The sequence below is a fragment of the Rhinoderma darwinii genome, chromosome 9 (assembly GCF_050947455.1).
Source record: "Rhinoderma darwinii isolate aRhiDar2 chromosome 9, aRhiDar2.hap1, whole genome shotgun sequence".
Taxonomy (NCBI): Eukaryota; Metazoa; Chordata; class Amphibia; order Anura; family Rhinodermatidae; genus Rhinoderma; species Rhinoderma darwinii.
This window is the reverse complement of record NC_134695.1, coordinates 31,927,237-31,999,325: the sequence shown is the minus strand read 5'-3', so window position 1 is coordinate 31,999,325 and position 72,089 is coordinate 31,927,237. Positions and strand designations below refer to the sequence as shown.

General features: G+C 44.4%; 1 protein-coding gene across 1 annotated transcript; it reads left to right on the top strand.

The window, feature by feature from the left end:
- The first annotated feature begins 31,495 nt into the window (after positions 1-31,495).
- On the top strand, positions 31,496-64,472 carry LOC142660309 (C-signal-like). The gene is made up of 6 exons (XM_075836907.1): positions 31,496-31,701; positions 42,349-42,400; positions 47,116-47,303; positions 53,489-53,650; positions 60,866-60,976; positions 64,245-64,472. Exons 1-6 carry the CDS (start codon positions 31,567-31,569, stop codon positions 64,356-64,358), a joined length of 762 nt encoding a protein of 253 aa, XP_075693022.1. The 5' UTR covers positions 31,496-31,566; the 3' UTR covers positions 64,359-64,472.
- The last annotated feature ends 7,617 nt before the right edge of the window (positions 64,473-72,089 follow it).

The window sequence follows — 72,089 nt, the reverse complement described above, 5'->3', positions numbered from 1 at the left end:
GACCTTTTGGGTGCACCCCCGTCTAATCGGATACCGCTTGACAGAGCGCATAGAGCACTGAAACCAAAATCCATTACATCTCAGCCCAGAGATATCATCTGCTGTGTCCAGGATTTCCGCACTAAGGAGGACATTATGCTTAAAGCCCGTCAGCGTAAAGACCTGGAGTATGCCGGTGTGCCGATTCAGTTATTCCCGGATCTCTCCTGGATTACGTTACAGAAAAGACGTCTGCTTCGTCCACTTCTCGCAGCCCTACGGGACCACAATATTATTTATCGATGGGGGTTTCCGTTCTCCCTTACAGCCCGAAGAGATGGTGTTTCTGCAACCCTGAGGTACCCAGGGGATTTGCCTCATTTCTGTGACTCCCTTGGTATACCAACGCCCAAGATGCAGAATTGGGAGACTCCTTTGCCGCCTTCGTCTCCACCTCCAGTCTGGCAGTCGGTCCGAAATAAGCGGAGGACCTCTCCAAGACGACAGTCTACCCGAAGTTCACCAAGACCTGATTTGAATTGATTGACGCTGCGCAGATACACGGCACCTCCGTAATATATGTGAAGGAGCCTGGTCACCCATACCAGCTGCTCCCTTCGCCAGTTGCACTATCCTAGGCTAAAAATGCATTTAGGATTATATTTCTGATTTTATGTTGTTTCGCTTTAATTCGTTAACGTAAATTGTGGCAGGGCGCGATTGCCCGGGATACACTTGGCTCTTTCACCCCCTTTTTGTTTTTTCTCGGCCGGTACGTATTTATACGTACTTTTGTACTAGGTTCCTCGACTGTTGAGACCCGACCTCCTTTTTTGATAGGGGTAATTTGTTTTGCAGTTCTCCCTCTGTTTTTAGAGAGAGTTGCAAAGGGTAATATTGTATTACCAGTTTTCTTTTGCTTTAATATCACCCGCCCCAGGGTATAGTATTCTCCCTGGTAGTATTTTCTGAGTGTGTTTGAAATTCATTGATCTCATGCATTTCTCTTTGTTCTCACTGCAGATATGTGTATTGTCTCCCTGGTACGTCTTTACCCCAGTGTCTTTCCCTCCCCTCCTACTTTCATCCGAAATAACACTTGAGACGACAGTGAATCCTCCAAGAACCTCCAAGGTAGAAGGACGCCGTAGAACACTGCTTGCTTTGAAACCGACATGGGACTGGCCCCGACATAACTGTGAGCTGTATACATCCGCACTTTCCACATCATTCTTTGCTCTTTCATACATCTTTGACCATGGTTAAATTTGTCACACTTAATGTCAAGGGTCTCAACTCCAATGTGAAGAGACGCTTGCTTCTCAGGGAGTTGAAATCGCTTGGAGCGGAAGTTGCTTTTCTGCAGGAAACACACTTAGATTCATCCGGAACTTTCCAATTTGCCCGAGGGGCGTATCCTGCTGTGTACTCTGCCTCGTCAGGTCGCAAAAGGGAGGGGGTGGCCATTTTGATAGCAGCTTCCTGCCCCATACAAGTTCACACCTCACATCTAGATCCGAAAGGCAGATATGTTATAATAGAGGGGACTTTGCTTGGACAGCCCATCGTTTTATGTAACGTTTACTCTCCTAATACCGCACAGATTCCATTCCTACATAGACTCCTTTCTAAACTCCAGAAGCTTCCTAGGGGGGCATGGCTGGTGGGAGGAGATTTTAATGTCCCGTTCTCCACGTCCATGGATAGGGTCTCTCTTACACACGCTACTCCGACGCCCACCCTTACAGGACTTTCTACACGTTTTAGGCAACTAATTAGAGAGCACCAGCTCTATGATTTGTGGCGAGTGGATCACCCAGGTGATAGGTCCTATACCTTCTTCTCCCATACGCACAGCACTCATACACGCTTAGATTACTTTTTTGGTAATGTCCCTGCCCTCCGTGCGCTCCAGGGGGCGAATATAGACCCCATCTCTTGGTCAGATCACGCACCAGTTTCTGTGTCCCTACAGATAGGGAAACCAAATACGAGAGTATGTCATTGGCGCTTAAACGAAACTTTGATTAAGTCCCCTTCTCTTAGGGACAGCCTGGCCGGGCATATGCGGGAATTTTATGCACTTAATGAGGGATCGGTTCCTTCAGTATCCACTCTTTGGGAGGCGCATAAGGCGGTGATGAGAGGGCAATGCATAGTAATGGGATCTAGATTGAAAAGAGACTCTCGGGCCAAGCGGGTGGCTCTCCATCGGACAATTACTAAGTTGGAGAGAGAAATGGGGATTAAACCGGCGGTCCCGACACTACGGAAATTGATAGAGGCTAGAGCACAACTCAAGGACTTAGCTATGAAGGGGGTAGAAAAGTCATTACTATACACAAAAAGGAAATATTACGACAAAGGTAATAAGGCGCACTCGCTTCTGGCCAGACTATTGCGGGATCAGGCGACTGTTCGTACTCCACAGGCGGTTCGGGATAAGGCGGGCATACTCCAGCATCACCCAGACACGATAGCCACACTTTTTCATGACTATTATAAATCCTTATACCACCTGCCAAATACCTTACCACCTGATCCGGCTCGTCGGAGGGAAACGCTGCAAGCATATCTCTCTTCCTGTGCTCTCCCTAAACTGAAAGATGAGGAGCTTTCATCCCTGAATGCCCCGATCTCTGCGGAGGAATTGTTTGATATATTGAAGGACCTCCCTAGTGGTAAGGCCCCTGGACCAGATGGCTTTACATATGGGTATTATAAGACCTTTGCAGAGATCTTGGTTCCACGGATGGCTTCGTTATTTAATGAATTCCTACAGGGTTCTCCCATCCCTCAAACATTCCTGCATTCTCATATCACGCTGATCCCTAAACCGGGTAGAGACCACGCAGAGTGCTCCAATTACAGACCCATAGCCCTTCTGAATTCGGATCTAAAAATTTTCACCCGTCTTCTAGCTAATAGACTCAATGTTTGGCTCCCTTCTTTGATTCACAAAGACCAAGTGGGCTTTGTGCCTCTTAGGCAAGGAGGAGACAACACACGAAGGGCCCTTGACCTCATTGATGCCCTCCAAAAGCAAAAGGAATCGGCGATCCTTCTTAGTCTAGATGCAGAGAAGGCGTTTGACCGCTTGGGATGGCCATTTATGTTCGAAACTCTAAATTCATTTGGGATTTCGGGCCCTTATTTGACAGCACTGCGTGGTCTCTACTCCAAACCAACAGCGGCAATTAAACTCCCACACTCCACCTCCCCTCCGTTTCAAATCTGGAATGGTACACGTCAGGGGTGTCCCCTATCCCCACTTTTATTTGTGCTATGCATAGAACCTTTAGCAGCTCAAATACGGAAATCCAGGGATATAGCGGGGGTCCAGATACAAGATAAAGAGTTTAAGGTTTCCCTGTTTGCAGATGACGTCCTCTTGACTATCACTAAACCTCATACCTCCCTCCCTAACCTTACTACAGTTCTCCGTAGGTATGGGAGGCTGTCAGGATATAAAACTAATACATCTAAAACGGAAGCGCTCCCTCTTAATGTTCCACACCAGGAGCTCCAGCTACTCAAACACAACTACACCTACAACTGGAAGGAAACCTCCCTGACTTATTTAGGAGTTCAACTCACTCCCTCCTATACGTCGGTTTACAAGGCTAATTTCCCCTCTCTGTTTGTAGAGCTACGTCAGCTAATGGCCAGGTGGGATCCTCTTCCCATGTCATTTTTTGGGCGCATAGCAGCGGTCAAAATGACCTTGCTCCCTAAATTACTGTACTACTTTGAGACTTTGCCGGTAGCAGTACCTATGAAGGAATTGCGGGCTATGCAGTCTTCTATCCTCAGGTTCATATGGCACTCCGGCAGACATCGAATTCCGAAATCAGTTTTATTATCGGGTCGATCTGCGGGTGGGCTATCGGTCCCTGATGTGGTGAAGTACTACTGGGCGGCACACCTCCGTCGCATACCCAGCTGGGTGTCTTTAAGGGCGTACAATAAATGGACCGAAATAGAGAAGCTATGGATGGCCCCGGTCCACCCAAACTCCCTGTTATGGGGTGACCCACTAGTAATGCCGACTGCATCTTTATTGGGTCCCATGAGATTTCAAAGGGAGGTGTGGGAAACCTGTAAAAACCGCTTCCATTTGGCATCGGGTTGCCCGCCCTTGACTTCGGTACTCTACACTCCCACTATCCCGGGGGGCACTACCTCCCGAATAGTCCGATTGTGGACGGGAATTGAGGTATTTCACCTGGCTGATATGGTTGATCCCCACACGCAAGAGCTTCACCCGTTTTCATACTTTCAAAAACATCATAATATTCCCTCCGCTGCGTTCTTTCACTATCTTCAGGTTAGACATTACATGCAGCAAACTTTTAGATCCACGCGGGTTACTGCACCTACAAGCTTCGAAAGGTTATGTCGGTATGCTACCACCACTAGGGGGCTTATCTCAGCCATTTATGCATTATTGCTATCCCCGGAGGGTTCCCCTCCGCCTGGGCATAGATACATGTTGAAGTGGGAGGCCTTACTGAATAAATCCATCCCGCTCTCATTGTGGCAGATTATTTGGTTGCAAGCAGCTAAAACCTCCATCTGCACTGCATATAAGGAAAACCAATATAAAATCCTTATGTTTTGGTACCACACCCCTGCCTTTCTGCATAGCTTCAATCCGGGTATTCCGTCGGATTGCTGGCGATGTAGAGGTCAGAGAGGTGATCTGTTCCATATTTTCTGGAGCTGTTCACTGGTACAACAGTATTGGTTGGAAGTTAAGAACTTGGCATTGGCGGTGTTGCAGCAGGATATTCCCTTAGACCCTCTTCATTACCTCCTAAATGTTCCCCCTAGGTCTTTGGGGAAATCACCAGCTCGACTCTTTCGACACTTTCTTACAGCCGCTAAGACGTTGATAGCATGGAAATGGAGACAGACAACCCCTCCCTCCCACATCGACTTAGTAACTAGAATTAGGGAAATACGTACAATGGAGCATATGACGGCCTCTATTGACAATGAACTGGACAGGTTCAAAGTGGTGTGGGACCCGTGGGACAAGTATTGGATACAGGGAACTCAAGATTAGGTGGTAGGTGGAGCTCCGACTATCCCCCCCCTCCTCACCCCCTTAAACCCCTGTGTTTTTTCCCAGATGTTTTGTCTGTCTATTGAAAGTTACTGTCTTACTATGTGAATTGCATGGCCCTTCATGCTGTTCTAAGTTATATGTATATTGTTGAAAAATTTTCAATAAAAACACAGTTGAAACCAAATGAATGGGCAGATGTTTGCCGACGTATTGTAGCCATATTTTCAGACGTAAAACGAGGCATAATACGCCTCGTATACGTCTGAAATTTGGCCGTGTGAACATACCCTTACAGTTACGTGGGATTGGAGATCATTGCTGAGGCACACTACCTGTGTGGCCGCCTGCCCGTCAGTTATTCCTCCCTGTAGTTGTTCTCACATAGCAAGTTACAGCTCTGCTATGCCGAGCTATGTTTGAGCTGTGAATACACTCAAACAGTTGATCGCGGCTCACTTACTCTCTACCCTTCTCATGTGTATGTGACTGACTCTGGCAGCATAGTCTGCACAAAGAGAACACACTCTTTCCTGTAGAACTGTCCTCACGTAGCAGTTACAACTCTGCTATGCCGAGCTATGTTTGAGCTGTGAATACACTCAAACAGCTGATCGCGGCTCACCTTCTCTCAACCCTTCCCATGTGTATGTGACTGACTTCGGCAGCCTTATCTGCACAAAGTAAACACACCTCGATTTAGTGATACAACTGCCTGACAGGCAGAATACTAATGGTTACGTGGGACTGGAGATCACTGTGTGAGCACACTATCTGATCAGTTACTCCTCCTGCAGAGTTGTCCTCACGGAGCAGTTACAGCTCTGCTATGTCAAGCTTATACATAGAAGACTAGCTAGCACGCAACAGTCTCAACTCTGCTGTGCCGTGTCTACTTGCATGGGACACATGCACATACAACCCATATGGTTGTATTGATGCAGGGATTTCTCCACCGCAGGGCTTTAATTACAGCCCGTTGGAGGAACCTTTAGGGGGGATTCACACGAGCGTGTATTTGGTCCGTGCGGGCCGCGTGGTTTTCACGCGGCACGCATGGACCAATACAAGTCTATGGGGCAGTACAGACAGTCCGTGCTTTTTGCGCAGCGTTTGTCTGCTGCGCAAAAAGCGCGACAGGTTCAATAACTCTGCGTATTTCGCGCATCACGCACCCATTGAAGTCAATGGGTGCGTGAAAATCACGCGCACCACACGGAAGCACTTCCGTGGGACGAGCGTGATTCGCGCAACAGCAGTGAAAAGGATGAATGAAAACTGAAAAGCACCACGTGCTTTTCTGTTTCCGAACATCCAAACGGAGTGTCTTTGCGATGAGCGAAGCCGGACAAGCGTACCGAACTTCACCGGGTTCGGCCAAACTCGTTTTGGCCGATCCCGGCAAAAAAATTATCGGTACGCGACGTCAGGAGATAGTCACTGTCCATGGTGCTGAAAGAGTTAAACTGTTTCAGCACCATGGACAGTGACTTGCGATCCCAAAATACATTAACCTGTAAAAAAAACCGAAGTTCTAACTTACCGATTACTCATGTCTCCTTCCTGCAGTCCGACCTCCCGGGATGACACTTCAGTTCAAGTGACAGCTCCAGCCAATCACAGGCCAAGCACAGGCTGCAGCCAATCACAGGCTGCAGCGGTCACTTGGACTGCTGCGTCATCCAGGGAGGTGGGGCCCGATGTCAAGAGAGGCGCGTCACCAAGGACGCGTCACCAAGGACGCGTCACCAAGGCAACGGCCGGGAAGTTCTCGGTAAGTAGGAACTTTATCTTTTTTTTTTACAGGTTTTTCGCTGTTGTGTTCGGCATTCACTGTCGAGGGTGCTGAAAGAGTTAGCTCTTTCAGCACCTTGGACAGTGACGGGCGTTGACAAGCATGAGCTCTATGATGCCGGCTGCGCGAAAATCACGCAGCCGCGCATCAGACACGCATGACACACGCAGCTGTCAAATGGTTTTTGCGCTCGCAAAACGCTGCGTTGTTTGCGCGCGCAAAAACGCAACGTTCGTGTGAATCTCCCCTTAGTGTCATATGCAGGTTGACTGTCTCGTCATTGATACTGAGGGGGACAGCCATTTGCTAATAATTAACACTTTAATCTCTGGATCAGGGACTATTGCAGAGCCTCCTCGCATATACACAGGGGGAGGCTAGACACATATATCTTTAATAAAACGAAGCAATTAATTTAGACATAATATTGTCTCAGTGTGCCAATCTAGGGGACTTTGACACAACGTCATCATTTTTTCATCTAACATTGTTTTTAATAATTATTCAATAAAGTATTTTTTATTTTTAACATTGATGTAACACACTACTTTTCCCACTCCCCGTTCCTATGGAAATAACGGGGGCATTCAGGATCTTATTACACCACATTTACAAAGACCCTAAGGCTAGAATCTCCACACCGGGCTTTCTATCTAAACCATTCCGTCTGTGTAAAGGTACAAGACAGGGGTGTCCGCTATCGCCACTATTGTTCAATCTGGCTTTGGAGCCGCTGGCACGTTATCTGGCGTCATCCAATCTATATATGGGCATAAGGGTGGGGGAGATGGAGGTCAAGGAAACGTTGTTTGCAGATGACATCTTGTTATTTCTCGCAAACCCCCTTAAAGATGTTCCGCGTATCTTCCAGGCATTGAACGACTTTGGGAGCTATTCAGGGTACAAAGTTAACACGTTAAAATGCCAGTTATTAGATTTGGGAACACAGGACCCAGCATATAGGCGGTCCCTAGCCACCCTGGATGTTGAGATGGCAAAGCCAAACATTACTTATCTGGGTATTAAGGTGGGTCGAGCACCCAACTCCCTATATGTTCTAAATTATCCTCCCCTTATACAGGATATCCAAGCAGATCTTCTGAGATGGCACAGTCTACCTCTATCACTTATGGGAGGGAGCTGTTTTGTCAAAATGTCAGGATTTGCGAAATTACTCTACCCGCTCCAGACTATTCCACTTCTGGTCAAGCACTCAGATATCAATATACTCAACTCATCATTTACCAAATTCATATGGGGGGAAAGAAACCAAGAATAGCGCTCACGAAACTCATGATGCGGAAGGCGGAAGGAGGGGTCAATTTCCCTAACATCCGGGGTTATAACCTGGCCTGTCTGAGTAGACATCTGCTAGACTGGAAACACAACACAGAGTTCCACTCCAACACTAGATTGGAGAGACAGCTAGCAAAACCTTGGGATCTCATGGCTCTGGTACACACAACGTTCACTTGTCTCCCAAAGATCGTCAAGAAATCATCTCTGTTACGAGATACCATCATTGCCTGGAAGGTACTACGCAAACATTATAACCTCTCTTATCGCATTTCAAAACATATGCCCTTATGGCAGCACCCAGAGTTTGCAGCAGGAAGATCTAACAAACTAATGTCAGAATGGAGGGAGAAAGGGGTAGCGTCACTGGGGGATATGTTTCACGCACAGGATAAGAGGTGGTTAACCTTGCAAGAGCTCCAGAATAAATACGTTTTTGCACGGCATCAGCACTTACAGTACATGCAAATAGTTAATCACTGTAAAACTAAACTTGCGGATGTAGCGGATGAGGTCCCCCCCAACCTGTTTGACTCATGGTTCACGGACAATCACAGACACTCCATTTCCCAATTATATAGTACACTCAGACCATTACTACTGAAGATGTCCCCGGGGCAGGCCTTTGGGAGATGGGAAAAACTGTTTAATTTACCAGGCATTGAAAGGCATATTGAAAAAGGGCTGGTGGATTTCAGGGCGCACGTACACAACGAAAACTGGAGGGAAACTCAATTGAAGATTATACACCAAGCAATATATGCATTTACCCTGGCCCCCTCCGCCTCACAACCAGATACGAAAACGTCATGCCCTAGATGTAATATCTCAAAGACGGACATGTATCATGGCCTTTGGGCGTGTGCACATATTCAGCCATTCTGGGGGGAGATAACATCCTTACTGCAGCAGGTGGACAGGTTCCACGGGAATGTAGGGCCAATGGAGGTCTTATTCCATATACAACATGATGGAGAATTAGAAGAGACAGAAACGACACATTTATCCCCCATGGCCCATGCCACACTGATAGTGGCAAAGAGATGCATACTCCAAAACTGGCTGGTAGCTGAAGTACCGACTCAGAATATGGTGGTCCAGGGGTTGAGGAAACTGTTTTATCTAGACCGCATTGGTATATTACAGAATAAAGACACGCAGAGTAAAAAATTCTTTGAGAAATGGAAGCTTTTCCTCACAAAATATTTCACCAGTACAGAACGAAGGGACATTATAGGCCCATTCACGGGAACGCCATGGTACTTGATTGAGGATCTCAAGGGCACTTTAGGGGCACTGAAAATACCACGGGAGTAAAGCGTATATCTCCTCTTGAATTTCTTTCTTCTTGCGGACTAGCTGCCTGAGTGGGTGAACTGCTTCACGAAGTTCCAAATGTTATGTATGCTCTCATTTCTTATTTGTTTTATGTATTGTTTTGATGTGTTAGTTAGGCAGTTACGCGAGTTTATGTAACTATATTTACAGGACTACCCGACATGTGGGGTTAAAGGATGGGAAGGACAGAGGAGATGAAGGAGGGTTGATAGCCTCTGGGGAATACCATCCAAGATTAAACCTATTTTGCTAGGAAGTATTTACTATCTCATGTTCATTTATACATTTTTTTGTAATGTTTACTATTATGGCAATGCATTACTGTATGATTTGTGGTTTTTTTGGAAAAATGTAATAAAAATATGTTATAAAAAAAATAAAAAAAATATATAAAAAAAATGATATAAATTTGATATAATGGTATAAATTTGGTATCGCTGTAATCATATTGACCTGCAGAATAAAGTTAAAGAGGCTCTGTCACCAGATTTTGGAACCCCTATCTGCTATTGCAGCAGATCGGTGCTGCAATGTAGATAAGAGTAACGTTTTTATTTTTAAAAAACGAGCATTTTTGGCCAAGTTATGACCATCAGAACGCCCAGCTAGTAAAAGAAGTAAACACGCCCCGATGTACACACACAATACACGCCCACTTGGACTTTTACTGTAAACACGCCCAATTGTACTTTTGCAAGCCTCATTTGCATAAATACAAAAATGGTCATAACTTGGCCAAAAATGCTCGATTTTTAAAAATAAAAACGTTACTGTAATCTACATTGCAGCGCCTATCTGCTGCAATAGCAGATAGGGGTTGCAAAGTCTGGTGACAGAGCCTCTTTAACATATGGCTTTAAATGCACGGTAAATGCTGTAAGAACGAAGCACAAAAAACAATGGAGGAATCCCTTTTTTTTTTTTTTTTTTTCATTTTCCACACCACAAATAATTTTTTCCCAGTATCCTACTACATTATATGGCACAATAAATGGTGCCATGAAAAACTACAACTCATCCTGCAAAAATAGGGATATATATCGACGGGAAAATGACAAAGTTATGCTCCAAAATAGTGTCTGCGGTTCAGAGAGAGAGAGATGCAAACAAAAAGTGGATAGATTCTTTACGCTGCCAACATCGAGATGACGCTTCCAAATAAACAATTTTGTTTTCTTTGGTTAGGCGTTTCAATGCCCTACCGGCGTGTGCACCAGGACATTAACATTTATAAACACATAACGTAAGTATAAATACGCAAAAAAACAAGAGGTGTGATGTTATAGAAGGTCAAAGGGTTGTATCCGATGGACCGTTCAATTGTCTAATTTACGAACATGCAAAACACATCCACCTATAATAATCAACAGAAACGAGCAGCCAAAAAGTGACAAAAGTAATAAAGCCCTTACTGTAGCACTGCTGAAAGAAATAAAATAATAAAACAAATATTTTAGTAGTGTGTAAAAAACTGAAATCAGAGCTAAAAAGAAAAAAACATAATAAATACTCATTTATTATCGCTACAACTGCTGACCTAATGTACAGTTCTGAAATGCGACGTCAAATAAAAATAAACTGTTTATTATTTGAAAGTGCCATCCCTTTATGTCGGCAGCTCTGAGAATCTTCCCGCTTTTCATTTGCATCTCTCTGTGTTGAGCGAAGATGGTCGGCCGGTTGGGAGAAACTGCTGCTGACGATTAATGCATGAAGCGTGCACCAGCCTTGTGCCTGTCGATATATTCTTCTATATTTAACAGACCGGATGTTCTACACGATGAGGAGCTGTGTACTTTTCTTTACTTCAGATTTATATTGTTATATTTCTTGAACTTTTTTTTCATATAAGGAGACATATTGGGGTGGACAAGGGGAGACATTCAGGACAAGAAACAAAATGGGTACGTAGGCTGAGCAAAACTACAATAAAATAAAAAAAAAAAATAAAAAAAAAATATATATATATATATATATATATATTATCATAGAAGCATGGAGAGTAAAAGGTAGGAGAAAAAAGGGAAAGGGGTGGGACTCTCAAGCCCTCCTCTCCGTGGACAGTCCGATGACCCCTAAAAAGGTGCTTCTGAGCTAAAATAACTTTCTGTGGAATCGGGAAATGCTACCAGGTAATGCCAGGTGTGTAGGTATGCCGATTATTGATTCAAAAAGTTAGATCCTCCTTGCGTCTTAGATCCTATACTTTCTGAATCCAAAGTCTCAGAGAAGGTTTTTCTGAACACTTCTTAAAGCTGGAATACATTCTCTTGTAGCATTAACAAAATATATGGAAGTAATGTTAGGAGCAGAGATGGAGTCCCAGGCAGAGCGTTAGCTCCGGCTCTGGGGTTGCCCATGACATCACTGTCCATATATGGACAGTCATGTCAGGAGCAGAGATGGAGTCCCAGGCAAAGCGCTAGTAGCACTCTACTCGGGACTCCATAACTATGGAGTTGCCCCTAACTTAACTGTCAACATCATATTTGGACAGTGATGTCAGGGGTTCCCCAGCGTTGCGCAGCAAAGCGTATACTAGTGCTCTGCTCTGGGATTCCGGCTCTGGGGTTGCCCCTGACATCACTGTCCATACACTGCCTATGGACATTGACGTCAGGGGCTCCTCCAGAAGTGGAATTCCCGGCCTAAGCGTCGGAAACGCTCTGCCTGGAGATTCCACTCCTAGAAGGAGCCCCAATGGAGCTATCTACAGATGGCACTGTGGCATTATCTACAGAGGGCACTGGCATTATCTAGGGGGGGTGGCATTATCTACAGGGGGAACTGGCATTATCTACAGAGGGCACTGTGGCATCTAGGGGGGTGACATTATCTACAATGGGCACTATGGCAATCTACGAGTGGGTGTGTGGCAACTACAGAAGGCACTGGCATTTAGGGGGTGGCATGATCTACTGAGGGCACTGTGGCATTATCAACGGGTGGGTGGCAGTATCTACAGAGGGCACTGTGGCATTATCTACGGGGAGGGCATTATCTACAGAGAGCACTGTGGCACTATCTAAAAAGGGCTGCCCAATTTCAATATTCTTGTGTCTGCCAACTGAGCAGCCAGAATGCATTTAGCGACACAAACTGGATTCTTGAAATAAGCACGTGGAGTAAACTCGCAAATCTCCAGTAAGTTTAAATTTTGTGGTATTATTATAGTAATGTAGTATTGTTGTAGTAGTTCAAATAACTAATCGATTAACAATAATTTTGAAAGTAATGCGGCCAATTTACCCGGTCGAGTTTCAGATCCCTGGGCTAAACTATATTATATGGATTTCAGAAAAGGACACATTTAAGTCCCTCTACCAGTTCAGTAAGACAGAGGTTGGAGATAGATCAAAGATAGAGTGTCTGACAGAGCCTGAACGTAATATTTCCAAAGGTGTTTTAGAATTAAGGAATTATGTGGCTGGGGAGAGAGAGTGCAAGAAATTATGAAGTTGATTTGGTCTCCAGAATCTTATTGTACAGGGCTCAGAGCAATTTTAGATTTATGCTAATTTGTTTCTTAATAGACAACTGGGCGTGTTTTTACTTTTTACCAACTGGGCGTTGTACAGAGAAGTATATGACGTTGACCAATCAGTGACCAATCACCGTCATACACTTCTCATTGGTCAGCGTCATATACTTCTCTGTACAACGCCCAGTTGGCAAAAAGTAAAAACACGCCCAGTTGTCTATTAAGAAACCAATTAGCATAAATCTAAAATTGCTCATAACTTGCTCAAAAATGATAGTTTTTCAAAATTAAAATCGCTGTTGTTATCTACATTACAGCGCAGATCAGGTTATGTAGGAGATAGGGCACTTACAGTGAAGGAAATAAGTATTTGATCCCTTGCTGATTTTGTAAGTTTGCCCACTGTCAAAGACATGAACAGTCTAGAATTTTTAGGCTAGGTTAATTTTACCAGTGAGAGATAGATTATATATTTTTAAAAAACAGAAAATCACATTGTCACAATTATATATATTTATTTGCATTGTGCACAGACAAATAAGTATTTGATCCCTTTGGCAAACAAGACTTAATACTTGGTGGCAAAACCTTTGTTGGCAAGCACAGCAGTCAGACGTTTTTTGTAGGTGATGATGAGGTTTGCACACATGTTAGATGGAATTTTGGCCCACTCCTCTTTGCAGATCATCTGTAAATCATTAAGATTTCGAGGCTGTCGCTTGGCAACTTGGATCTTCAGCTCCCTCCATAAGTTTTCGATGGGATTAAAGTCTGGAGACTGGCTAGGCCACTCCATGACCTTAATGTGCTTCTTTTTGAGCCACTCCTTTGTTGCCTTGGCTGTATGTTTTGGGTCATTGTCGTGCTGGAAGACCCAGCCACGAGCCATTTTTAATGTCCTGGTAGAGGGAAGGAGGTTGTCACTCAGGATTTGATGGTACATGGCTCCATCCATTCTCCCATTGATGCGGTGAAGTAGTCCTGTGCCCTTAGCAGAGAAACACCCCCAAAACATAATGTTTCCACCTCCATGCTTGACAGTGGGGACGGTGTTCTTTGGGTCATAGGCAGCATTTCTCTTCCTCCAAACACGGCGAGTTGAGTTAATGCCAAAGAGCTCAATTTTAGTCTCATCTGACCACAGCACCTTCTCCCAATCACTCTCAGAATCATCCAGATGTTCATTTGCAAACTTCAGACGGGCCTGTACATGTGCCTTCTTGAGCAGGGGTACCTTGCGGGCACTGCAGGATTTTAATCCATTACGGCGTAATGTGTTACCAATGGTTTTCTTGGTGACTGTGGTCCCAGCTGCCTTGAGATCATTAACAAGTTCCCCCCGTGTAGTTTTCGGCTGAGCTCTCACCTTCCTCAGGATCAAGGATACCCCACGAGGTGAGATTTTGCATGGAGCCCCAGATCGATGTCGATTGACTGTCATTTTGTATGTCTTCCATTTTCTTACTATTGCACCAACAGTTGTCTCCTTCTCACCCAGCGTCTTACTTATGGTTTTGTAGCCCATTCCAGCCTTGTGCAGGTCTATAATCTTGTCCCTGACATCCTTAGAAAGCGCTTTGGTCTTGCCCATGTTGTAGAGGTTAGAGTCAGACTGATTAATTGAGTCTGTGGACAGGAGTCTTTTATACAGGTGACCATTTAAGACAGCTGTCTTTAATGCAGGCACCAAGTTGATTTGGAGCGTGTAACTGGTCTGGAGGAGGCTGAACTCTTAATGGTTGGTAGGGGATCAAATAATCAAATACTTATTTCTCTGTGCACAAAGCAAATAAATATATATAATTTTGACTATGTGATTTTTCAGTTTTTTTTTTAAATATAATCTATCTCTCACTGGTAAAATTATCCTAGCCTAAAAATTCTAGACTGTTCATGTCTTTGACAGTGGGCAAACTTACAAAATCAGCAAGGGATCAAATACTTATTTCCTTCACTGTATATATATACTACCGTTCAAAAGTTTGGGGTCACCCAGACAATTTTGTGTTTTTCATGAAAACTCACACTTATATTTATCAAATGAGTTGCAAAATGACTAGAAAATATAGTCAAGACATTGACAAGGTTAGAAATAATGATTTTTATTTAAAATAATATTTTTCTCCTTCAAACTTTGCTTTCGTCAAAGAATGCCCCATTTGCAGCAATTACAGCAGTGCAGACCTCATTCTAGCTGTTAATTTGCTGAGGTAATCGGGAGAAATTTCACCCCATGCTTCCAGAAGCCCCTCCCACAAGTTGGATTGGCTTGATGGGCACTTCTTGCGTACCATACGGTCAAGCTGCTCCCACAACAGCTCTATGGGGTTGAGATCTGGTGACTGCGCTGGCCACTCCATTACAGATAGAATACCAGCTGCCCGCTTCTTCCCTAAATAGTTCTTGCATAATTTGGAGGTGTGCTTTGGGTAATTGTCCTGTTGTAGGATGAAATTGGCTCCAATCAAGCGCTGTCCACAGGGTATGGCATGGCGTTGCAAAATGGAGTGATAGCCTTCCTTATTCAAAATCCCTTTTACCTCGTACAAATCTCCCACTTTACCAGCACCAAAGCAACCCCAGACCATCACATACTTGACAGATGGCGTCAGGCACTCTTCCAGCATCTTTTCAGTTGTTCTGCGTCTCACAAATGTTCTTCTGTGTGATCCAAACACCTCAAACTTCGATTCGTCTATCCATAACACTTTTTTCCAATCTTCCTCTGTCCAATGTCTGTGTGCTTTTGCCCATATTAATCTTTTCCTTTTATTAGCCAGTCTCAGATATGGCTTTTTCTTTGCCACTCTGCCCTGAAGGCCAGCATCCCGGAGTCGCCTCTTCACTGTAGACGTTGACACTGGCGTTTTGCGGGTACTATTTAATGAAGCTGCCAGTTGAGGACCTGTGAGGCGTCTATTTCTCAAACTAGAGACTCTAATGTACTTGCCTTGTTGCTCAGTTGTGCAGCGGGGCCTCCCACTTCTCTTTCTACTCTGGTTAGAGCCTGTTTGTGCTGTCCTCTGAAGGGAGTAGTACACACCGTTGCAGGAAATCTTCAGTTTCTTAGCAATTTCTCGCATGGAATAGCCTTAATTTCTAAGAACAAGAATAGACTGTCGAGTTTCACATGAAAGCTCTCTTTTTCTAGCCATTTTGAGAGTTTAATCGAACCCACAAATGTAATGCTCCAGATTCTCAACTAGCTCAAAGGAAGGGCAGTTTTATAGCTCCTCTAAAGAGCAAAACTATTTACAGCGGTGCTAACATAATTGCACAAGGGTTTTCAAGTGTTTTCTAATCATACACAGTTAGCAAACACAATGTACCATTAGAACGCTGGAGTGATGGTTGTTGGAAATGGGCCTCTATACACCTATGTAGATATTGCATTAAAAACCAGACGTTTGCAGCTAGAATAGTCATTTAGCACATTAACAAAGTATAGAGTTTATTTCTGATTCATTTAATGTTATCTTCATTGAAAAAGAGTGTGCTTTTCTTTCAAAAATAAGGAAATTTCTAAGTGACCCTAAACTTTTGAATGGTAGTGTGTATATGTATATATATATATATATATATATATATATACATACACACACACACACACACACACACACACACACACATACACACACACACACACACACTCACACACACACACACACACACACATAATATATAGACATATATTTGAAATTTGTTAATACTAAAAATTAATACTTAGGGATGTCATATATCTATAACATCATATAGATATATACGTACATGTAATATATATGTATACACACATATACTTATATAAATCTCTTCATATATTTTACACGTCTGTAAATTCTAAATACATTGATTCATTGTTAGGGTTGTTCATAAATGTATTATTTATTAGGGTTGTCATAATTTAGTTGTGATTTAATTAATTACATATATATCTATAATGTGGTATAGATATACGCACACGTAATACATATATATATATATACATACAAACATTCATATAAGTTATTAATATTATTAATTCTACATATCAAATAATTGATTTTTAGGGTCGTTCATAAAGTTATTAATTATTAGTCGTTCAACAATTGATTAGTTGTAAAGATTAAATCGATTATATATGTATACGTAATGTATACATATACACACACATTTAGATAAAATTATTTATTCCTATATTTTACAGTTCTATTAATTCTAGATACTAATTTATTAATTGTTAGGGTCATTTATAAATTTATTGATCAATTGATTAGTGGACTTTTTCTTTGTTGCTTTTATTAAAATTGTTACAAAAAATAAGTAAAAAAAAAATACGTAAAAAAAATGGCACGCAAGTTATATACCACTGAAGAGGCATTTGCTCTCTTGGATTCTGATAGTGAATGGGGTCACTTTTGGGGGGTTTCCGCTGTTTTCGTCCCTCCAGGGCGTTGCAAATGCGACATGGTACCGAAAACCATTATAGCAAAATTTGAGCTCCAAAAGCCAAATGGCGCTCCTTCCCTTCTGAGGGCTGTAATGTGTTCAAATATAAGTTTATGACCACATATGGGGTATTGCCGTAATCAGGATACATTTCTTTACAAATGTAGGGGTGCTTTTTCTCCTTTATTCCTTGCAAAAATTAAAAATGTCTATGTTTCTTCAGAAGAAATGTAGATTTTCATTTTCACTGACTAATTCCAATAAATTCAGTATAAAAAACGGTGGGGTTAAAATGCTCACTATACAACTAGATAAATTCCTTGAGGGGCGTAGTTTCCAAAATGGGGTCACTTTTTGGGGGTTTCCACTGTTTAGGCACCACAAGAGCTCTTCAAACCAGACATGGAGCCTAAAATATATTGTAATAAAATGGAGGCTTCAAAATCCACTAGGTGCTCCTTTGCTGGTGAGGCCGGTACTTCAGTCCAGCAGCACACTAGGGCCACATGTGGGATATTTCTATTGAGTTGTGTTTCTCATGTAAAACCTTCTGTGTTACAGAAATTTTTCTATTACAAATGTATTTCTGCAAAAAAAATTACATTTGTAAATTACTCCTCTACTTTGCTTTAATTTCTGGGAAACGTTTAAAGGGTTAAGAAACTTTCTGAATGCTGTTTTGAATACTTTGAGGGGGTGAAGTTTTTAAAATGGGGTGATTTATGGGGAGTTTCTAATATATAAGGCCCTCAATGCCACTTCAGAAATGAACTGGTCCATAAAAAAATAGGTTTTGGAAATTTCTTGAAAATTTGAGAAATTGCTGCTAAAGTTCTAAGCCTTGTAACGTCCTAGAAAAATAAAAGGACGTTCAAAAAACTATGCAAACATAAAGTAGACATATGGAAAATGTTAACTAGTAACTATTGTGTGTGTTGTATTAATATCTGTTTTGCAAGCAGATACATTCAAATTTAGAAAAATGTTTTTCACAAATAAATACTGAATTTATCGACCAATTTTTTTTCACAGACGTAAAGTACAATATGTCACGAGAAAACAATCTCAGAATCGCCTGGATAGGTAAAAGCATTCCAAAGCTATTACCACATAAACTAACACGTCAGACTTGAATAAATCGCCTGCGTCCATAAGGCCAAAACAGGCTGTGTCCTGAAGGGGTTAATGTTGGTTCCTACCATACCCAGATCTATGTAGGCTTAGTCCCAGTTCTGGGTGTATGTGCAGAGTAGGTCCCCACCTATGGAGGATGCCTTGTCATGGCAGGCAGGGCCGGCCCTATGACAGATGGCGCCCTGTGCGAAATGATCTTTCGGCGCCCCACCCCATCATTAAAAAAAATGCCCCATAAAAAAATGATAATGCCCCTTTAGTGCCCCCATACAGTATAATAATAATATAGTATATTACAACCCCTTCAAGGACACAGTATTTTGTCCTCTAATTGTGCCCACAGTATTATGCTATCTGTAGTACCCCTACACAGTATAATGTCAGCTTAGTGGCCCCCACACAGTATAGTGCCCCCCTGTAGATTTTGCCATACAGCCTCCCTGTAGACAGTGCCATAATCCCCCACCACCGTTTTGTAGATCGTACGATACAGCCCCCCACCTCCCCCTTGTAGACATTGCAATACAGTCCCCCACCTCCCCCTTGTAGACAGTGCCATACATTCCCCCACCTCCCCCTTGTAGATCGTGCCATACAGTCTCCACACCTCCCCCTTGTAGACAGTGCCCCCAAACAAAAACAAAAATTATACTCACCTAGGCCCCGTTCCCATGACGAACTGAGCTGCTCCATGACGGGACCCTGTAGCCTAGTACAGAGTTTCCCAACCTTTTCGGACTCGAGGCAGCACTGGAAAAACAACATTTCCTCAGGGCCCCCCTACCAAATATTGTTTTGAGAAAGACAGAAAACGGCTAAGAACAAGCACTCCACTCGTAGGGCATTTCACACACGTTTTTTGTAAGGCAAAAAAAATCTGCCTCAAAATTCCTTCAGCAACTGACAGCGTTGTGTGACCTTTTTTTTGTGTTTTTTCTTAAGCTGTTGAAGCGAATGCAAAAGACGCAGGAAAAAAAAGCTCCAAACGGGCGCAGCAGGTATTTTCTGCCTCCTATTAATTTCAATTCGAGGTCAGAGGTGGAAACCACTTGAAGACCATCAGCCCCCCACTCACAGTAAAATGACCATCAACCCCCCACTCACAGTAAAATGACCATCAGCCCACCACTCACAGTAAAATGACCATCAGCCCCCCCACTCACAGATTCCCACTGTAGGTAGCGCCACACAGCCCCTTGTAGGTAGAGCCACACAGCCCCTTGTAGGTAGCGCCACACAGCCCCCTTGTGGGTAGCGCCACACAGCCCCCTTGTGGGTAGCGCCAGACAGCCCCCTTGTAGGTAGCACCAGACAGCCCCCTTGTAGGTAGCGCCAGACAGCCCCCTTGTAGGTAGCGCCACACAGCCCCCTTGTAGATAGCGCCACACAGCCCCCTTGTAGATAGCGCCACACAGCCCCCTGTAGGGTGTGCCCCACAGCCCCCTGTGGGGAGTGCCCCACAGCCCCCTGTAGGGAGTGCCGCACAGCCCCCTGTAGGGAGTGCCGCACAGCCCCCTGGTAGGAAGTGTCGCAAAGACCCCTGGTAGGGAGTGCCACACAGCCAACAGCCCCCTGGTAGGGAGTGCCACACAGCCCCCTGGTTGGTAGTGCCCCAAAGCCCCCTGGTTGGTAGTGCCCCAAAGCCCCCTGGTTGGTAGTGCCACACAGCCCCCTGGTTGATTGTGCCACACAGCCCACTGGCCCCTTGTTGGTAGTGCCACACAGCCCACAGCCCCCTGGTTGGTAGAGCCACACAGCCCACAGCCCCCTGGTAGGTAGTGCTACACAGCCCCCTGGTTGGTAGTGCCACACAGCCCACAGCTCCCTGGTTGGTAGTGCCACACAGCCCACAGCTCCCTGGTTGGTAGTGCCACACAGCCCCCTGGTTGGTAGTGCCACACAGCCCACAGCTCCCTGGTAGGTAGTGCCACACTGCCCACAGCCCCCTTGTAGGTAGTGCAAGGACTACGAAATGACCCTGATAGCTGGCGGGCAATAGACATTCAAAAAAGGACAACTCTGCAGGAGCACACAAAATACCCAGCTTTCCCAGCTATCAAATAAAGCTGGGTATTTTGTGTGCTCCTGCACAGTTGTCCTTTGTAGGTAGTGCCACACAGCCCATCTGTATATAGCAACCCCCCCCCCCCCCTACCAGTAAAGATAGCTCCGCCTTAGGCCTCATTTACACGAGCGTAATATACGCGCGTGCTTTTCACGCGTGTCGTACGCACCTATATTACTCTATGGGGCAGTGCAGACAATGCGTGAATTTTGCGCAGCGCGAGTGCGTTGTGTAAAACTCACGACATGTTCTATAATCGTGCGTTTTTCGCGCATCACGCACCCATTGAAGTCAATGGGTGCGTGAAAAACACGCATGACACACGGACGCTCCTGCGTTGCATGCGCGAATTTCACGCATCACTTGTTATGTCCATGAAAAAGAGTTTATAAAGCTGGACAAAGCAAACAAAAACCAGGAAGTGCTTGCGTTTTCACTGCGAGTGGGCAAGCCTGTTGACAGAGAAATTTTTTACTCCACTGAGATCTGCTGCCATGCCGCGTGGGATTGACGTGGAGCGCCTCATCACCCTGGTCCAGGGCCATGATGCTATTTGGGACACTCGCGCGGAGGCGTACCACGACCGCACGGTCAAAGAGGACGCCTGGGAGGAGGTAGCAAAGGAGCCTTTTGGAGAGGAATGGGAGAGTGGCCGAACCCAGGACCGCAGTCGGTTGGGTGAGTACCATGTTTTTTCCTGCAATGCAATGTAATCCCTATTGAAGAATTGAGGCCCTGTATGTGTCTTCCGCGCAATTGCCCAATGACCTTTTGTGGAGCAGGCGCATAACCGTGTACCATGTCATTGGCAGGGTAGGGCCCCTCATTTTAGTGACAGGGCAGAGTTCTTATGGCGTTATATTTGTTTTTCCTCCAACAGTCCAAGATATAAAAACACGGTGGCGGAGCTGCCGTGACCAATTCAGGAGAGAAATGGGGGAAAAGGGACGCAGCGGAGATGGGGGCTCGCGAAAGCGCCCCTACATGTAAACTAAACAATTGATGTTCTTGAAGGACATCATGGAGATGCGCACGTAAGAGATTCTGCTTTTTCATGTGTCTAATGTGTGTTCGCCAATGTCCTGTTTGCCATCGTGTTGTTGTGGGCATTGTTCTATATTCTGTTCTTACGCAGTTTTCCCATTATAGAACCACCGACAATTTGGAGGACACAGCTGAGGACACGGACATCGGAGAGTCTCTGCCGCAACCTCCTGCTGCCCATGTCCTGCCCCTTAGCCCGGAGCCGACACCCCTGGACCCCGCCCCTGTCCAGTCTGCACGGGCAGTCGCCTCTCCAGCTGAGGAGCGCCCCGTGCGTGCCCCAACTCGCCGGCGCCGTGCTCCACAGCCCTCCGCCGGTGGCCAAGTTGATAGCCGGGTACTGGAATTTCTACGCCGAGCCGCGGATGAGGACGGCAACGACTTCTTTGGGCGCAGCATAGTTCCCCTACTCCGCCTTGTCCCCATGGATCGCATGGCCCGGCTACAAGCGTCGATCATAACCTTGATCGACGCCTCCACACCCCCCCACAATCCAAACCACTGCTTCACGGCCATAGAGCAGTGGCGCGGATTTGCCATGCCGGCCACCACGCCCCAATTGCCGGCAACATACCATCCAGCCACCCAGATGGCCCGGCCGCACCCCTATATGCGCCCTATGGCTCCCCACTTCCCTGCCCCAACGTATCACGGACAACATCAGCACCACTATGCTGGCGAGGAACAACCTCCGCAGCTCCAGGTCCAGCATAGTGGTGCTGAAATGCCCGCGTATTCCTCCCCGGGCCACCACTACCAACACCTGTGAGTGTGTTGGTGTCGTGATAGTTGGACGGCCAATTTGTTTTATTAAGGGATGGCAACTCGTCCTCTATAATGTTGGTTACACCATGTTGGTGTTCTTTGGTTGATACTATGTGTTTGTTTATTTTACTGGCCACACCATGTTTCCGTAGTGTGATATACGACCACATAAAAAACATGGATGTTGATTGTTTCGATTGCGTATTGTTTTTATTTCACACCCCTCAACACAATCTTTGCCCCACATTTCTTTGGTCTATACCCTCACACACTTCTGGCCTTTGGCCCCAATGCATGCACACGTGTTATGAGGTTTTAGTTCATCTCTCGGGGTTTGACATTGTTTGCAAGAGGTGAGAATGTTTGGGTGCAGTCATGGGCCCCGAAGCACACTAAGTACACTTGCACTTGGACTTGCCTAACTTTTGGCCGCCCATCATTCTATCTCCAGAAAGCATGTAGCCAAATGTCAAATTTCCTGCTCAAACCCCGACAGATGTAAGCTCGCAACCCGCGTCAAGGGTCCTCATGTTTTGCGAGTCCCTAACCCAACACGAACCCAAAAAACTTCAAAAAAACCTGGCCACATGTGACGTGTGTAGTGAAGCCTCCAAACAACAGACAAGCCTTCAAAGGTCATCACGCCCCCACGGTGCGGCTCCTGATTGGCACTCGAAATATGCCGCTAAAGTATCCCGCACTCGAAGGCCGGATGAGAGAGATCGGCCAAGAGGAATAACCGGGACAGTGTGGCTGGTGCCTGCATGTGTTAGGATATATTCTGCATCAAAGGTAGCATCATTAATGCGGCAGAAGTTATGCAGAACGACACACGCTTGTATAACACGTGTGACATTCTGCATGGACAATTGCATTGTCGTCAGAAAGACACGCCACCTGTTCGACATAATGCCAAAGGCACATTCCACACATCGACGAGCTCGGCCTAGGCGGAGATTGAACATGCGCCGACGGTCATCCAAGCCCCTTCTCGCAAAAGGACGCATGACTTGCCTTGTCAGGGTAAACCCCTCATCCGCCACGATGACATACGGGATTGGGGGTCCGCTGGAGCCAGGGAGGATGGAAGGTTCCGGCACCGCCAGTCGATTATTCACGAGCCGTTTCCCCATTCTTGATGAACGGAATATGCGGGCATCTGCCGATCTTCCATACGAGCCGATGTCAGCAATAGTGAAACAATAATTAGTGTCCGCCAAGGCCAACAATACCATGGAAAAAAACTGCTTGTAGTTATAGTATTGCGAGCCACTGCATGGGGGCTTTCTCACACTAATGTGTTTGCCGTCTAGGGCACCAATGCAATTTGGAAATTCACTTGCTCTAAGAAATCCCTCTGAAATTCTTAGCCACTGTTCTGTCGTGGGCTGAGGCATGACCGTGGTCTTTAACCTCTGCCACCACACGACACAGGTGGTTGTGACAATGAACGAAATGGTGGTCACTCCCAACAGAAATTCAAAATGTAACGAATGATAACTATTGCCTGTGGCCAGAAATCTATAAATCAAAGAGAAAGAAGAAGAAAGCCACAACACATGTTAGGGGGGGCTGGTAAAACAGACAGCGTCATTGACTAAGTAATAGCAACTGCACACATACCACAAGGTCACAAGCAGACGTTCCTCTGGCGAAATGCAGCGTCTCATGTTGGTATTCTTGTAGGTGAGACCAGAGCGAATCTGCTCAAGCAGAAGGTCAAATGTGCCCACAGACATGCGGCAGAAGGCTCTAAATTTTTCAGGATGCCGTCATAAGTCCTGATACAGGCTATGGAAATGGCCTTTCGTCGTACGTTGGGCCACAAGTGGATGAACCCAAATGCGACATCTTACAGGCGTCTGGTGCTGCAGCATGGGTCGACGCTCCCCAAATCGACGTGAGATCATCCAGGCAAGAAGCACACGTGCCAGCGACTGAGAAGACATAAGTGTGCGGTGCAAAGCCAATTCCAACTTCAATGGAGAAACACACACTGGGGTTTCAGCAGAGGCGGAAATTAAGGTGCTAAACCTGCTTCTCCCAGCAAGCAGGGGTTGGGCCAGCTGGCCTATTTGTAGGCTGGCCTCGCATTAATCCCCTCTGCGGTTTTTACGCGCGTTGCAAACGCTAGTCGTGCGCGCGTTTAAAACGCAACAACGCTGCATATACGCAGTGCAAACGCAATGCCAACGCGCGCAATACGCTGCGTTTTATTCACGCGCAAAACGCACACGCTCATGTAAATGAGGCCTAACTCCCTGAAGGAGCGGAATCCCTGTGTGGCCGGGGATTCTGCTCCTGGAGCGCTGCTTGATGCCTCTGTCCATATATGGACAGTGACATCAGGGAAAACTCCTGAAGCGGAATCCCCGGTCACAGCGTTGCAGACGCTATGACCGTGGATTCCACTCCAGGAGAAGCTCCTGTCGTCTGTGTCCATGACATCATTGGCTTCTCCTGGAGTGGAATCCCCGGTCATAGAGTCTGCAAGGTTGTGACCGGGGATTCCGCTACAGGAGTTTCCCCTGATGTCACTGTCCATATATGGACAGAGACATCAAGCAGCGCTCCAGGAGCGGAATCCCCGGCCACACGGGGATTCCGCTCCTTCAGGGAGCTACAGTGGCGCTAGTAGACAGCAGAGCAGGGAGATACCTCCCTGCTCTGCTATAGTGCCGTCGCTACCGCTATAGCAGCCACAGCAGCTGCTAGCGGCACCACTGCCCTCATGCCCGGTGTCACCGCTTTCAGCCGCTATGGCTGCTACAGCGGTAGCGACGGCCACTAAGTGAAGAAGCGCCTGGATGGAAAGGCGACTGCAGTTAGTGTGTGTATCCCCGCTGGTAGTTGCAAAGGCGCGGGGATACACACACCCGCTGGCGCCCCTCTTGCAGTGTGGCGGCTGGCGCCCTGTGCGAACGCACTGGTCAAACATAGCTAAGGCCGGCCATGATGGCAGGTGGCCAAACACTTTTTGATCAAAAACGTGCACTAACAACCTCCCTATTGTAAGTAGATTTAGCAGTAATGCATATTTATTTATATTTAGCGGTTTAGGTGACATTAGTGTTTGCAGTGTGCTATCGCAATTTTTTTGTGTGCTGTATATTTGCAGTCATAGGCGTTCTTTCACCTGCATATACGTTTTGTTCTTTATATTGCTGGAATGTGTGGTTCAAACTTTTGTGTTTGTGCAAAGGACTGCATGGCATATCGGTGCTTATAGACTGAGGTTAGTTGGAATGTGTTCTGTTTAAACATTTTAAAACTGCAGAATTCCAGATTTTGATCTGAATGCACGCCGTTTTCCACGAGCAAAAAACACAGCTAAATACTCTTTCTCTGCCTCCCATTGATGTCAATGGGAGGTCAGAGAAATAAATGGCTGAAGATAGGGCATGTCGCTTCTTTTTCCCACGCAACGGTTTTTCCGCTTGCGGGAAAAAACCTCATCCCATTAAAATCAATGGGAGGCATTTTCGGACGTTTTTTGGCGCGGTTTCCGACGCGGTTTCCGCGTAAAGAAAGTGTCAAAAAACTCTGTGTGAACTAGCCCCTATTATTTATGTTAAATACATGGCCTGTACATGTACAAGTTATCTTATTTATTCAGTTTAAACAAAAAGATACAAACCTGAGATACAGTTCTGGGCTCCACATTGAAAAAAGGATATAAATAAAAAGTAATTAGAAAGTTTTACCATACACACTGATACACATTTTTATTTAAAACAGGAAAAAGTTTTCAAACGTGTATATAGCTTTTAAAGGTGTGACTAGTTAATTGGGATGGAAGGTCTTTCTTATAAGGAAAGGGTAGGAAAAAAAACACCTTAGACGTGATCTCATTTAGATATACAGTATAAATATATGTGTGGTCAGGACAAAGAACTGGCACATGATTTATTATTTCCAAGGACTTTATGAAGGACCAGGGGGCATTCATTGTGTGTAATGGTAAGGTGTTTATGCATCAATATAGGAAAGGGTTCCCTACAGTTAGAGTACTTAAACTATGAAATGTCCTACCCCAAGAGTTAGCAATAGCAGATACTATGTTAGTATTTAAAAAACACTACGTCATGGGAACTATACGGTTCCCGCAACATGATTTAAATGTGTATCATAGAGATGGCGCGGACACATGAGCTGTGCCCGCTCCATCACTTGTAATAACACAGCTGTCACCTCGCTCTAACGGACAGAATTGGAAATGTTCTTATATAATCACTCTATGAACTACTTTCATTAAGGATCCCTTGCTTCATTCACTTAGGGCCCATTCACACTAACGTGAATCTCGTCCGTGTGCTGTGCATTGAAACAACGCACATCACACGGCCCCATTGATTTCAATGGGGATATTCGCATATGCCTAAGTTTTCACACACCTACGCGCTTATTAAAGTCAATGGGTGCGTGAAAACCACGCACAGCACACGGATGCACATCCGTGTGCTGTGCGTGATTTGGGCATTAATTACATTGAAAAAAAAGTACTTTGCGATTGAGCGAAAAACACTTGGCACTCGCAAAGTGCACTGATGCAATAACGCAATGCACACTGACAGATTTACGTGCGTTTTTTACACGTGTAAATCTGTCGCAGTCATGTGAATGTAGCCTTATACTGCTCCTGACATATACTACAGGCTCCAGCTCAAACCGAGACTACTGCATCCTCCCCACATAGCCCTAGTCGGAAATGGTAATCACCATGACTATCACTACTAGCGCATTTTAACACCAGTGCTCTGTGCTCGTTCGTGTGCTATCTTACCCAGCAGGCACAACTGCCTGGATACCTTTGATACACGCTGTACAGTTCCTGGATCTTCACACTGCCATGCACATGCACTTCCTTCTGCTGCTGGTGTTGCTGGGTCTGCCCATAGGGCACGCATGCTCACTTCCTCCATCTTATAGGGCCAGTGCGTGCACCCGAATCCTTCCCCAGCCTATACGTGTAAATCACCATGTATATTAGTCTGCTTCACTGGACACACCCTGCCTGAGCAATTTTGGAACAATCCAGAGTTATCCAGCAAAGTTTCCTGTATGCACCTGATCCATACCTCCCAACATTCCCGGATACAACAGGACAGACCTGGATTCCGGGCAGTGTTCCGGGCAACCGGTTGTATGTCCCAGTGTCAACTGTATCCATGTCCTCAGTTAAACCTAATGCTGAAGCAAGGAACCGTCAGCTACCTGCTTTGGCATTCAACTATGGAGACCCCGGCCAGAGCAACACAAACTCTCTGGCCGGGGACTCCTGTCTTGGGAAAGCCCTTGACGTCACTGTCCTTATATGGACAGTTAGGTCAGTGGCTCCTCCAGGAGCGGAATCCCTGGCCAGAGCATTGCCGACGTTCTGGCCGGGGATTTCGGCATCTTAAAGCTCCTAAAATCGCTGTCCATATATGGACAGTGATGTCAGGGGCTCCTCCTGGAGCGTAATGCCCGGCCAGAGTGTTGCCAAAGCTCTGGCCAGGGATTTCGCGCATGGAGAAGCCCCTGACGTCACTGTCCATATATTCATAGTGACATCAGGGGCTCCCTCCAGGAGCAGAATATATGGGGCAGCTATGGGGGCATTATACTGTATGAAGGCAGCTATGGGGGGCATTATGCTGTATAGGGCAGATATGGGGCATTATACTTTATGGAGAATTTGTGTGGGCATTATACTGTAATGGGGCATCTGTGTGGGCTTTATACTGTATGGGTGCATCTATGGGGGCATTATTCTGTGTGGGGGCAGCTATTTGGCATTATACTATGTGGGAGGCACTATGAGGTGTTATACTGTGTGGGGGTTCTATATGTTGTCCCTCTTTGCGATACTTGAAAGTTGGGAGGGATGCCTGATCCTGTCTGATATTGCTACTAATTATCAGCCTGTATCCATTTGTCCGTTACCAGCCTGTATCCTGTCTGCTATTGCTACCAGTGATCAGCCTGCATCCAGTAATCCGCTAATGGCCTGCATCCAGTAATCTGCTATCAGCCTGCATCCAGTAATCTGCTATCAGCCTGCATCCAGTAATCAGCTACCAGCCTGTATCCAGTTACCTGCTGTCCACCAGTGTCCACTACCTGTCTGTGTCCAGCTACCTGCCACCAGCCTGCAACCTTCTACCTGCCTGTGTCCTGTTATCCAGTGCCAATCGCTAATCTGACGGGTGGAGCAGCCCAGTGGGTCCACATCCCACTGGTAGTTACAGCGCAATGCTAGTTCAGCCCCGACATCATATCTAAAGTGACATCGGACCAATACAATCAATTAAGCCGCTCTGCTCTGTTAGTGTGCGATCCCTGCGTTGTTAGATAATGTTGTTTTTGCTACACCCCCCCCCCCCTCCCTGTAGCTAACTCCATTGGCACTCGTTCTAAGAGTCTAGTTTCCAATGCTCTGGCCGGGAATTCTTGTTACGGAGGAGCCCCTGACTGTAGGGTCCGTGGTGTAAGCTGCACATAAATCAACTGCATTAGACCATGTCCTGCTCTGTCTCCTGTGCTCCTGTCGGCAGTACAGAAGCCCGCACTGATACTGGGCTGGCTTCCTTACAGCAGATGAGAGCATAGGAGACCAAGCCGGACACTGCCTCATAAAACTGATTTATGTGCAGCTTACACCATAGACAGTCCATGCTGCTGTGTAGCATAAGTATGTAACAAACAATGTTATATACCAGTTCTGATAACACCGGTGATAGCAGTTCCTTTGTCAAAAAGAGGGGGGGGGGGGTGTAAGATGGGGGATACAGTAACGTCCACGGCCGCAGACTCCTCTCATCCTGACAACGCCTTCCTTCCCGGAGATTCCAGCACATGCTGCCGCCCTGGCCTGCAGTGACCACTAGGGTGCGCGCAAGCTCAGTCCCGGTCTTAAAGGGCCAGCGCGCACACATGTTTAGAATTGTCTAATCACCCTGGACTATAAGAAGGGCCCTGCTCCTTCACTCATTGCCTGAGCGTTGTTGTGTTTACCCGTGTTAGTCTTGCAAATGGTCCCTGTAGTGATCACTAGGGTGCGCTCAAGCTCAGTCCCGGCCTTAAAGGGCCGCGCGCACACATGTTTAAATTGTCTAATCACCCTCGACTATAAGAAGGTCCCTGCTGCTTCACGCATTGCCTGAGTGTTGTTGTGTGCCACCGATGACGTCTGCTGTGTTACACCAGGCTTGGTGTCTGCTGCCAAGGTCCCATCCGAGCCTAACCATCCATACTGTCTGAACTACCACAGGTACCCTTACTCGGACTATCAACTTTACTTGGTACACTGTGTGGCCAGCTGCTATCCCGCTACGGCAGTACGGCCCAGTGGGTCCACATAGCCACAGATCGTGACAGTGGTACTTCTACTTCAACCACCAGGGCAAAATGAGCATATAAAGTAATATATAATATATACGTATTCATAATTTACCAGTTCAGGCAGACAGTTTCCCTGAAACCCTGGTGGAAATTTTCAAGTTTTGCTCATCTCTTGTTATCCACTGTGTTTCGGTGGCACAACATTCTACAACAATTTGCTTTCCCATTTTTTGTGGTTCAGCATCACCCAAAAGTCACATTTCTTGTGCAGAACTTGCAGAGTGAAGAATTAATTTTTTTATTTTTATTGAAGGACATCCATAGGAATATGTTAATAGGCAACTGAAGATATTTTATTTATTTGATCGGATGGATCATATTACAAAACACAACTAGATGTGTATTCTTAAAGAGGCTCTGTTACCACATTATAAGTGCCCTATCTCCTACATAAGGAGATCGGCGCTATAATGTAGGTGACAGCAGCGCTTTTTATTTAAAAAAACGGGAGCGAGATTACGCTGTAGATGACAGGTTACAACGAGATTACGCTTCCTTTGCTGTTACTACCACAGACAGAGTAACGAAGTGCAGAGATTGTGAATAGACATCCCGTGGAATGTCTATTCACTGTCTAAACACTTCAGTATCGTTAATGTGTTAATATAAGACAGCACATAGCGATCTAAAAGGATCCCTATGTGCTGAGGTAATGAATGGAGAGGAGTGCATGACGCTGATTGATCAGCGTCATACACTCCTCTGTACAACGCCCACTTGGTCTAAAGTAAAAACACGCCCACTTGGGCATTAAGCAACTCATTAGCATAAATCTAAAATCGCTAATAAAGTGGTGAAAACAGATTGGTTTTTTTAAATAAAAAGCACTGCTGTCACCTACATTACAGCGCCAATCTCCTTATGTAGGAGATAGGGCACTTATAATGTGGTGACAGAGCCTCTTTAAGGCCCTTTTACACGGGCCAATAATTGCTGCCGAGACAATACAAATGTATGAGGACGAACAATCGTAGTAATGATCACTTGTCTTCTTACATATCTCCTTGTAAAAGGAGCAAACAAGCGCCGATCAACGAGCTGTCTCTTTGATCGCCGCTCATTTATACGGCCTATGTCGGGCTAGCTTACAAAATACAAGGATGTTTTGCTACTGTAGAAGTGCACCATCTATTTTTTTGTACCTTTCTTAGGCTTCGTTCACAATTGCGTCAGGGCTCCTTTCTGACGTTCCGTATGAGCTTTCCGTTTGCATCACCATTGATTTCAATGGTGACGGATCCGGTTCAAATGGTTTCTGATTGTCTCAGATGTGCAGGGGTTCTGTCATTTTGACAGAAGCAATACTGTAGTCGACTGCACTATTCATTCCGTCAAAACGATGGAAACCTTGCGCAACTGAGACAAACGGAAACCATGTGCACCGGATCCGTCACCATTGAAATCAATGGTGATGCAAATGGAAACCTATGGTTTCCGTTTGTTTCAGTCAGGGCTCCGTTCTGACAGAAAGCTTCCGACGGAACGTCAGAACGGAGCCCTGACGCAGATGTGAACGAAGCCTTATAAATACACTCGAACAGTTTCTTTTACTATGCAGAATCTGAGACGCACTGCAGTTCCAAACCACTTGTGGAAAACCTGAAGGAGCTAAATATTTCTTTTAAATCCCCTGGAATATGCTTTTTACTTGTTGAATCTGGTTCTTGAACCACTCCTAGAGAGATAAGTTAACACACAACTATGCTGAGTCACTATGTCTCACTGCTCCTTAAAAGTGGTGAAAGCACACCATTGTGTCTCACACAGAAAAAATCCATCAGTAAGAAGGCAACATGGCTGAGAGAATTCTTATTACTGGATGCAACCGAGGAATTGGATATGAACTTGTCCAGCAGCTCATAGAGCAACGAAGCCCCCCTAAACAAATCTTTGCAACCTGTCGAGATCCTAGCTCTCCTCAAAATAAGGTAAAATTATATTTACAGCTTAACGTTCTGTTCAAATAACTAAAAGTTATCATTACATCGAGTAGATTTTCTATTTTTTGAGCAAAACTTTATCAAAGATATCTTCATGATTCTCCCCTTGGCAAACCTTAAGGCAAACACATTGAAGGCATAATAGTAAGTGGCTCTCAGACACCACTTTGCAGCATGGTAGGCGGTTGACGCAGCAGCTTCTTAGACAAATGAACAAGTAAAGAAATTAATTTGAATAGCCTGAATTTTTTTTTTTTTTTTTAGAAATGTGACCTGCCCTTATCGTCCCATTTGCCACAATTGAAATGACAGTACCCGTCTATAATAGATTCTCTTCTGAAGTAAGACATAATCAATAGTGATCTCTTTAGAAATGGAATGACAAGGAGGCCAGCCAGAAGTAGCTTCTTGAATTATGTTTTTTAAAGAAACAATGTTTTGTCTTATTGATACCCCCACCCACAGTAGCAACCCCCTGCACCAGACCTACATTCCCAGGAATATCCTTTGTCAACTATACAACACACATTCTTTCAGAACACCACGTACAATAAGTATAACCCCACATATTGCACTAGAATAGTCCTAATGCTAGTCATATATAGTTTACCCACTATAAACCATACCTCATTGCAGGGAATGGATCATTCCCAGTTCTATTATACAGCTATTACCCTTAAAAGAATTGTCCCTCAATCATAGTGTCACAAGACAAGCCCGTTTTTTAATGAAGCTGTCCCAGCAATCAGCTAATCACTGCAGGTCTGGCTTCTGAAACCCTCCACAATCAGCTGCTATTGCCAGGAAAAGTTATGGGTGATAGGTTCCCTTAATACCTTCCTGCCGCAGCCATTTTTCGGATCTAAATTTTTTATTTTTCCGCCCCACCTTCCAAAAACCTTAGCCTTTTTTTATTTTTACATTGCTATAGCCCTATAAGGGCTTGATTTTTGCGAGACAAGTTGTAATTTTTCATGGCACCATTTATTATACCATATAATGTACTAGGAAACAAGAAAAAATTCTTTGTGGGGTGGAAAATGAAAAAAAAAAAACAGCAATTCCTCCATTGTTTTTTGTGCTTCCGTTAAAACAACATGTTAAATTTATTTTGTGGGTCAATAGAATTACGGCGATACCAGATTTATGTAGTTTTTTTTATATTTTACTACTTTTACAAGGAAAAAAAACTAATTGTAAATAATTATTTTGTGCCACCAAATTCTGAGAGCCATAACTTTTTATTTTCCAGTCGATTGAGCAGAACGAGGGCTTTTTTGTAGGATGAGCTGTAGTGTTTAATCTAACCATGCAAGTTTTTGATCATATTTATTCCTTTTTTTTGTGGGGGATGAAGTGACCAGAAAACAAAGGGTTGTTTTTTTTTTTTTTAAAACATTTTATTTTTTTTTGTACATAGAAAAACTTTATTTAACTGATTTTTACTAGTCCCCTTAGGGACTTGAATCAGCGATACTAATATAGGCACCTATTAAGCCCCATTGGTGGCCTTCATTAGGCCCCCAGGCTGCCATGTTAACCATCGGCACCCCACGATTGCATCAAGAGGGGCTGGTGGGCTGTCAGAAGGGGTCGCCCCTCTCTTTCTAACGCTTTAGATGCCGCGGTCACTATTGACCGCGGCATCTAAAGGGTTAAACTAACGGGCTCGTTGCAGTGAAGTGTTGGCTGTAACATACAGCCGACATCAGCGTTGTATGAAGCAAGCTAAGCCTGTGAGCCCGCTCCATACTTCCCCTACCCGGCTATGATGTAAGTACACATCATACATCGGGAAGAGTTTAATGTACCAAGCCTATTCTGGCATAAAGGTCTGCAGGAGTTTTTTCGTTTTTGCATAGCCGTATTCAGAGAACCATAACCTTTTTATTTTTCAGTCAACGTAGCTGTATGAGGGCTTTTTTTTTGCGAGATGATGTAATGACGGGATAGGGAGACGGACAGGTGAGCCCTAATCTACCCGCCACTCAGTCCCTGCCTACTTGCACAGCCCGTCCTAGGCGATGGCGTATAGCTGGGCGACGGTCCCTACGCTCAATAAGTGCACGACAGACAAACAGACAGGGGTACTCAGAAGCTAAGGGAAGTGGGGCAGTTGCCCACGGCAACACCGAGAGCAACAAGAATAGTGAACGAGCCGAGTCAAACCAGGAGAGTACGTGGTAGCAAAAGCAGAGCAGGAGGATATTCAGTCAAGCCAGGGTCAATATGAAGCAGAGGTCAATGGTAATAGCAGGAACAGCAGAGCCAGGAACCAAGAGAATCACAGGCACAGGACAAGCAGCAAATGAAGGTATAAGTAGACCAAGGGCGGGAGCTAGAACCATCTGGCCAGGCTGTGATAGGTTCTCCCACTCCTCAGCCTACCAGCCTGAGTGGTAGCATAATGAATCACTCGAGCAGACCTAGGAACAGATGCAGGCTGATTAACCACGGGCGTCGACACAGAAGCTGTGTCAGGCAAATCCTTTACAGATGAGTTGTGGTTTTCAATGGTACCATTTTGAGGTACATATGACTTATTGATTAACATTTATTAACTCTTTCTGGGGGGATGGAAAAAAACAGCAATTTTACCAGTGTTGGATGCCCATACTTAGTATACTAAAGCATGATTGCCTGTCAGTGTAAAACTGACAGGCAGTCAATTAGGCTGTGCCTCTAACATGGCTTAATAGGCATAGAGGCATGGTATGCCTGGGTGCCTTTGTTAGGCTCCTGGTTGCCATGGCAAACCATCATGGGGTACAGAGGGTGTCCCCTACAGCTGTCAAACCACTTAAATGTTACTATTAACACCGGCATTTAAGGGTTCATACGGCCGAGATCAGTGTTATCTCCCATTCCGGTCATTGCTTTGGGAGCCTGGTTGTCAGTCAACGCCAAGCTCCTGTGGTGATTGATCGAACACATCTTCTGTGCCCGCACGATCACTACGGCGGAACTGTAGGTCATGGTGGTTTATTATAAAAGAAAATGTGGAAGAAATCCCCCAGCTCACCAATAGCAGGTCTTCAGTACGGGCTGCGATCGGATCTTCGTGACGGCACACGGTAGAAACAGCAAAGAACGAAGGAGAAACAGTGATCCAGTGGCAGGTAATTTAAAAGGAACAAGGTTTTTTATTTCAAGACTTCTTAAAAATTCCAAATGCAAGGGTGGTTAGCAAAAATAGTCTTGAAATAAAATTGGAACCTTGTTTCCTTTAAATTACCTGGTGCTGCATCACTGTTTCTCCTTCGTTCTTTGCGGTTTATTATAAACCAATGCATGACGTATAATTATGTCACGATGGCTTAATGGGTTGAGCAGATTTTGTAAGTTTGAGTCAAATTGCTTTTATAGATATATGCTTTTAAAGAGCTTTTGTCAATTTCCATGCAGCAGTTTTCCTGAATGTTGTCATTGTGTGTATGGGCTGCTGTATCAGAGCTAATAATTTAACCTGGAGTTATATCTCTCAGGGATGTGGACATCTTAGAACATTTTCATGCACATTCTTTATTACGTAGGCTATGTATGACAATCCTTCATAAAGGAAAATGAAGATGTTATGCTTGTGATAACAATATGTCTGTTATTAAAGCCTCCCAGAGCCCGTGGCTAAAAATCCAGATGCATAAGACTGTAAGTTCTTTCTACTGATTCCAATTGGCAAATTGGAACAAATTAGCCAATGCCTTAAATGGAATGTATCATCAGAAAATAACATATTATTCAAATCTTTAGATTTCTAAACAAAAAAATTTATTAGTTGTCCTTCAATTTGTACTTTCAATACAAGTGTTTGCAAAATAAACCCCAAAATTTGAATTCCTAAATAGAAAGTCAGATTTCTGATCATAAAGAGTTATGATTATCTGAAAGTCTTGTGGAATATTGGTGATAAGTTTATTACCAATATTTACGCCAGTGTATTCATTGCTCTCCTCCCTCAGAGCAGCAGAGCAACGAAAATACCAGAAGGACCATTTCCGTTTCATGATGGACATTATTGGTGCCCGACAGAACCCATAGACTTTAATGAGTTTGGTCGGGTTTCCTTCATGCTGTCCGTTGTTTTACCGGAAACAATAGTGCAGCATGCTGTGCTGTTGTTTCTTGTATTTGCGGTTGTATCTGTGATTGATGCCCCTAATGGAGCCTTCAACGTAGATGGGAACGAGGCCTAGGTATCTTAGTGTCTATTTGCATTTGAGATTAAAAAATAATTCAATGTGGATGAGTTATGAACAAATTTCATCCACTTGCTGTGTAAATGATGAGCGGAAAAAACGCTCCAAAATTGACCTGAGTTTTGAATCCATAGTTTGTCAATTGTATTTGCGTAATTGCTGCTTCTGTGTTGCGGGTTTTCCCAATTGGATTCAATGGGAGGTAAAACCCGCAGCAAATAGCAGATGTTGCGTTTTTTTCAGTGGAAAAGCTGTGATTCGGGCGCAAAAAAATCTTATACTTACCCAGAATTCTGTGCTTCTTCATCCAGGCCAGCCTCCTGAGATGACGTTTCATTCCATGTGACCGCTGCAGCCAATTACAGGCTGCAGTGGTCAAATTTGGATAAAACGTCATCCCAGGAGGCCGGTCTGCAGGACATAGAGGGTAAGTATGTGTTTTGTTTTTACATGCAGTTTTTCGCAACGGACATTGCGGCTGAAAAACTGCACCACAAATTTGGTGCGGTTTTTTGGCCGGAATTCCCTGCGGCCGCCAGGGCTGATACGCTGTGTACCTTTATGCAGCGTATCCACCCTGTGTAAACGTAGCCTTAATGTTTACAATTCTACTCATTCACAGTGATGTCCGACAAGCTGCCAACTACTCCTGGTAACCATGAGCGTACAGAGGATTTTGTAAATAGGGTGGGGTTCACGGCCATACAAAAAAAACACACACAGCATATACATATATTTGTACAAACACATACACACATAGTAAATTCAAACATATATACACACTTTGACACAAACACACACACACACACACACACACACACACACACACACACCTGTATATATGTGTGTGTATATATATATATATATATATATATATACACACACACACATACACAGACACACTTAATATTAAAAAAAACACATATATACACACTGTGACACATACACAGACTTTCTTTTCAGCTGGATTTCCACAGGGGAAGGTGGGCACCTGAGGACAGGACTGCTCAAGTTAGCAGCGATGTGAAGACACTGGAGTTCTTTCTTCCTCTCTGACCCAACTGTTGTCCGTACAGTATGGTCACTTTCACCAGCAGATGACAGACAGCATTACAGGCAGACTGTATGTGCAACAGCTTGAGGGTATGTGCACACGCTAGCTGGCTTTTACGGCTGAAATGACAGCCTGTTTTCAGGAGAAAACAGCTGCGTCGTTTCAGCCGTAAATGCTCCTCCTCGTAATATACGAGGCGTCTGTGACGCTCGTATATCTTGAGCTGCTCTTCATTGAGTTCAATGAAGAACGGCTCAAATTACGTTGCAAAGAAGTGTCCTGCACTTCTTTGCCGAGGCAGTCAATTTACGCGTCGTCGTTTGACAGCTGTCAAACGACGACGCGTAAATGACAGGTCGTCTGCACAATACGTCGGCAAACCCATTCAAATGAATGGGCAGATGTTTGCCGACGTATTGTAGCCCTATTTTCAGACGTAAAACGAGGCATAATACGCCTCGTTTACGTCTGAAAATAGGTCGTGTGAACCTAGCCTGAGGAGAAGAGCTGCGGACAGGAGTCAGGGAGAAATTTTTACCCCAAAAATACCCCTGCCATTACACAACACTCCATGTGATGTCATGTGTCTCTTCACAGATGCTCAATGTCTGACGGTTTCTACACTTCCTGTCACATACATTTTCTCTCAGACACAAGACCTGCTGTTCTGAATTTGATGTGCAAATACTACGGCTATAAACGTAGCATAGAGCATCTGTGGTACCTTTGGTTAGACCACACTGTTGGAGACTAGAAGAGGCTGCTCTGCGTGCGACATCGGGAAGTACTGGGGGTAGGGCTTTTTCCCCCGGGTGCTGGTTACCAAGGGGGGAAGGGCACTACAAGCCACTCTGCCTCGGCCAGAATATTTATATACAAAGTTAGGGCAGTAAACGTGATCTTTGCCGGGCTGAAGGATAGTCTATATACGATTCTAGGTGGGTGTCTTAAGAATTTGAGGAACAACATGAGGAACTTTGTACTGTCTGACCTCCAGAAAATAGGCAACTAAATAACAAAAGTAGCTCTGTGCCAATAATAAAACAGAATGCTGTAAGCTCCTGAGCACTCTTTGACTGTAAGAAGCCAGGCAGGGGATTTGGAGCACAAAAGTAGAGCTCTGAATTTTATAAATATATAAATGGCCCGTACAAAAAATATGGTAAAAGCCAGTTCAATGTAAAATCCCCTCGAAAGACAAGGGGGCGCTCCCTCCATCTGGAGAAAATAAGGTACAATCTCCAGAGGCGACAAGTCTGCTTTACTGTGAGAACTGTGAATCTGTGGAATAGAGCTGGTCACAGCAGGAGGTCTTCAAAAAATGCTTATATCATTTCTGAGAACAAAAAAATATCAGCTCCTTTGTCAATGTGTAGAATTCTTGTTTTAATCCAGTCTCATCTCCACTTGGGATCAGAAGGGACATTTTTTCTTTTTAGGGCAGATTGGTTCATACATTGTGTGTGGGTTTGTTTGTTTTTTATTTGTATTTTCTTTTTTTTTTTTAATGTTCCCCTGGATCAATAGGGATAAAACAAAGTTCCATATTTTCTCCTGTCCCTTGGTTAAACTTGATGGACTTATGTATTTTTCCACCCGTACTAACTATAACCTTAAGAAAGGTATCAGTAAAGAATGTTAGACCTATAATTACATGATAAAAGGGTAGACATTAAATTTAAAAAGGACCTATTAACTGTCCTGACATGTCTGTCTTAGGTTTTGTTCACACCTGCGTCGGTGTGTTGTGCTGTTCTGCTATGTAAGAGGAGCAGAACACGTCAATAACGGAGGCAATGGTTCCTTTGTACGACGGATACCACCGGCAGCCAACGGAACCCATTGACTTTAATGGTTTCCTTTGGCTTTCCTTTGGGGTGTCAGTCGTTTTACTGGAGACAATAGCCCAGCATGCTGTGCTATTTTCTCCGGTAATCTCTGCCAGATCTGCGAGGGAGGCCCCTAAGGGAGCCTCCAACGCAGATGTGAACAGGCCTTAATAAATAATAGTATTCCATATAAAATAACAATGCTGTAGCGCCTTTTCTTTGAACTCTGAATTATACTGTTTCTCTGATATGCCTCCTTGAAATGTATAAATAAATTGGTAGCTGGGTGTGACCAGTTCCCTTATCAATAAGGTGTTTACTTACGCTCTCTAAAACTGTTTAGGCTTCGTTCACAACTCCGTCAGGGCTTCGTTCCGATGTTCCGTCTGAGTTTTCCGTTGGAACGGAGCCCTGACTGACACAAACGGAAAACATAGGTGTCCATTTTCATCACCATTGATTTCAATGGTGACGATCTGGTGCCAATGCTTTCTGCTTGTCTCCGTTGTGCAAGGGTTCCATCACTTTCATGGAATCAATAGCGCTGTTGACTACGCTATTGATTCAGTCAAAATGACGGAACCCTTGCACAACGGACACAAACGCAAACCATTGGCACCGGATCCGTCACCATTGAAGTCACTGGTGATGGAAAAGGAAAAACCTATGGTTTCCACTTGTGTCAGTCAGTGTCCCGTTCCGACGGAAAACTCAGACGGAACATTGGAATGGGACCCTGGCGCAAATGTAAATGAAGCCTAACAGTGATCGTACAATGTCAGACTATGTAGGGACGTAGAAAATCAGGGGAACGACACAGAGCAAAGTTCTAACAAAATATGCTAAAGAATTGTTATTTTTATGGGAAATGCTAATATTTAGTAAAACAGGGAAGTTGACAAGTCATCTTTAAAATAAAATGTTATCTATTAAATCTCTTGATGATATTTCGTGAAATGTTAAAGCATACCTACCTTTTCAGATGACTTCTTAGGGGGGATTCACACGAGCGTGTATTCGGTCCGTGTGGGCCGCGTGGTTTTCACGCGGCACGCATGGACCAATACAAGTCTATGGGGCAGTACAGACAGTCCGTGCTTTTTGCGCAGCGTTTGTCTGCTGCGCAAAAAGCGCGACAGGTTCAATAACTCTGCGTATTTCGCGCATCACGCACCCATTGAAGTCAATGGGTGCGTAAAAACCACGCAGGTTGCACGGAAGCACTTCCGTGCGAGCCGACTGAAACAGCGCACCAGCTGTCAAAAGGATGAATGTAAACAGAAAAGCACCACGTGCTTTTCTGTTTCCGAACATCCAAACGGAGTGTCTTTGCGATGAGTGAAGCCGGACAAGCGAACCGAACTTCACCGGGTTCGGCCGAACTCGTTTTGGCCGAACCCGGCAAAGAAATTATCGGTACGCGACGTCAGGAGATAGTCACTGTCCATGGTGCTGAAAGAGTTAAACTGTTTCAGCACCATGGACAGTGACTTCCGATCCCAATATACATGAACCTGTAGAAAAAAAACCGAAGTTCTGACTTACCGATAACTCCCAGCTTCTTCCTCCAGTCTGACCTCCCGGGATGACAATTCAGTCCAAGTGACAGCTCCAGCCAATCACGGGCCAAGCACAGGCTGCAGCGGTCACATGGACTGGCGCGTCATCCAGGGAGGTGGGGCCCCATGTCGAGAGGCGCGTCACCAAGGACGCGTCACCAAGGACGCGTCACCAAGGCAACGGCTGGGAAGTTCTCGGTAAGTACGAACTTTTTCTTTTTTTTCAACAGGTTTTTCGATATTGTGTTCGGCATTCACTGTCGAGGGTGCTGAAAGAGTTAGCTCTTTCAGCACCTTGGACAGTGACGGGCGTCGACTAGCCTCATCTCTATGATGTCGGCTGCGCGAAAATCACGCAGCCGCGCATCATACACGGATGACACACGCAGCTGTCAAATGGTTTTTGCGCGCGCAAAACGCTGCGTTGTTTGCGCGCGCAAAAACGCAACGTCCGTCTGTATCTGCCCTTAGAATAAGCTGTCATATGTGTTTACATGAGGAACGCTTTTTCTGGCCATTATATTACTCGTAATTAGCATTTTTAGCAGTCTTCCCCTCTGCAGGCTCTATCTCTAATTATCCATTTCTCCTGAGCTAGTGTAGCCTAACAGATATCAAGTTTTCTATACACTGCACATATAGAGAAGAGGAGAAACCTGCTACCCTAGTAGCCAGTACATTTGCCATGTATATATATATATATATATATATATATATATATATATATATATATATATATACATATATATATATTAGCAGCCACATGAGGAGTAATGAGTAGTGTAGCTGAGAATCCAGCACTGGGGTGACATATAACTCCTACCAGCTGCCTGTGTCACCACTTCCTTCTCCACCCTCCTCTCTCCATAGATTTCTAGGGGCAGTGTGTCTGTGTGTGTGTGTGTGTGTGTGTCTCCCTCTCTCTCTGCTCCCTCCTCCTTCAGTCCCCTCTCCATAGACCTCTAAATCCAAGCGGTGTAGAGATGCCCCCACACACTTCACTTCCTGCAATCTGTCTCCTCTGTTCTGTAAGGAGGGACAGATTTTGGATGACAACAGGGGGTAGACAGCAGATTACAGGAAGGGAGACACCGAGTGGCAGCAACTTCACAAAGAATTTGCATGGATAAAACAACTAAATTTTAACAGTAAGTAAATTACAAAGTTGATATATATCAGGTATACTATTAGATTAGCATTGCTATTTGAAGTTGTTTGAAAAATTAGTATCCAATTAAACATATTTATGTTTCATGTATTTAATTGTTCTTTCATTAATTATATGTAATTCCGTAGATGAAAAATAATGTGATTGTTCTTGTTTTAAATGTAGCTATTTTTTTTATTTTTAAAAAAAACCAAACCTTGCTATATGTGCTTTATGGCAGCTGCAATAAATGGGAGCCAATCGACAGACAAATGAATAAGGTATCCTAGAAGTGATGGAGAACAGCATCCTCCCCCAGAGTTCAGGCCCAGGGCAAGGGTTAAAGGCTATGGAAGTGTTTTTTTGTTTTTTTTTTAAATAAAAATGGCAGTCAGTGTGTTTGGTGAAACTTTCAACGTATTGTTTTTTATTAAAAGCTAGTTTTAGGGAAAGCCATCAACCAGGTAGCCCGGCAAGGCACTAGTTGTGTATTTTTTGGGGATTTCCATATGCTATCCGTTTAATTGATTAATTTCATGAACACATGATAGGCTTAGATACAGTGCCCAGTAGACAGTATCACACATGATAAGCTTACAGGGTCCCAGCAGACAGTATCACACCTGATAGGCTTAGATACAGGGCCCTAGCAGACCGTTTCACACATGATAGGATATAATATATTAGTTTTCTATAATCCTATACATGAAGTTCATATGAAAGCATTGGGATATCTCTTTTGGAAATCTATAGCTTAGAAAAATACATGATTACATTTGGCATCATTGATATTAGTAGTTTTATCTAATAATCTCTGTCAATTTATAACCAAATATCTTTATTTTCACAGAAGCTGAATGATCTTGCTGCAAAATATCCAAAAGTGGTTGTAATAAAGTTAGGTATGTGTTCCAACGAGGTTTGCATACATTTCCAAAGTATCAATGCACCTTTTATATAAAACAGGTCGAATGCTGGCACATTCCAACAAGAAAAACGTGTACAATGCTCCTAGTTGCAGGGTTCCCGACATTGACTCTCCTTGTCCAATGTTATAATTAGAGATCAACAGAACTGTAAAAATCTGTCTCGCTTGTGGTATTTCCTATTACCAACCCCCTCTCCCAATAAAACAGTGGAGGATAAAATACAGATCTGTAGCTAAAACTTCCCTTTGTACAACATACAAAGAAAATCAATACAAAATCCTTATGTTCGGGTATCACACTCCTGTCCTTTTACATATCTTCAATCCAAATATCCCATCAGATTGTTGGCAAGGCCGGAGTCAGTTGTGTACCATATTTCATATTTTTTGGGAATGCCCCCTTGTGAAACAGTTTTGGTTGGAGGCTAGGAATCTGACAAATGCGGTGATACAGCAAGATATTCCCTTGGATCCCCTACATTACTTGCTAAATGTCCCTCCTCGGTCAATAGGGAAACAGTTAGCTCGCCTATTTTAACACTTCCTCACAGCAGCTAAAACCCTGATTGCGTGGAAGTGGAGACAAACCACACCTCCCACTACCACTGATTGCTGACTAGGATTAGAGAAATCCGCATTATGGAACACATGACTGCTTCACATAACTCCCTAGACCGATTTAAATTCATTTGTGACCCATCCTCGGGATAGAGCCTTGACCAACCACACAGAGGGTTCTGTCCTCAATCAGTCTATTGATCCCCCCCCTCTCTTCCTACTGTCGTCCCCCCCTTCCTGTCTTGTCTGGTTCAGCCTCCCGGAAGAGACCTAGTCCACTACCATTTGTTACGCACTTTTAATCCCTTGTAGCATGTGAATTTCTGTATTGTTAATACTATTTTAACTTCGTTTCCGCCTAAATGCCATTTTTGTACACTTGTACATGGGTACACTTGTACATGGGTCGAATTTAGAAAACTCTGCAGCAAATTCAACTCCGCTGGGAATTATTGCCAAATTGGTCATATTTGCCCCTGTGCACAACAGAAGACGGCATAAAAAAAACCCCAATATTCTCCTCTCCGTGTAGCAATGCATCCCTGCTCCCTTGTCTGGTCTCTGAATTGCCAGCCTACTGTGATTAGGTTTTGTTCCAGAGTAAGGCCCCATGCACACGTCCGTAAAACTCTGTATGGGAGCACGGCCCGAAAATGCTGCCCACAGCCGGCCATGCCCGCAGTCGCGGGCCGTGATTTTGGGCACGCCCGTGTGCATGAGGCCTGAATATGTTAAAGTGTAAATATGTTTCTTTTCCCCTACTTGCGATTTTTGCTGCAAATTCGCAGCTTTTCTGCATCAAATATCGCAACATTTGCTATTTAATGTGGTTTTTCACTTCCCCATTGAACTTAATGGGGAAAATACCCAACAAGTATGCAACCATTCCGCAGCATAAATTGACATGCTGTGGGTTAAAAAATCTGCACCACAGGTTATTTTTTGCAGGACAATTTTCCGCAGCGTGGGGATGAGATTTTTGAATCTCATATACTTTGCTGCTACTGTATTATGCTGCAAATTTTCCGCCCACACAACCGGACAGAAGAACCGCACCAATTACGCTACTTGTGGACATAGTATAAAAACATTGGCTAGTGGTGGTGTGCCAATTAGGGTATGTGCACACACACTAATTACGTCCGTAATTTACGGACGTATTTCGGCCGCAAGTACCGGACCGAACACAGTGCAGGGAGTCGGGCTCCTAGCATCATAGTTATATACGATGCTAGGAGTCCCTGCCTCTCTGCAGGACAACTGTCCCGTACTGTAATCATGTTTTCAGTATGGGACAGTAGTTCCACGGAGAGGCAGGGACTCCTAGCATCGTACATATGTATGATGCTAGGAGCCCGGCTCCCTGCACTGAGTTCGGTCCACTACTTGCGGCCGAAATACGTACATCAATTACGGACGTAATTAGTGTGTGTGCACATACCCTTATAGTCACTCTTAAAAAAACAAAAAACATGACACTTTCCAAGCGCCCCTGCCACGATTTTCAAATGTTGTGTTTGGGGGAACTGTATATTTTAAGCTGTGTGAAAATAATAGAGTAAGGCCTTATTCACACGAACGTGTCGGTTTTGCGCGCACAAAAGGTCCGTGTGGTATCAGCATATGGTGAGTGGCTGCGTGAATTTCGCGCAGCCGGCATCATTATGACACTCTGGTTTTATGTTTACAAACAGAAAAGCACGTGGTGCTTTTCAGTTTTCGTTCATTTATTTTACTACTGTAGCGCGCATCACGCGCGGCACCCGGAAGTGACTTCAATGGGTGCGTGCTGCACGAAACAATGCCAAATATAGGACATGTCATGAGTTTTACACAGCGCACATACGCTGCATGAAATTCACTGACAGTCTGAACGGCCCTATTCAGTAACATAGGTCCGTGCAACGCTCGTGAAAATCACGTGCGTAACACGGACGTATAACAGATTCGTATAAATAAGGCCTAAGGATGCAGTCACGGGGCGTTCGTTTACGTGGCCGTTTGTAAAAACGGCGCATAAAAAAACGCCCCGTAAAAAAGAAGTGCATGTCACTTCTTGAGCCGTTTTTGTAGCCATTTTTTATTGTCTCGATAAAAAAAACAGCTACAAAAACAGCCGTAAAAAATTATTGATTAAGGGTATGTTCACATGCACTGTTTTCAGCCGTAATTCTGCGTTTTATTCGAATTACGCCTGAAAAAACGTCTCCATTACGCCTACAAACATCTGCCCATTGCTTTCAATGGGTTTTACGATGTTCTGTTCCCACGGGGTGTAATTTTACGCATCGCTGTCAAAAGATGGCGCGTAAAAAGACGCCCGCGTCAAAGAAGTGCATGTCACTTCTTGGGACGTATTTGGAGCCGCTTTTCATTGACTCCATTGAAAAACAGCTCCAATAACGTCCGTAAAATACGCCGCGAAAAACGCGAGTAGTTACAAAAACGTCTGAAAATTTCAGACTTATTTTGCTACTGCGTGTGAACATATCCTAATAAAAAAACGGCTGAAAATTATGGGCTGTTTCCCCTTGAAAACAGCTCTGTATTTTACAGATGTTTTTTGTTAAGCATGTGAACATAGCCTGATTGTAAATCCGTTCCATTAAACAAAATCTGCCACATCTGACGGAACCCTAAGGGTCAGTTCACACGTTGCGTAAATACTGCGAATTTTCCACATCAGAATTTGTTGAGAAAATAACGCAGCAGTATACAGTAGCAGCAAAGTGGATGAGATAAAACAAATCTCATCCACACGCTGCGTAAATACTGAGTGGAAAAAACGTTTCGATATTGACCTGTGGTGCGGAATATTATTCCGCAACTTGTCAATTGTATTTGCGTAAACGCTGCTTATTTGTTGCGGGTTTTCCCCATTGAATTTAATGGGGAGGTAAAATTCGCAACAAATAGCAGTGGCGTTTTTTGCGGCGATTTCCCCGCAGTTAGGCCTCATTCACACGGCAGGGTTTCCCGTCCGGGTGCCGGCCGTTCATAAATCGGCCGGCACCCGGCTGCATTAGGAATGATAGACCCCTAATGGGGCTATTCACACGACCGATTTTTTGACGGCCGGAAAATCCGGCCGTCAAAAAATAGGACATGCTCTATCTTTGCCCGGACACCCGGCCGCCCGGCTCCCATAGAAGTCTATGGGGCCGGGTATTACACGGCCATCACCGGAATGTGTTCCGAGTGATGGCCGGGTTTCCCGTGGCTTGCGCTCTATCTCCTCCTCCTCACAGCGCAGAGTGCATGTGAGGAGGAGGAGTTGATGCCATTCTGACGAATGGCATCGCTGCACACTGTGTTGCAGGGCCGGGGTGTACAGCAGGTGGAGGGAGCGCTGCGCTGGCTCCCTTCCCCTGCTTGTTAAAAGCACCCTGGCTCGGCGACACCTTCGATGGCGCTGCTAGTAGCAGCAGCTGCTGCTGCTGCTGCTGCTACTACTGCAGCGACGCCACTATAGCAGAGCGGGGAGGTATCTCCCTGCTCTGCTATGTGCTAGCCGCACTTTAGCTCCTTGAAGGAGCGGAATCCCCGTGTGTTCGGGGATTCCGCTCCTGGACAGAGCGCTTGATGTCTCTGTCCATATCTGGGCAGTGACATCAGGGGAAACTCCTGAAGCGGAATCCCCGAACACATGGGGATTCCCCTTCAGGAGCTGCCGCTGATGTCACTGTCCGGATCTGCCCGGCCCGGCACGGATGCATAACTTTATGCAAACCGGCCGGGCAGAATGGCCGATTTTACCGGCCGGCACTCGGGCTCGGACCCGACCCGGTCGTGTGAATCCCGCCTTACTGTAATATGCTACAGAATTACCGTACACAATGTTAGATGCAAAATCTGCAGCGTGTTAACTAAATGTGGACATATTCTAAGGGTGCCAATACTTTTTATGATGGATGATGTGAGTGCTGGAAGATTTTTCTCCTTCAATAAGTGAAGTAATAAGTTAAAATCTGTGTTTAGTAGAGTTTCCTTTGTCTAATATTACTTTTGGAAACCATTCATTAGTGGTACTTGAGTAAAAAAACAAAAAAAACAAAGACAACAACATTGTCCTTTTCACGCCAAACGTAGATAACTTCTAAATATTGTAATAATTTTGCTTTGTTTTTATAGAAACCACAGATGCCAATAGTGTCAAAGAGGCTGTAAAAGAAGTGGAAAAACATCTCAATGGATCAGGGCTTAATCTATTGATTAATAATGCAGGGATCATGCCAGACAGCACTCTTGAATCTGCGGACTCTGCTGACTTCTTGAATGTTTACAACACAAATGTAGTAGGACCCTTTTTGCTTGCAAAGGTGAGAAATGAAATATGAAATTAAAATAATTTTATGAGATATTACCGTTTTCGGTCCACAGAAGGCAGAAATATACAATATCCAGGATCCAAACTGACTTCTGATCTTTAGTTTTGTCATTTCTAGGAGAATGAGACAAAATCATCTGTGTACATCTATCACTGGTAAAATTAATGTTTTACATTTGATGTAAAGTATACAGAGTTCCACTTAACCATTATGTTTTTCCTCTAATTTGACTGAACCTGTGTCCAGATAGCAAAGATACATTAGTATAGCGCAGCAGGGGGTATCAGCATATGTTGAGGTTGGCCTGGGGCCCACTTCTACTGCTTGCTCTGCATTGACTGGCAGGATGGGAGATAGTAAACCCTTGACCCAGCGCCTGCATGAAGTATACATATTTTTCAATAATATAATAAAGACACAAAAACTGTATTGTGGGGGAAGTGGGAGTCGGCCACAGCTTTATTAAACAAATATAACATATGGATAACCTTGCCCATACATAGTTCTTCTTGGAGTTTCCTAGCATGCCATCACCACCACAGCCGTGGTAGGCATATCCTAGTAGCTTTGACGGGTAACCTGAGGGGGTTCTCTTCTCCTTGTGTCCGCCTTCCGCTTCATGCGGTCGACCGCCAGCAGGATGGAGGTTCCTTGGGCAGCGTGGGCCACCAGAAATGACGAGAAATCAGATCCCGAGTCTTACGGGTCCCTGCGTGACCTTCCAGTCTAGAGGAGTGTCCACAGCGGAGGATTCTTCCACGGTCAGCCAGGCGCACAAATGTCCTCCCTGGAGCAATGTCCCCAACTTGCAGGGGATTGTCAGAGATAATGCAAGACTGATCAATGATGTTCTGTGGAATCTCCATGGTGTCTTTTGTCTCGAAAAACCTGGTCAAGGCATTGGCCCTCACATTCTTGTCGGCTGGGCGATAATGGAGCTCAAACTGGAACCTGGTAAAGAACAGTGACCACCTGGCCTGACGAGGGTTCAGCCGTTGGGCCGTCTGAAGATAGGTAAGGTTCTTATGGTCCGTAAAAATCAGGATGGGATGAGCTGCGCCCTCTAGTAGATGTCTCCACTCCTCAAGAGATGGCAAGTAACTCCCGATCCCCAATCGAGTAGTTGCATTCTGTGGAAGAGAAGAGCTTAGAAAAATATCCACATACCATTGACTTGCCCTTGGAGCTTCTCTGGAACAGGAGTGCACCAGCACCGACAGAGGATGCGTCCACCTCCAACAAGAACTGTAGAGAGACATCTGGATGATGGAGGATAGAGGCTGACGTGAAGGCACTCTTCAGGCTATTGAATGCGGACTCTGCCTCAGGAGTCCACACCTTGGCGCTCATTCCCTTCTTAGTGATGTTAGAGATAGGAGAAGTCAGTGAGAAGAAGTTTGGAATAAATTGTCTGTAAAAATTGGTGAATCCCAGAAAGCGCTGTATAACCCTCAAGCCTTGAGGGCGTGGCCATTCCAGAACAGACTTTACCTTTTCAAGACCCATCTCGAGACCTCGATTCGAGACGATATAACCCAGGAAGGGTAGAGTATCTTTTTCAAACATGCACTTTTCCAACTTAGCGTACAGACGGTTCTCCCTTAACTGCAGCAAAACTTGCCGGACATGTCTCTAATGAGTCACAGGATCTTGAGAAAAAATCAAGATATCATCAAGGTAGACTACTACACAAACATAGAGGAGGTCACGGAAAATGTCATTAGCAAACTCCTGGAAGACCGCGGGAGAATTACACAGGCCGAAGGGCATTACTAGATATTCATAGTGTCCATCACGGGTGTTAAATGCAGTCTTCCATTCATCACCCTGGCGAATCCGGACTAGGTTGTAAGCCCCATGCTGGTCTAGTTTGGAAAAAATCTTGGCACCACGTATACGATCAAACAGTTCTGAGATCAGCGGCAACAGATATTTATTTTTCACAGTGATCTGGTTGAGACCTCGGTAGTCAATACAAGGATGAAGAGAACCATCCTTCTTTTTGACGAAGAAGAACCCGGCTCCTGCCGGGGTGGAAGACTTCCGTATGAAGCCCCTCTCAGAAAACACTGGGAGCAGGAAACACTAGGGGACCATTTGCAAGACAGTCTAGAAATACAACAAAGCTCAGGCATGGGAGGCTGGGGCTGGGACCGTCTTATAGCCCTGGTGGTCACTGTGGAGCAGGACGGCCGTATGTGCAGACATCTCTTGAGAGAAGGGCGTCGACTGGATGGAAGGAGTTTGTGGTCAGCGACCACGAACGTTACAATAGGATTAAATATAGGACCCAGCTCGCTGACATTGCGGCTCCAGCACTGGACCCAGGAAAGGTAAGTATAAGAATTGTTTTGCTTTTTTATGTGTTACTAATTATTTTTGTGTTTGTGTTTTTTACAGGTTCAGTTGTTGAACTACGTCGGATTTGAGGACTACTTCTATAACAGTGTTTTTTTTATTCTCAATAAAATGGATAACGATGTTGGGTGCGAGATTTTTATTTCAATAAAATATTTTTCTATGTCTTTGTATTTTTCTAAACTTTATTCCTACCACCTTAGTAATGGCCGCTGGCTGATTGACTACGTCCATTACTAAGGTGATGCTTAATGTTAGAAATGAGGAGGCTAACACTAACCCCCATTATTACCCCGGTACCCTAGCATTACCAGGGTGGGAAGGGCCACTGTTTTTGGCCTTTCCCAGCCTAATAATACCAGCCTGTGGCAGCTCCAGTGCCTGACCATCACTACAGATGGTCGGGTACTGGATCGTACCTGGCTCTTCCCGGCACCCCTGGTGGCGGTGGGTACCGGGGTAATAATGGGGGTTAGTGTTAGCCTCTGCACCGGCTAACACTAAGCCCCGCCTTAGTAATGGAAGCTGTCAATCAGCCAGCAGCTATTAATAAGGCAGTAGTAATAAAGCTTTAAAAAAAATACAAAGTCATAGAAAAATAGGTTTGTTGAAATGAAAAACCCATACACAAACCTCATTAACCATTTTATTGATAATAAAAAAAAAGCCGTCATCAAAGTAGTCCTCGAATCCAACGACCGAACCTGTAAAAAAACACAAACACAAAAAAAAACTATTAGTAAGGGCTTTCGTTTCCCTGACCATTGATCTCCAATAGTCGACTTCGCTATTGGTTGCGTCGAGAACAACGGAACCCTGTCACAACGGCGACAAACAATAACCTTTAGCAATGTTTTCGTCATCATTGAGATCAATGGTGAGGGAAACGGAAGCTGAGGTTTCAGTTTGCCTTTCCGTTGAGGGGTTAGCCGACGGAAACCTCAGACGGAACCCCTCAACGGAAGGGCAACGGTGATGTGAACACAGCCTAACACGTATGGTAGACATAGATACAGGGCCCATGTGCATGTGTGATACTGTTTGCTGGAACCTGTATCTAAGCCTACCACAACATAGGCTTATATACAGGGTCCAGCAGACAGTAATCGTATACTGTATAAGATCACTGTCTGCTGGGGCCCTGTATCTAAGCCTACCACATGGTAGGCTTAAAAGGGGTTGTCCAGTCCCTAAACATTGATGGCCTATCCTCAGGATAGGCCACCAATAGCTGATGGGTCGGGATCCGACTCCCTGGACCCCGCCAATTAGTTGTTTTGAAGGGGGTGCCGCGCTCGTACAAGCGCTGCTTCCCCTTTATTTTCCTTACTTGCTCACACTGTGAATTGCAGACACGTCCACAGTACGAGCGCTGCACCCCCTTCAAAACAGTTGATTGGTGGATATCCCGGGAGTGGGACCCCGACCTATCAACTCGAGCAGACTGTGGTATTATGCTTACCCTCCTCTTCGGCAGCAGCGGAGGTCCTGACTCCATCCAGGGTCGGGATGTTGTGCACAGCGCATAGCGTTGTGACGTCATGCGCTGTGCACAGCGATGTGACGTCAGGACCTCCGCTGCGCTCCGGAAAGATGAAGGTAACTACTGTCAGTTACAACAGTAACGGGGGCCCATGTAGTTTATTACATAGGCCACAGTTACTATAGTAACTTTTCATTGATGTGGTGCGAGGGACCAAGGTCCATATATGGACAGTGACGTTAGTGGTTCCTCTAAAGCGGAATCCCCGTTGCCGACGTTGTGGCAGAGGATTCCGCTCCAGGAGTAGCCCCTGACGTCACTGTCCATACATGATCAGTGACATCACTATCCATATGTGAACAGTAGCATCTAGGAGTGGAATCCCCGGCCTATGCTCTGGCTGGGGATTCCGCTCATAGAGGGAGTCCCAATGGTGCTATCTACAGGGGGGGAGTCGCACTATCTACATGGGCACTGTGGCACTATATAGAGGCACTACCTACAGGGGACACTGGCACTATCTACATGGTCCTGTGGGCAATATCTACGTGGGTGCTGGCACTAGGGGCATCTAAGGGAGCATTATACTGTAGGGGGCATTAGTGGGGCATTATACTGTATGGGGCAGTTATGGTGGCATTATACTGTATGGGGGAAGCAATAGGAGCATTATACTATATGGGGCAGTTGTGGGGGCATTATACTGTCTAGTGGCATTATACTATATGGGGCAGCTATGGGGAATTATACTGTATGGGGGCAGCTATAGGGGCATTCTACTGTATGGAGCAGCTGTTGGGGCATTCTACTGTATGGCGGCAGCTATAGGGAATTATACTGTATAGGGGCAGCTATGGGGGCATTATGCTGTATTGGGAAGCTTTGGGGACATTAAGCTCTATGGGGCAGCTGTTGGGCATTATACTCTATGGGGTAGCTATGGAGGCATTATACTGTATGGGGCATTATACTGTATGGGAGAATCTGTATGGTCATTATACTGTATGGGGGCATCTATGTGGGCTTTAAACTGTATGGGTGCATCTATGGGGGCATTATACTGTATGGTGGCAGCTATGGGGGCATTATACTGTATGGTGGCAGCTAGAGGGCATTATACTGTGTGGGAGCAGCTAGAGGGCATAATACTGTGTTTCTATGCGTGCCGCATTGCTTGTCCCTCTTTTTGACACTTGAAAGTTGGGAGGTATGGGGGAATCCCTGGCCAAAGCATTGCCGATGCTCTTCCTGGGGATTCCGCTCCTGGAGAAGCCCCTGATGTCACTATCAATACATAGACAGTCACGACAGGGGCTCCTCTAGGTAGCTCCAATGGCGCTATGTACTGGGAGGGGGTATAGTGCTATTTACAGGGGGGGGTGTATGGCACTATCTACAAGGGGGGAGGGTAGCAATATCTACAAGGGGGGGCTGTGTGGCACTATCTACAGGGGGCTGGCAGTACCTACAAGGGGATGTGTGTGGCATTATCTACAAGGGGGTGTGTGCGGCACTATCTTCTAGGGGGGAATGTGTGGCAGTATCTACAAGGGCATATGTGTGGCACTATCTCCTGGGGGGGAAGTGTGGCAGTATCTACAATGGGGGTATTTGGCACTATCTATAGGGGGCTGTGTGTGGCACTATCTACAAGGGGAGGTGTGTGGCACTATCTACAAGGGGCGATGTGTGGCACTATCTACAGGGGGCTTTGTGGCACTATCTACAAGAGGAGGCTGTTCATTATGTCACCATATAGTCTCATGAGCCTCAGTTATACAATCTGTTTTATTCGGGCACTCACCTCTTTATTTATTTTCTTTTAATTTATTGTAATGTTAACTACCTTATAGAACTATATTGCTTGTAAAATGTACAAATGGTTTTACGCTCGAGTTACATTAAAAAAAGTGAAAAGAAATCTACATCTCATTGATTGGTAGTGAAAGCAAACATCGCAAGAGGGAAGGAAATGTCGGGAAAGTTGGGGGGGGGGGGCAAACGCAATCTTTGCCCCGGGTGCTGGAGGACCTAGATACGCCTCTGCCTTGTAGTACCGGACTCGTGATGACCACCCTCTGCCCAGCTTTGCATAGCTCCGGGCTCACATTGTGAACCGTTAATTGTGATGTAGTATAATGAAATATGTGAAATTAAATAACACTCTTCTTATGCAAGTTGCTTGTCTCCTTACATGTGAAATAAAGATCAAGGATGAACCTTGCACAGACTAGAATAATGACCGTAGTATAGTTGCTACAATATGTTTCTAATACTGGAAAATGTGCTATAAATTCAACTTATATTATATTATAATTTGAATTTCTTTTATCAGGCATTCCTGCCATTTTTGAAAAAGGCAGCAGCAGAAAATCAGTGGAAGCCCTTTAGCTGCAGCAAGTCTGCTATAATAAACGTTTCCACACTGTTAGGATCCATTGAGAAAACACCTGAGAGCTTCTGCGCATTCCCAATGCTTTCCTATAGATGCAGCAAGGTAAGCTACACGCTGTAAAATTTAAAGAACATCTGTCACTGTTTTTTTCCCCCTTAATTATAGACTAATATATTATCATAGTAGTATAAAATGAAATGATATCGCTTAGGGCCGGTTCACATCAGCGTTCACTTTCCGTTCAGGGGTTCCGTCTGAGGTTTCCGCCGTGGGACCCCTCAACGGAAAGTCAAACGGAAACCTTAGCTTCCATTTGCATCACCATTGATATCAATTGTGACGGAAACATTGCTAATGGTTTCCGTTTGTCACCATTCCGGCAGGTTTCCATTTTTTAGACAGAATCAATAGCGCAGTCGATTGCGCAACTGCCGAAATCGAAGCGCGCTCCGATTCCGGCAGTTTAACCCATTAGATGCCGCTGTCAATAGTAACAGCGGCATCTAATGTGTTTGACGGAGGGATGTGTCACCCCATTGGTGCCCCCGCAAAGAAATCGGGGGGCGCCGTTGGGTTTCCATGGCAGCTGGGGGCCCAACAAAGGCCACCCAGGTCTGCCGTCAGCACCGACAGGCAATAATGCTTTGGTATACTAAGTATACCAATGCATTATATAAGAGATCAGCAGATCGGAAAGTAAAGTCTCCTAGTGGGACAAAAAAAAAAGTTAAATAGTTAAATAAAGTTTATGAAAAAAAAAAGAAGAAAAGATTACAGTAAAAATAAAATAAAACCACTTTTTTTCTCCAAAAAGTGGTTTGATTTAGTAAAAGTGTCAAAACAAATAACACATACACAAATGGTATCCCCGTGATCATAACGACTCGAACAATAAAATTAACACATTAATTAAGCCGCCGGATGAACGGCGTCCAAAAAAACCGCAAAAAACAACGGCAAAACTTTTTTTTTTCTCCCGTTCCCCCCATAAAAAAATTAAATAAAAGTTAATTAATAAGTCCCATGTACCCCAAAATAGTACTAATGAAAACTACACCTTGCCCCGCAAAAATAAAGCCCACAAATGGCCACATCGACGTAAAAATAACTTTTGGCTCTTGTAATGCGATGATGCAAAAATAAGTAAATTTTTTATAAAAGGGTTTTTATTGTGCAAACTTAGGAAAACATATAAAACCCTTACATATTTGGTATCCCCTTAATCGTGCCGACCCGTAGAATAAAGTTAACATGTTATTTACGTTGCATAGTAAACAACGTAAATTTATAATGTGAAAATCAATGCTGGAATAGCTGCTTATTTTCAATTCTCTCCTAAAATAAAGTTAATAAAAGCTAATCGATATATTATATGCATCCAAATATGGTGCAATTGAAAAATAAAACTCGTTTCGCAAAAACAAGCCCTTGTACGGCTATGTCGATGGAAAAAAAAAAGTTACGACTCTTGAAATGCGACCGTGAGAAAACAAAAAATAATCCTTGGTCATTAACGCGCAAAATGCAGAAGTAAAAATCATTGTTGTTGGCGGCACATCTCATGTAAACAGGGTATGAGCTGCCAACAATGTTGCATCAAATAAATGGAGCTAATCAATCGGCGCTCGATTACCATCATATATCTGCCAGTGTAAAAGGACCTTTAACCCTTTAGATCAGCCTATTTTGGGTTTTAATGACCAAGCGTTTTTGTTTTTTCATCGTCACATTTCAAAAGCCAAACTAATATTTTTTTTGTGTTTTACTACTTTGCACAATAAAAACACTTTTTTTTGTCGCCATATTCTGAGCTATACCTTTCTTATTTTTCTGATAATAGTTTTATAGAGCGGGACATACTAATTAGGCCTCATGCCCACATCCTTCACTGTTTTAATGTCCGTTTAAAATGGATCCGTGTGTTCGTTGTGACATCCCTGTGGTTTCCGTTGTCAATCAGCATACGTTCCGTTGTTCCGTTTTAAACGGACGTTGGACTTCCGTTTGTCTTCCATTTTGAACGTTCCTTTAAAGTCCGTCTTGTGTTTTGAATGCTTTGGGAACTTTGTATTTCAATAATTTTTATTGAAGTTTTACAAGAAAAAGTAAACTTTACATCAAACAATACAAAAAAAAACAAGTTGCTATATGTCATATAAGAAGAAGAAAACAAGAAAACAAATTGAAAAAAAAAGAGGTAAGGAAGGAATAAAAGGGGAGGGAGAGAAATAGGGAAAAGTGGGGGGAAGGACAGGAAAATGAGGGTCAAGTGTCCTCTAGGCAAAATGAACCTAAGAGATCGTCCCAAGGTATCTGAGCCATGTCTGCCAAACTTGAAGAAATAGCTCCTCCTTATCTGAGACCATACAGTGCAAACGATCATTGACCATGATCTAATTCAATTTAGTCTTAACAGATGAATAGGAATCACTGGGCTTTTCCAGGATGTAGCTATAGCACTTTTGGCTGTCAGGAAAAGAATGGATACAAATTTATGAGAGGCTTTAGATAATCCGGGGACGGTCTCATTAAGTAATGCCTGTGACGGGAACAGTTTCAAGCAGGGGCGTAGATAAAGGCTCATGGGCCCGGGTGCAAGAATTCAGCTTGGGCCCCCCTACCCCTCCCCAACACCACCATCATCAGACCTCTGTGTGCACTTATGCCCAGATGCCTTGCCCAACAGCCCCCACACAGTATAATGCTCCCATAGCTGCCCCCACACAGTATAATGCCCCATAACGTATAATGCCCCCCCATAACAGCCCCATACTGTATAATGCTCCCCATATCAGCCCCCACAGTATAATGCCCTACATAGCTGCCCCCATACATTATAGTGCCCCCCATATCAGCCCTCATACAGTATAATGCCCCCATATGAGCTTCCCATACAGTATAATGCCCCCCATATGAGTTCCCCATACAGTATAATGCACCCCATATGAGCTACCCATACAGTATAATGCCCCCATATGAGCTACCCATACCGTATAATGCCCCCCATACAGTATAATTCCCCCATATCAGCCCCCATGCAGTATAATGCCCCCCATATCAGCCCCCATACATTATAATTCCCCCATATCAGCCCCATGCAGTATAATGCCCCCCAGCTTATCAGCCCCATGCCATATCAGCCCCCCATGCAGTATAATGCTCCCTTCCCGCAATATCAGCCCCCTATACAGTATAATGCCCCCATATGTGCATAATAGAAAAATAGCATAATTACTTACCTATCCCCTTTACTTTGCCTCCTCCGGTGTGTGCTATGAGTGACTCAGCGCAGGCAGGCGCGATGATGTCGCTACATCCCGCCTGCCTGCGTCGAGCCGCTACGGGCACAGTGAATGCTGGATCAAGGAGACGTCAGCTCCTTGCTCCAGCATTGAATGGAACCGGGACCTCGGTGAGTGACTCGAGACCCCCCGGAGGTCTTCACACGAATCCCCAGGGGGACGCGACCCACAGTGTATAATGTATTGTGTTGTATTGTATTGTTCAGTTTGCAGTGGAGAGAGGAGCGGGGGCTGTAATTTAATGGGCCCCCCCTCTCCACCGCAAACATCACAATACAACACCATACATTACAAGGCAACACAATACAATACAACACAACACAATACATTACATTACAATACAGACTCTGCAGCTCACCTGGAGTCCTCCGCACCGGCTCTTCCACTGCACAGGCTGGAAGACGTGTCACGTGACAACACGGTCACATGGTACACTAAGTGTACTATGTGACCGTAACCAGGAAGTGCCGGCTTCACGGCTCAGAAAATTATTTTTTAACAAGCATGCTGTATGGCAACGGGGGCCCGTGGGCCCCCCAGGCTTAGGGGCCTGGTCGCAATTGCGACCGCTGCGACCCCTATAGCTACGCCACTGGTTTCAAGTTAATCTGAATTATAGAAAATAACATATTAAAGATTCGTCGCCAAAATCGGCGTACCTTCGGGCAATTCCACCATACTTGCAGAGGGTCTCTCACACATCCACAGTTTCTAAAGCAAGAAGATGGGGCAGAAGGGAACATTTTTGGTCAGTTTAGAGGAAACGAAGTACCATCTTAAGAATACATTATAATTGGCTTCGACCAGCGAAGTATTAATAGAAATTTTCGCAGTACGTTCTGCCTTATCTTGCCATTCCCTAATAGTAAAGAATGTGTGTAAGTCCCTCTCCCACATAGACATATATGACAGCTTGTCCGACGGAGCAACCAAAAGTGAGTAAATATTAGACAAAAGATGATGACCACTAGAATTATTCAAACTTAAATGCTCAAATACTGAAGTAGTCTACAGAACCAAAGTAGGTTTAAATGAGTACATAAAATGGTGAATCTGGTGAAAACTAAATATCTCATAATCTGGCATGTGATGGATGGACTGGTAAAAATAACAGGGTTTTACGCCTAGTCTATCACAAAATTGTCAGTTTATCCCACAACGCTAAGGAAGAAGAGAGGAGTGGACATAACACAGGTGGTCTGTGTGTGGGCTTCAGCCATAACAGCTGGTTAGACGGGAACTTCCGGAGTAGCTGCCTGTTTGATACAAATCCAACGTGTTTGGTTAGTTATACTATGGAGTGAGACTAAGGGAGTCAAGCGAGTCGCATAATAGTATTTAGTGAGATTTGGTAAACCCAAACCCCAGGATACATTAGAACAGTAAAGAGTACTCTGGGAGTTTACATAGTTTAGGACCCTAAACGAAGGACAATAAAAGCCTTTGAAGGACTTTTAAATAGGGGGCAGGGACATCTATTGGTAAAGTGCAAAAGAAATATAAGATTCTGGGAAGTACCGTAATTTTCACAGCTGCTATCCGACCAAACCAGGAAAGAGGCATAGAAGCCCAATGCAACAGGTCTGTTTTAAATTTTTGTTTGAGAGTAAGGAAAGTTGTGCGGAAAAGGGTGGAATAGCAAGGAGTGAGGTGAACCCCCAGATAGGAGATTATGTCTTCCCTCCATCTCAGCTCAAGATTCAATTGTATCAGCTTGGCCATTGAATGTGGAATGCTGATGTTCAAAACCTCAGATTTATCATGGTTGACCTTGAATCCCGAGACCTGGTAAGTGGTCTAAAATGTGATAGAAATTTGGGAAGGAACGTAAGGGGGAACGACAAAACCAGTAAGCTATCATCCGCATGAAGTGCACATTTATGTGTCTGACCCCTAACCTCGGGTCAATAGGAAGAATGCCTGCAGGCAAACAGAACCCCTAACCTCAACACCCTTTATATCGTTATTTATCCTGATCAGGTGGGCCAGGGGCTCAATTGCCAAGACAAAAAGGACAGGGGATAGAGGGCACCCCTGTCTCGTTCTGCAGCCTATAGTTATACGATCTGAGAAGAATCCCTTGATCATGACTTGGGCAGATGGAGCTGAATAAAGACTTTGCAAAAGGGTAATAAATTTATCTCCGAACCCCCAATGCCTCAGGACAAAAAATAAATATCCCAGGTCAGGGAATCGAAAGCCTTATGCAGGTACAATGACAGGCATAGTGTTCCCGTTCTCCACGTTCCATCCCAGTGTGAACGAACAAGGGATATAAGATCAATGATCTGACTAGTCTGATCAGCCGCTTGTCTGTTTGGAACAAAACCCACCTAATCAGGGTGGATGTATTGTTCTAGAAAGGCATTGAGTCCCGTGGCCAATATTTTAGTGAGAATCTTCATGTCAATGTTAATCAATGATATTGGCCTATAATTTTGACAAGAAGAGGGGTCTTTACCTGGTTTTGGGATCACTGAGATGTACGCCTTAAGTGCTTCAGGTCCAGGAAGACTACCATCCCTGAAAGCATTAAAGAGGATGACTAAGTGAGGGGCCAAAATATTCGCAAATTTTTTATAGTATAGGTTAGAGAACCCATCTGGACCTGGGGATTTAGCTGGTTTGAGGGATTTAATCACAGCCAAAACTTCCGGAATCGATATAGGGGCCTCCATATTGTGGGGGTCTGTTAAGACTGACAAGGATATATCCTTAAATAATTTATCAGCTTTCACTCCATCTAGCTGGGATGGGGATTTATCCAGGGAGGAATAGAATGAAAATAAACTATTGAGAACCTCTTTAGGGTGCTGCGTAAGATTACCGTTCGCTAGCCTTAATTTAGGGACCATGAAATTATGAGACAATGGCGCAAGTTTCCGAGCCAAGAAAGTGCCAGGTTTGTCACTTTGGGCAAAAAAACTGTATTGCGTCCAATGAATGTGGAGTTCTGCAGTAGTCGTAAGGGATAGGTTAAGTTCAGTACGGGCTTCCTCTATTTTAGACCGCAAGACAAGGCTAGTATCCGCCTTTTGTTGTCTGACTACAGTTAAATAAGTCGATTCCTTATCTGCTTTGGGAACTTTGGCACGCCCTGGCACGGATCCGTGAAAAACGGACAGCACACTGCCTTCCATGTGCCGTCTGTTGTTTTTACGGACCCATAGGCCTCAATGGGCGTGATGGACACTGGACAGAAGTAGGATATTTTCTACTTTTGACGGAACGGACGTACGGAACCGTTAAAACAACGGAAGTGTGCATGGCCCCATAGAAATGAATGTGTCATTGTGCTATCCGTTAAAAAAACAGATAGCACCCTGAAGAAAATAACTGAAGTGGGCATGAGGCCTTATGTGTAGCTTTTTTGTTTTTTCATAATAAAGCATTTTGCAAAGAGAAAGAGTAGGTTTTTCATTTTTTTTTTACTTTGGTAATTTTTTTTTGGTAATTTTTTTTTTTAGTCCCACTATGGGACTCCACTAAGTGATGTTTGATTGCTTTCATGATGCACTGCAAGATTTCTGCATTGCAGTGTATCATAGAGCCCCCACCCTCTAAAACCACTTGGGTCGCTATTGACCCTGGCATCTAAGGGGCTAAATGGCCAGGATCGGAGGTAACTGATCCCGGCCCTTATAGCAGAAACCCGTCTGTTTTTAGACAGCCCGACACCCACTTTAGGGATGTCCTGTGCCGGGCTTATGATACAGTGCCCCAAATAGGTAGTACTGTGGCATAAGTACCCTTAATAAGCGCCGTGAAAGTGCGTATGGGCGGTCATTAAGGGGTTAATCATTTCATGAGATCTGACAAGTCCTCTTTTAGTAAATGCTTGCATTCCCCATAAAATTTTGGAGCATTTTCTTTTAGAAATCTGCCCTGTACCGTTCTTCTGTTATTCCACCTGAAAATATATGAATAAATTGCTAACTGGTTGAGACCATTCCCCTTGTTGATGGGGCGTTTTAATTGTATATAATTGTACATTGAATTGCTTTTTCATTTGCAGGCTGCTCTCAATATGCTCGCTCAGTGCCAGTCTGTGGGTTACAAGAAAGATGGTATTTTGTGCACTGCCCTCCATCCAGGATGGGTTCAAACAGACCTTGGGGGGCCTAATGTGAGTAGACTGCTTGATCCATAGTATCAATGACCTGTCAGCTTACTGGAAATGTAGAATCTTTGATATGTCTGGTGGCTCTTCAACCTATGAATTGTACCTCTCAATTATAATAATGCAGATTATATTTAATACAGACAAACGTATTTCCTCCCTGCCATATGTTTCCTATTATTGCACGTTTGTTGCCCTTAAGGCTATGTTCACACGGAGTATTTTGGGGGAGGAATATCTGCCTCAAAGCTCCAAACGGAATTTTGAGGCAGATATTCCTCCCCCAAAATACTCCGTGTGAATAGCAATGATCGCGCCGTTTTTCGCCCGCGGCCATTGAGCGCCGCGGGCAGAAAACACGCTTTCTCCTGCCTCCCATTGAAGTCAATGGGAGGTCGGAGGCGGAAGCGCCCGAAGATAGGGCATGTCGCTTCTTTTTCCCGCGAGGCAGTTTTACTGCTCGCGGGAAAAAGACGCCGACGCCTCCCATTGAAATCAATGGGAGGCGTTCTCGGGCCGTTTCTGCCGAGTTTTGCGACGCGGTTTCCGCGTCAAAAAACTCGGCAAAAGACCCCGTGTGAACATAGCCTAAGGCTGGGTTCAAACTGAGTTTTTTGCAGGCAGAAAATCTGCCTCAAAATTCCGTTTGGAATTTTGAGGCAGATTTTGCTCTGCCTGCAAGCTGATTTTCGCTGCATTTTCGCCCGCGAAATACACTTTCTCTGCCTCCCATTGATGTCAATAGGAGGTCAGAGATGTAAACGCCCGAAGATAGGGTATGTCCCTTCTCTTTCCAGCGAGCCGTTTTTTGCGCTCACGGGAAAAATACACCTCCCATTGAAATCAATGGGATGCATTTTCGGACGATTTTTGGCGCATTTTCCGACGTGGTTTCCGCATCAAAAAACGGGTAAAAAAAACTCTGTGTGAACTGACCCTAAAGGTTTCTGATCTTTAAATATAATGGGCAAGATTTACTATTGGTGTTGTGCCAGAATTCTGGCCTAAGTAGCACCTTCATTTTGGTGCAAATAATTTTAGACAAATTTATCAATAATATGTACCAGAAAGAACAGATGTTTGTGAGTCGTTCAACAAGGGAGTTTGGCTTAGCGAAAAACGCTTATGCTATGCCAAATTCAGACACTATTTTGCAAAGAAGTCAACTAGATTACGCTAACTAAAAGGTTGTATAAAGTTACAGAAGTGCCTAAACGTGCCAAATTTATCATCCAAGTCAATAAAGATCGTGCAGGACAAGAATGAAGCTTAAAGGGAACCTGTCACCAGCATTTCACCTATTAAACCAGCAAAACCAGGCGGTAGTGGGTGAAAAAATCATTTCTATATAACCTATAATTGTCTTCTTAGTTGGCTCTGTAGCTTTAATATTCAGTTTTTTTGTGTTCCCACACCGTATGCTAATGAGCATAAGAGTCATATCTTCATTTCTCAAGTCTTTCAAAGTTAATCCCGCCTCCTTACTTCTGATTGACAGCACCACGCCTTCCCTCAGCACACAAAATCCTGCGCTTGTGCATTGATGTCCTCTTCTGGGGTGTGCGTACAACGGGACACTGGATTATTACGATAAAAGGCGCAAAATGTTTGCAGACCGTTATTTACAGTCGGAGGTGGAGTTTAGGAGAGGGGATAACGGTAATGAACTTTTGATAGCAGAGGCCAGTGAGGGATAAGTAAAGTTCAATAGGTGAAATTCTGGTGACAGGTTCCCTTTAAAATATCAAAAGTTTTAATGAATGCTCAAAGATAAAACAAATACCGTGTAAAAAACAAACTTTTGTATATTTAAAGTAAATGGACAATGCCAGAAAAGATGAATAGTATACACTGCGTTTTAAGAATATATCAAACAATGGTAGCCCCACAAAGAGATGTCTAGAGCATGGGCTAGAAACAGTCTCAAACCAGTTTTAGGGACTTTGGTCAAACTCAATAAGCATGTTTACTTAAACTGATGTAACCGTGTATATGTGATGACATGAACACATTAAACCTACGCTCACAAGGGCAAACATCAAAAGAGCACCACCCCCTCCAAAATCAAATAATGCTTAAAACATTAATAATAAGAGCAGAGCAAGCACCTGTGTATAAAATATAGAACAAAATCACATACATAGCTCATAGGCAAGAGTGGTGCTGCTGACAGGAACGTGCCAAAACTAGGGACAACCTACCAGTAACGTATCTTTTCCCGGGCTGAGGCTACAGTGTAAACGGGTTCGGCCTGGGTAGGAGGCAGGCGTTTTCCCACTGTCTCCTTTCCTGCCATTGGCATTGGTTTAACCCATTAGTGACCGCCCCATAGTGTTTTTACGGCAGCCACTAACCGCCTTTATTCCGATGCAGTAGCCTTTTTACGGTGCTGCATAGGAATAAATAAACAAAGCAGGGAGCGGTTAAATCTCTCTGCTCTCAGCTACCAGAGGTAGCTGAGGTCTGGGGGCATCCCTGCTCGAACGGGTGAGATCGATATTAGTATCGATCTCACCCGTTTAACCCCTCAGATGCGGCGCTCAATAGCGAGCGCCGCATCTGAGCTGTTTTGGAGAGAGGGAGGGAGCTCCCTCTCATCCCATCGTCACCCAGTGATAAGATCGCCGAGTGTCTGTGTCTCCGATGGCAGCCAGGAGCCTAATAAAGGCCCCCAGGTCTGCCTGTAGTGTATGCCTGCTAGGTCATGCCTCTAGCAGATGCCTGTATGTTTTGTATGGACAGGCATAATACAATGCAATACAGAAGTATCCACCAAATGTGTTTAGTACTGGTGAGAAGCCTTTTCTAGTACGCTGATTCTTATTGGCTGGCCTGCACATTAGCAGGAAATACTCTACTGTCCATCTACAAGATGATTCCATTGGTAGGACTGAGCTAATGGCCATTTGTGTCCACCAGCAATGGACAGATTAGGTGGACCTTCTGAGGGGGAATACAAAAAGCAGCAGGAAGCACCATAACAAGTGTGTAACAGAAATATAAGTTTTTAAAAAAAAATGAATCCAATTGAAAAATAATTACATTTTGCCAGATCTAACAGAAAAATTTGCTATTTAATAGTGGGAGAACCCCCTTTAACAGTTACAGTCCATAGGAATGTTCATTCAGTTGTTGTATGAAAAATATACAAATAAGACAGACCTGGGCTTGAAAAGCAGCGCACAACAGCTGTATGCACACTACAAGTAGCCACAGTCTTTGTGGTTTATATTCCTAGCCATCCCAATTCATTTTTACACCTGTCTTGTTTTAGGCTCCTCTCACAGTGAAGCAGAGTGTCCAAGGTATTGTCAAAGTTCTGGGCAGCCTTTCCGAGAAGCATTCTGGAATTCTCATGGACTGGGAAGGAAATGTGGTCCCTTGGTGAAATACAGCATAGAAACATCATCAAATAACAACTGATTTTTTCTTCTGTTATAACATGCAGCATCTTCTTATGTGACTTACATTTCTGCGCTGTAAATTTTAAAAATGTTTAAATCTAATAAAACATTAAGTACTTTTTGGAACATCTGAATTTTTTATGTTTAATGAAGAACTTTCAAGTCCATTGGTGCCAACAAAGGAGACAGCAAAATGCCCCCGATTTATACAGTGTTTTACATGAATGACATCATACACTTTTACATGGGGTAGTTTTGGGGTTGGTGATAGTATTCCTGCCATACTCTTGGTGGTTTGGTGTGTAATACCTAATACCTCTGGAAGTTTAAGTTGAAGAAAGAGTGATGATATACATTATGCATGGTGGTTATGGGTTAAAATCCTATATATCTGGAGGTCTAAAGTACTCTAGTGGTAAAGATTTAACCATTTAATGTAATTATATTATTATATTATATTGTTTAGGATGGTGCAGGGGTTAGTTGTGTAGGTATGAAATGTACCTATAATTTAGTTATTTAAAAATGAGCTCCAAATCCACTAAGTCTGTTCACATATCCATAGTGTAACATGACAAAATTATGTCTTCCTACAACTGCCACTTGGGGGAGCTCACTGCTTACAGATTTTTACAGCTTTATTTATATAGCGCCAACATATTCTCATTGAAGTAAAAAATAATTCATATGCAGTGCACTCTTCCTCGTGAGCAACTCTGGCCAACTTGAGAACAGTGGGAGTGTCCCAGACACGTAGTCTAAGAAGCGAGGCAGCCATTTTGGGACAGCACAGAGGGGACTCAGAAACGGCAGATCCAAGGCAGAGGGGCACAACTGGAGGAAACCAGGTATTATTACTCCATATACACCATCATATTTAAGATGTTGTCCCGGGACCAGAAGGTCGCTTTAAGAGCACTTTTAAGCGCATAATATCGGTGCATCTTCCCAAACTCAATCAAGATATTATGTAAATCCTTGATCTTTGATGAGGCTATACCTTTTACTGTTTGTTTATTTATATATATATATATATATATATATATATATATATATATACACATATATGGAGTTCCCCTCTTTGGAAGGGAAAAGGCCGTTGAGGTGAAATGAGTGACCATCTGAAGCTTCCACTGGTGTTATCAGCTGATTGCCAGAGGTTTCAGCTGCAAGACCAGAAGACCAGATGAGCTTATTTAGGCTGGATTCACACGAATGTGGCGTTTTTGCGGACGCAAAAATGCGGCGTTTTGTGCGCGCAAAAACCACTTGACAGCTCCGTGTGTCATCCGTGTATGATGCGCGGCTGCGTGATTTTCACGCAGCCGCCATCATAGAGATGAGGCTAGTCGACGTCAGTCACTGTCCAGGGTGCTGAAAGAGTTAACTGATCGGCAGTAACTCTTTCAGCACCCTCGACAGTGAATTCCGATCACCATATCGAGCAACCTGTTTAAAAAAAAAACCACGTTCGTACTTACCGAGAACTTCCCTCCAGGCCGTTGCCTTGATGACGCGTCCTTGGTTACGCGTCCTTGGTGACATCTGGCCCCACCTCCCTGGATGACGCGGCAGTCCATGTGACCGCTGCAGCCTGTGCTTGGCCTGTGATTGGCTGGAGGAAGAAGCCGGGAGTTATCGATAAGTCAGAACTTCTTTTTTACACGTTCATGTATATTGGGATCGGAAGTCACTGTCCAGGGTGCTGAAACAGTTTAACTCTTTCAGCACCCTGGACAGTGACTATCTCCTGACCTCGCGTACCGGAATTTTTTTTGCCAGGTTCGGCCAAAACGAGTTCGGCCGAACCCGCTGAAGTTCGGTTCGGTTGTCCGGGTTCGCTCATCTCAAAGACACTCCGTTTGGATGTTTGTAAACAGAAAAGCACGTGGTGGTTTTCTGTTTTCATTCATCCTTTTGACAGCTCTTGCGCGAATCACGCAGTTCGCACGGAAGTGCTTCCGTGCGACATGCGTGGTTTTCACGCACCCATTGACTTCAATGGGTGCGTGATGCGTGCAAAACGGCGAAAGAACGGACATGTCGTGACTTTTTTTCAGCAGACTCACGCTGATGAAAAATCACGGACATGTCTGCACGGCCCCATAGACACATATAGGTCCGTGCAACGCGCGTGCAAATCACGCGTGTTGCACGGACGTTTTTCCAGTTCGTCTGAATAAAGCCTAACAATGGGTCTAAATTAACCCCTTTCAGCTGCAGCCAGTTTTGACCTTCCTGACAAAACACAACTCTAAATTTATTGCCCAGATTCTGTACTTTTTAAAAATATCCCACGAGGCCCTAGTATGCTACTGGACTCAAACACAGGCCTCAGAAGCAAAGAAGCACCAAATGGATTTTGGGGACTTCTTTTTTATTAGATTATATTTTAGGCACTATGTCACGTTTAAGGCCGGGTTCCCACGTAGCGTAAACGCTGCAGAATTTCTGAAAACAAAACGCAGTGTAAACGTTCAGAAATTGACCTGCGGCGCGGAATTTAATTCCGCACCATGTTAATTTTTACTGCGTTTTAGTTGATTTTACCTAGCGGGTTATCCCCATTGACTTTTGCGGTTATGCCGCAAAAATCGCAACCACGGAAAACAAAACAAAAATCATAGTTACCCAGAACGCCCTCCTTAATCCTGCAGTCCAGCCTCCTGGGATGACGTTTCATCCCATGTGACCGCTGTAGCCAATCACAGCGTCACATGGCCTGCAACGTCATCGTAGGATGCCGGACTACGCGCAGAGAAGGAGGGGGTAAGTAAGGATTTTTTTTTAAGCCCTGCTTTCCGCACCGGAGATTCCATCCGAAAAACCGCACCACAATGTGGTGCATTTTTTTGGACAGAATGTTCTGTGGGTTCCAGGTCGAATACGCTGTGCAGTTTTTACGCAGTGTATCCAACCCGTGGGAACCCGGCGTAAAGAGGCCTTGAGTTGCCAAAACATAAAAAACACCACCCAAAAGACTACATTTTGGAAACTGCAACCCTCAAGGAATTCATCTAGGGGAATAGTGAGCATTTTGACCCCACACGTTTTTTGCCGAATGCATTTGAACTAAGCCGTGAAAATGAAAATCCACATTTTTTTTCATTAAAACTTATTTTTATTAGATTTTCTAATTTTCACAAGGGTTAGAGGAGAAAAAGCACCCCACCATTTGTAAAGAAATTTCACTCGAGTATGGAAATACCCCATATGTGGTCATAAACTACTGTTTGGACAAACAGCAGAGCTCAGAAAGGAAGCTTTCAGAAGTCCAATTTTGCTTGAAAGGTTTGCTGCGCCATGTCTCATTTGCGATGCCACTGAGGGGCCAAAACAGTGGAAACCCCCCCCCCCCACACCACCAAAAGTGACCCCATTTGGGAAACTACTCCACACAAGGAATTTATCTAGGGGTATGGTGAGCATTTTTACCCCACAGATTTTTTTTCCTGAATTTAATTAAATTGGGCCATAAAAATGAAAATAATTTTTTTTTTTTAACAAAACATAGAATTTTTTTCATTTCCACAAGGAATACAGGAGAAAAAGCACCCAAACATTTGTAAACCAATTTCTACCGAGTACGGCAATACTCCATATGTGTATATAAACTACTGTTTTGACATATGGTAGGGCTCAGAAGGGAAGGAGCGCCATTTGGCTTTTGGAGCTGAAATTTAGCTGGAATGGTTTGAATAGGCTTTTTCGCATTTGCATAGGCACTGAGGGGCCAAAACATTGGAATCCCCCCAAAAGTTACCCCACTTTGGAAACTACACCACACAAGTAAATTTTCTAGGGCTATAATAAGAATTTTGACCACACAGAATCTAAAAAGATATTATATGAATAAAACGGTGAAAAGAAAAATCTAAATTTTTCAAATAAAACGCTAAACTGTTTTCATTTTCATAAGCAGTAAAGGAGAAAAAGCACCCCAACATTTGTAAAGCTATTTCTCCTGAGTAAGAAAATACCCCATATGTGGTCATAAACGGCTGTTTGGGCACACGGCAGGGCTCAGAACGGAAAGAGCGCCATTTTCTGCTGGAATGGTTTGCATAGGCCATGTCACATTTGCAAAGCCCCTGACGGGTCAAAAACTGTGTGAACCCTCCAAAATAGACCCCATTTTGGAAACTACACTCCTCAAGGAAATTATCAAGGAAATTATCTAGGGGCATAGTGAGCGTTTAGACCCCACAGGTTTTTTGCAAAAAAAAAATGTTGAAATAGGCTACAAAAATGAACATCAAATAAAATGTCGTTTGAGCTAAAAGTTTTCAATTTCCACAAGCAATAAAGGACAAAAAGCACCCCAACATTTGTAAAGCAATTTCTCCCGAGTACGCAAATACCCCATATGTGGTCATAAACTTCTGTTTGGATACACAGTAGGGATCAGAAGGGAATGAGCGCCATTTGGCTTCTGGAGCTAGGATTTAGCTGGATTTGTGTGTAGGTGCAATGTCAATTTTAGTATAATAAAAGAGGAAATGAAGGATGAAATTAATAATATATAGTGTGGTATGCTTTAAAGCAATCATTAATGCACAGGCCTGGTCTTTCGGGGCAGGTTTCACAATGATAATGTCACGAAGGGTCTGTGGACCCACTGGGCCGTACCGCCTTGACCGTATGGCAGCTGGCCAACAGGGCGCAGGTCAATGTCTATAGTTCGTATAGGGTACCTGTGGCAGCTCGGACAGTAGCAGGGGAGGCTCGGCTGGAACTAGGCAGCAGGCAGACGTCAGGCGTGGTATACAGCACGGCATGACTTTGGCTCAGCACAGTACTCGACCCCAGGATAGTACGGAATACAGGGAAGAGGAACACACTAGGAGACCATTGCATAGACAAACTAGGGAAACAACAACAACGCTGAGCCATTGAAGCAGGGGGCTGGACCCCTCTTATAGTCCAGGGTACTCATGGCCTGATGCTTCATCAAAGTCTGGTGCGCGCACGCTCGTGCCCGCTCTTAAAGGGGCAGCGCGTGCACCCTACGGGATCCGGCTGAGGTGATTGGAAGCGAGTGGGAAGGAGACTGGGGCCAGCACTCGTGGCTGCGGCTGTCATGGGGAGAGTGGCGCTGATGGCCCGCAGCCACGGACATGACAGATAAATAGTATCCTTTCTAATTCCCCTTTTGGAACACACTGTAACTTTTTTGTGTCCTTCCCTTCTTTGCAGTTTGGGGCACTTTATTTGGGAAATATTACCCTGGTACAATATGGGAGCCCTCGCTTCCAGCAGATGTACTTGGTCCCTCCCCTTCCTGGTTCCTAAATAGAAGGGTCTTGATAGCTACCTTTTGAAAATGAAGGAATGTCTCTGTCTGGCCTGCACATTGGGATAGCATGTAAGCGTTATACAATGCCATCTGTACAATGTGCACGGACAGTTTTTTGTACCACACATTTGTTTTCCACAAGGCACTGTACAGCTTCAGTACTTGATCAGAGAGATGAGCCCCTCCTATGTACTTATTATATAGCAGGATGCAATTTGGCTTGTGTGTCACTTTACCTCGTACAGGGACAGGGGTGCTGCTGATGCTGTGAATTGTGTTCAATTTAAAGGGAATGTGTTGCTAGCAAAAAATTTATTTTTTTTTTTAGTTAAACAATTAGTGTGTAGGTGATTAAACATTGTTCTAATTTTTTTTATTTTTTTCACGAGTCAGGAAATATTATAAATTAGATTCTAATTTATAATATTTCCCAGTGCTTGTCACTAGATGGAGCAATTCCCAAAATTGCAGCATTGCATGTGGTAAAGCAACCACATTGCTTTATGCTGCAAAATTGGGAAAAACTCACTCGCTCTAGTGAGCTATCAGAATCCCCCCTCCTTTATCCTGGCTATTGCCGGGAGAAACGAGGGGATTGAACGGTCAAACCTCCTACACTGTGTGTCGCCATTTTTTGAGCTAACACACAGTGTAGTAGGTTTACATACAGTAGTAAACAAACACTGAAACACGAACATACATAGAAATCACTTACCTGCTCCAGTCGCCGCCGCTCCCTCCGGTCCGTCCGCTCCGTCTGCTGCCGCTGCTCCAAGTGCACAAGTCCGGAAGCCGCGGCCGGAAGTAGTAATCTTACTGTCCGGCCGCGACTTCCGGTCCACAGAAAAATGGCGCCGGACGGCGCACAGTTCAACTTTGACTGTGTGGGAGCGGTGCATGCGCCGTTCCCACACAGACGGCGTACACCATAGTGGATGGAACGGGCCCCGTTCGCATTCACTATGGGACTGTAGCTGCCGTACTCCATGTCTGTATGTGTCGTTAATCGACACACACAGAAATGGAGTAAAAAATGGCAGCCCCCATAGGGAAGAAAAAGTGTAAAAAAAAAAAAAAGTAAAACACAAACACACAAAAAAATCTAAACGTTTTTAATAAAAGACTAAAATCAAACTGATGTTAAAAATTTTTTTTTCGTGACACTGTTCCTTTAAGGATATTCCTCTTGTCCTTATACTTGACAAACAAAATGTTTTCGCTATATAGTTCTCTGCTCTCATTCCTTCTGATTTTTTGACTAAGCTGTTTTTTAGGGAGGCCTTTCTGGTTTTTGTGCACAGTGCCCAATGCTGCAGTACTTCTGGTAGAAAGGCACCTTAAGGCTCAATGCACACGATGCTTAAAACGTGAGGTTTTTTTCAACGTGGATTTGTGTATTGCAAATACGCAGTGTAATACAGTACCAGCATAGTCAATGAGATTCCAGGAAATCTCATGTATACACTGCAGTATTTTTATGGACGGTGCGGTTTTTAGAATCCGCAGCATGCAAATTTATCTTATGTTTCGGCTTGCAAATTGTATCTGCCTAGCGCTGTGGTAATTTGCACCAAAACCTGCCGGAAATTGCATCAAAACGTAAAAACCGCACCGAAAAACTGCACGATTAGGTGCAGTTTTTACCTGTGAATCTCCTGCGTATTGGTGCGTTTTTGGAACGACCAGTTGTGAGTTCGGACACATTAGTTGGAGCGCTAGCGTTGTATTCGGTTGCAATTTTCTTGACTATGGCCCATCTATTCGACAGAACCATTCTTGACATATTTCTCTGATCCCTTTCGTAAACGAGTTGTTGATGTCCACAGGATGTCCACAGGATCACCTTTCACTGGATTTTTTTTCTCAATTACACCATTCTCGATATACTCTCGACTATGGGGCAGTTTTTAACCCCTTAAGGACGCAGCCTTGTTTTGGCCTTAAGGCTCAGAGCCCATTTTTCAAATCTGACATATTTCACTTTATGTGGTAATAACGTCGGAATGCTTAAACCTATCCAAGCGATTCTGAGATTGTTTTCTCCCATGACACATTGGGCTTTATGTTAGTGGTAAAATTTGGACAATATATTCAGTGTTTATTGGTGAAAAATTTCAAAATTTAGAGAAAATTTATAAAAAATAGCATTTTTCAGAATTTAAATGCATCTGCTTGTAAAACAGACGGTTATACCACCCAAAATAGTTACTAGTTCACATTTCCCATATGTCTACTTTAGATTGGCAACATTTTTTGAACATTCTTTTATTTTTCTTGGACGTTACAAGGCTTAGAACATAAACAGCAATTTCTCATATTTTTAAGAAAATTTCAAAAGCCTTTTTTTTAAGGTACCTGTTCAGTTCCGAAGTGGCTTTGAGCTGCCTATGTATTAGAAACCCCCATAAAACACTCCATT

Bases quoted from the DNA above. Each gene is read 5' to 3' on its own strand.
- LOC142660309 (XM_075836907.1), top strand. From the start codon at position 31,567: ATGGCTGAGAGAATTCTTATTACTGGATGCAACCGAGGAATTGGATAT. The intron at 42,401-47,115 runs GTATGTGTTCCA...TTGTTTTTATAG, and splicing joins AGTGGTTGTAATAAAGTTAG to AAACCACAGATGCCAATAGT. The intron at 60,977-64,244 runs GTGAGTAGACTG...GTCTTGTTTTAG, and splicing joins CAGACCTTGGGGGGCCTAAT to GCTCCTCTCACAGTGAAGCA.